This window comes from Diplotaxodon limnothrissa, linkage group LG17 (genome assembly GCF_057381915.1).
Source record: "Diplotaxodon limnothrissa isolate DT_005_m linkage group LG17, D_limnothrissa_male_GT1.1, whole genome shotgun sequence".
Classification (NCBI taxonomy): Eukaryota; Metazoa; Chordata; class Actinopteri; order Cichliformes; family Cichlidae; genus Diplotaxodon; species Diplotaxodon limnothrissa.
In genome coordinates, this window is record NC_140612.1 from 5,163,824 (window position 1) to 5,235,912 (window position 72,089).

The following is a 72,089-nucleotide window of genomic DNA, read 5'->3' on the forward strand; positions in this document are numbered from 1 at the left end:
ATTTGCCATAGAATATCAAAATTGCCAGGTTCCCTCTGAGCACACGTGACAGACGTGAAAGGGTCTGCAGAAGCAGTGGAGAACGTTGTGCTGCCTTGTTTAGCATGACAGGTTTAATTGTTGGCTCAGTTATGGTTTGAGGAGGCATATCCATTGAGGTCCACGCTGACCTGTACAGTCTAAATGGCACTCAATCAAAAAAAAACAAACAAAAAACCCCCAAACCAAAACAAGCACAGGTTGTTGTGTGCCTTCACTATCTAGCCATCTATAACCTGTCTTCATAAAGACAAACATTAAAGCCACAGCTGGGTCAAATTTGATTCTCTGCTGTTATTTTCCATGAATGCATACACATATTACCTTTTATAGTCCTTAATAGCATGTATTTTACAGGAAATAATGGAGGTATGCTCTTTGTAAACTGCACAACCTTACACACTAAACATGCATTCTTTTCACTTGTCTCTCAAGACCACAATCAGCAGAGACATTATGTCAACACAAATACACTCAGTGTGGGGTCTGTGTTCAAAGTGTTCCACTTTGTCAAAGCCACAGGTTTTATGAAGATTAGTATACACACACATTTTGTGTCGGTAACCTAAAGCCATCACTGTCTTCTTCTGCTGTTTTATTTGTCTACATGTCTGGGAAGCTGTAGAACTCAGTATTACAGTAACTCTCTTCACCTTCTCTTCAGTGCCCTCGCTCCCTTTCCACCTTACCTCTTCTCTCCATTCTGTGCTCAATTTCCTTAGTGCCTCCTTTCTGTCATTTAGCTTTCTTCCTCCATCCTATCCCAAACTCGCTCCTTACACTACTTTCAGCTCTCCATCCTCATGCGTTTTCATGTTGTGTTTTCCCTGTCCGCCTGCAGACATCTGTCTGTGTTAATTATGTGCGTGTTTGTCATCCTATTTTGTTTAAATAAGATTGCATGTGCTGAATTCATCCCTTTCCATAAATGCATTCATCAGCACTGCTGTTTAATTTTCCATGAAGCAAAGGGTGGCATGTTACCCAGAAGGCTGTGATGAAACCACTGTCCCATCAATTACCTGTTGTTGATATTTTTCAACAGGAGAAGTGTTTGCTATTGGTGATCAGGACTGTTCGCTGATGCCCTAGCACACTCCAAACAAAAACAAACGCACTGCGCTTAAGAACAGGCTTTCTTGGAGAATTAACTGTGCAAAAAAACTAATCAAGATCATGTAATTTAGGACATTGCTCATGATTGTGTCCGGAATAAGCCTGTCAGATAAGACTTCACAACTTCACATGTAGCAGCTTCACAACTAATATCTGGATTCCAGTCAGGTTAATACAAGTCATATTTATGTATGGGGAGTTTCAAACTTAGGCAGCACGGTGGCACGGTGGTTAGCACTGTTGCCGCACAGCAAGAAGGTCCTGAGTTCAATTCCACCATCAGGCCGGGGTCTTTCTGTGTGGAGTTTGCATGTTCTCCCCGTGTTTGCGTGGGTTCTCTCCGGGTACTCCGGCTTCCTCCCACCGTCCAAAGACATGCAGCTTGTGGGGTTAGGTTAATTGAATAATCCAAATTGCCACTAGGTGTGAGTGTGAATGGTTGTCTGTCCCTATGTGTTAGCCCTGCGACAGACTGGCGACCTGTCCAGGGTGTACCCCGCCTTTCGCCCTATGACAGCTGGGATAGGCTCCAGCGCCCCTGAAAAGGATAAGTGGAAGCGAATGGATGGATGGATGGAGTTTCAAACAATCTTAAGGACAGACAACACAAAAGCAAAGCAGGGACAGCAAGAAAAGCACCCAGACTCTAATTTCCACCGGAAGTACTGTAAATGTATGCTCCCTGAAGGAATTTCACTGTAGAACAAAACTTACATGAGTATGGATTATGTTCTTGTGGTCAAGGAAAAGAGGTTAGGATTGGGACATAGGAGGTCCTCTTGGACCGCATCCAACCTCTCTCAAAGGCTTCAGGGGGATCTACCAGGCCCAGGAGCTATTGCCAATCCTCAATGAGGCCTTCCCCAAACGCAGCCTCTGGCATAGCTTGTTGCTCCATTATAAACAAGAAGCACTCCAAGAGTGCAAACCTTACACAATCGTGGCTCAAGAGTTGGGAGTTCGCCTTGTAATCGGAAGGTTGCCGGTTCGAGCCCCGGCTTGGACAGCCTTGGTCGTTGTGTCCTTGGGCAAGACACTTCACCCGTTGCCTACTGGTGGTGGTCAGAGGGCCCGGTGGCGCCAGTGTCCGGCAGCCTCGCCTCTGTCAGTGCGCCCCAGGGTGGCTGTGGCTACAATGTAGCTTGCCATCACCAGTGTGTGAATGTGTGTGTGGATGACTGGATATGTAAAGCGCTTTGGGGTCCTTAGGGACGAGTAAAGCGCTATATAAATACAGGCCATTTACAAGGCCGCTCACTCTGGGGTAGTGTTTACTTTTAATGGAACAGTTTTGTATTTTATATACATTAATTTTGTTTCCTTTTATAAGGCTGTAAAACAAATTGCAAACTGCAAGTTTTTGTTATTTGCTCTGTTCAATCCCATTTTAATGTATTTAACATAATCTTTTTCTTTGTATTATTATAGGGTCTTTACCTCACAATAAAAAGCACCTTGAGGCAACCAGTGTTGGCGATTTTGAGCCATATAAATAAAACTGAATTAAACTGAATTGGCAGATGTGAATTGTAAAAGTGAAGTCAGGGGTCCAAAGTAACATGATGTTTAGAATCCCCAAATATCATTCCCATATATGCCTATATGCTATCCATACAAACACTGACAGAAACCGACGCAGCAATGTATAGCCACTATGTGGCTAGTGGTAGGTTCTCATTGGGAAGAGGTCATTTTTCAGTCACTTATCACTACGGTTCACGTCTCTCAGAGGGATTTGGTAACCTTAATGTAGCTTTCTCATTGACAAGACATCGGAAAAACGTTGCTTACCTTCACTTCACTCACTCTGTTTTGCACATTATGGAACCAGCTTCCAGTTTGGATTCAGGAGACACTATCTCTACTTTTAAGATTAGGCTGAAACTTTCCTTTTTGCTAAAGCATATAGTTAGGGCTGGACCAGGTGACCCTGAATCCTCCCTTAGTTATGCTGCAATAAATGTAGGCTGCCGGGGGATTCCCATGATGCATTGAGTTTTTCCTTTCCAGTCACCTTTCTCACTCACTATGTATTAATAGACCTCTCTGCATTGAATCATATCTGTTATTAATCTCTGTCTCTCTTCCACAGCATGTCTTTCATCCTATTTTCCTTCTCTGACCCCAACCGGTCGCAGCAGATGGCCCCGCCCCTCCCTGAGCCTGATTCTGCCGGAGGTTTCTTTCTGTTAAAAGGGAGTTTTTCCTTCCCACTGTCGCCAAAGTGCTTGCTCATAGGGGGTCATATGATTGTTGGGTTTTCTCTGTATGTATTATTGTACGATCTACTGTACAATATGAAGCGCCTTGAGGCGACTGTTGTTGTTATTTGGTGCTATATAAATAAAATTGAATTGAATTGTGTCACACCAGCTAGACTTTTTTGTGAAGCAGCATCATTGCGGTTTATTATGCAGCAGTTTTTAGCAGTTTTCTGTTGAAAGGGGATATTTTCCAAGCTTGGAGGATGCCCACTCGGTGAACGACTAGCATGTCTGTTCTTTTTTTCAACTACAAATTTAAGAATTTTTACAAACTGTCCCACTCGCTTCTCACCACCAGTACTACATTCACATCCACAAATAGAAAACTGTTCTGGAAATTATCCATAATGAAACAACAACGCTAGGGAGTGACTTGTAACAGCTGTTCTCCCAAAAATAACAAAAAAAATATAAAAGACAATGTATTGCACGCCACCCTTTCCTGGCTGAGATGCTGATTCTCATTCCCACTGCTTGAAATTTGGCTATGAAATATTCCAGTGCAAGCTGGAGGCTATCACCTAGTGAAGCCAACAGAACCACATCATCTGTGAAAAACAGAGACGCAATTCTGAGACCACCCAAGTGGAAGATTTGTGCCAAATTGATATGCCTAAAAATTCTGTCCATAAAAATTATGGTCAGAATCGGTGAGAAAGGGCAGCCATGGCCGAATCCAAAACTCACTGGAACAAGTCCGAGTTATTGTTGGCAATGCGAAGCAAGCTCTTGCAATGGTTGCATAAGAACCAGACACCTCGAAGTACCTCTCATAGATACTCCAAGGGACAAGGTCTACTGCCTTCTCCAAGTCCACAAAGAGGTAAAGAGCTGGTCCAGTGTTCCATGACCTGGATGAAAACTGTGTTGTTTCTTCTCCTTGGAACTTGAAACTGATACTGCCGCTTAATTGACCCCCAAGTTTAATTGATGCTTTGATTAAAGAGTGCTCCCTTCATAAAGTGTCTACCTTACAATATAAAGTCCCTTGAAGCTACTGTTGTTGTGATTTGTGATAAATAAACTTGAATTGAAATAAATAAATTGAATTGTTGTTGGTGCAATAACGAAATAATATTACAACATTAATAATAATAATAATAATGAGCAAATGTGAACTAACATTAACACAGAGGAGAGGATGGAAACTTCCTCTCCTGCTGCAATAGTGGATAATTCGTGCAGGTCAGATGAAGATCTTTTACGACATCACAGAAAAATGTCTGAGAGACATTTCTGAAAATATCTCAAGGTTACTTTTCACTCTGTGCCTCATCTACTTCTCCTCCACTTTCACATAATTCCTCTTCAATAGATTCTACTTTCACTCAACCCTTTCTTCCTCTCACCTCCTGTCCTCACTCGTGCTTTTCCTCTTTTTCATCGGCCTCTCTTTTCTCTACTGACTCCTTTTCTACTTCTCTGCCTCTCCATCCATGTCACTCTTCCAAATCACCCAACTTTGTGCATATTTGATGATTTCACTGCCGTCCAGGATAATTATTACACAGTTTTCATGTCACGTGGGGGGCCTGTGGGACCTGCAGGAGATGTGTGTTGCCACTGTTCTGATTAAAAATTTACAGACTGCTTTACAGTGATGATGCTGAACAAAAGGGACTTCTTGTGATGTATGACTAGTGCTTAGTCATACAAAGGAAAAAAACACACACACAGTATAGTCATAATTTTGCTACAGCTCTCAATTGTGTTATAAAATCTTTAATTTTGCGGACATGTAATTGTTTTAACTTAAAATAAGTAGAGACCTCCATCCATCCATCCATCTTCATCCGCTTTGTCCGGGGCCGGGTCGCGGGGGCAGCAGCCTAAGCAAAGAGGCCCAGACCTCCCTCTCCCCAGCCACCTCCTCCAGCTTATCCGGGGGAATACCAAGGCGTTCCCAGGCCAGCCGAGAGATATAATCTCTCCAGCGTGTCCTGGGTCTGCCCCGGGGCCTCCTCCCGGTGGGACATGCCCGAAACACCTCACCCAGGAGGCGCCCAGGGGGCATCCTTGTCAGATGCCCGAACCACCTCAGCTGGCTCCTTTCGATGTGGAGCAGCAGCTGCTCTACTCTGAGCCCCTCCCGGATGGCCGAACTTCTCACCCTATCTCTAAGGGAGAGGCCAGCCACCCTTCGGAGGAAGCTCATTTCTGCCGCTTGTATCCGCGATCTCGTTCTTTCGGTCACTACCCACAGCTCGTGGCCATAGGTGAGGGTAGGGACGTAGATCGACCGGTAAATTGAGAGCTTCGCTTTTACACTCAGCTCCCTCTTCACCATGACGGGCCGGTGCAGCGTCCGCATTACTGCAGCTGCAGCCCCAATCCGTCTGTCGATCTCCCTTCTCCCATCACTCGCGAACAAGACCCCGAGATACTTGAACTCCTCCACTTGTGGCAGGAACTCATCCCCGACCCGGAGTGGGCACTCCACCCTTTTCCGGCTCAGCACACCCTCACTACGCGTTTAGGTGCACCAGGTCTGTCCAGTGTCCTCCCCCGCCACCTGATCCAACTCACCACCAGGTGGTGATCAGTTGACAGCTCAGCCCCTCTCTTTACCCGAGTGTCCAGAACATATGGTCGCAGGTCTGCTGATACGATTACAAAATCGATCATCGACCTACGGCCTAGAGCATCCTGGTGCCACGTGCACTTATGGACACTCTTATGTTCGAACAGGGTGTTCGTTATGGCCAAACTGTGGTTAGCACAGAAGTCCAATAACAGAGCACCGCTCGGGTTCAGATCAGGGAGGCCGTTCCTCCCAATCACGCCCCTCCAGGTCTCGCTGTCGTTACCCACGTGAGCATTGAAGTCTCCCAGCAGGACAACAGAGTCTCCAGGTGGAGCACCCTCCAGCACCCCCCCCCCAGGGACTCTAAGAAGGCTGGGTACTCTGAACTGCCACTCGGCGCATAAGCGCAGATGACAGTCAGGACCCGTTCCCCGACCCTAAGGCGCAGGGAACAAACCCTCTCGTCCACCGGGAAAAACCCCAACGTACCGGCAGCAAGCCGAGGGGATATTAGGATACCCACCCCAGCCCGCCGCCTCTCACCAGGGGCAACTCCAGACTGAGACAGAGTCCAGCCCCTCTCCAGGAGACTGGTTCCAGAGCCCAAGCCATGTGTAGAGGTGAGCCCGACTATATCTAGCCGGTACCTCTCAACCTCACGCACTAACTCAGGCTCCTTCCCCACCAGAGAGGTGACATTCCATGTCCCTATTGCCAGTCTTGGCAGCCGGGGGTCAGTCCGCCAGGGCCTCCGCTCCTGGCCGCCACCCGGCACACAATGCACCCGACCCCTATGGCGCCTCCTGCGGGTGGTGGGCCTGCGGGAGGATGGGCCCATGTCTCCTCTTCGGGCTGTGCCCGGCCGGACCCCATGGACTAAGGCCCGGCCACCAGACGCTCGCCCTCGGGCACCCTCCCCGGGCCTGGCTCCAGGGCGGGGCCCCGGAAACCCTATCCCGGGCAGGGTAAACTGTTCCCTCGGTGTCCTTTTCATAAGGGTCTTATGAATCGCTCTTTGTCTGGTCCCTCACCCAGGGCCAATTTGCCATGGGAGACCCTACCAGGGGGCAAAAGTCCCCAGACAACATAGCCCCTGGGATCCCTGGGACACACAAACCCCTCCACCACGATAAGGTAGCGATTCAAGGAGGGGAAAGTAGAGACCTATTTCTCCCTAATATCCTCAACAAAAATGTTGTTGCGTGACATAAAACATACACGTGGTTTAAAGAAGTTATTACATCACCTGTCATAAAAACAAAAAATATTAGGAATTGTGCTTAAAACTAAAACTGACATAGTTATGTATCGGGCAAATAACTAAGTGAAGTCATGTTTTATGCACCAGTTTGAGCCAGCACACTGGACTAATTTTTCTCTCCAGGAATACAAATAAATGTGTTTTTACTATTTCTTCTGTTTTCTTTGTGAAGCAGAAAATAAACATAAAAAATGTCTTTGGTAATCACCAATCCTGTTACAGTAAGTAGAGCAGCTGTGTGTCATCATTTACAAGGTTATCAAATCGCAGGTTTTATTATTTATTTTCTGCTTTAATATTAAGTAAAATTTTAAACTTCAAATTTAAACTTTAACATGTTACAAATTTGCCTGTGTACAAATCAAGGGTCAAACTCCACGGCTGAAAAATGAAGACACGGTGTAAGTCTGAACATTTGCATTTCCTTAGGTGGACACTAGAGGCTAACTCAACAAATGACTTAATTCCCCCAAAATCTTATGTTAAAACACCCCAATTTATAGGAAAATAAACAGGTTTATGAAGCGGTACAAAATTGGTTTTGCTATTTATCATTTCTGTTTTTTCTCAGCAAAACAACTGTACACATTTTGATGTAACTCAGTCATTCTTAAGTCTTAACAATAGACCTACTGCTGCTTTGAGTGACAGGTGGATATGCTAGCTGTTTCCTGGAACTGGACCTCTCAATCAATGGTGCCTTTTGAACGTTTTGATGTAAATATCTAAAAAATAACTTGGATGTACAGTCACCAACCAACTCTAGAGTTTACACATAGTCCAAAAAAGAGAAAATATTCAATGAGTGGAAGTTGGAAGTGTTTTGTTGATCAGGGTCACAGATAGGCTGAAACCTATCCCAGCTGTCGCAAGTCAAGAGATGCTCTATGCACTCTCTGTACAGCTCAGCAGGGCTAACACAAAGATAACCACTAAAACACACACTTACACCAATTATCCTAACCCAATCCATGTCTTTGGATGCACTGTTCCAAAAAATAGTAATGTCAAAGTATCTTTACAGTTTTGTACTGTCTTTCTAGAATATCAATAAGTAGACTGTGATTTTACATGTCGAAGGTAACATAACATCACTGTAAATATAGTAAAACACAATTTACTTGTTTTTTAAATATATTTTTTTGTACATATGCATATTTAGATTGTAAAAATACATTCAGAAATGTATCATAATTTCACAAATATTTGTCTGTTATGTGAGAGAAGGATCTGTTAAATCCAAATGTAATACTATGGAAAAATATATAAAATGGTTGAAAATTAATGAGAATAATCAATAATTAAAGGAGTATTTGAATCATAATTTTGCTGAAAATTTCATGTCATCTAGGTCTGATTCAATAATTCAGAGGTAACAAGTGAAAATATAATTAATAGGAATGAAAACTAAAAAAAAACCATATAAAACATTGCACGGACACGCTGTGCTAATTATATATTTTAAAAAATAAATGTAGAGGTAGGAATTGCAATTAATATAAATCTCAAAGTATTCACAACATTCCTGAACAGAAATAGGCCTCTGCACCTGGGGTGAGGGTGTGGCCATGAAAACAATGTGACATGCCATTGGATGTTGGGACACATAATAACATGACGCTAAGCATCGGCCAGTGAATGTGAACTAACAACCACAAGGTCGCAGGTATGGCTGTACTGTAGGAAAAAATCCTAATATAAAAATATTCTACTGTGCATTTTACAGTTTTGTTCTGTTCTTCTAGAATATCATTAAAGTTACGTAAATAGACTGTGATTAACGTTAAATCACTGTAATGTAATAAAAACATTTTCATGATTATTAAATGTATCTGTCTGTACATATGCATTTTAGATTGTTAAAATACATTCACAAATGTATCATGATTTCACAAATATCTGTCCGTTATTTGAAAGATTGAACTGTTGAATTCAAATGTCATGCTATGGAAAAGTATATAACATGATTCCTATAAGCTTGTGTTACATCACATAAGTATTATTATCTTTGCTATTTAGGGCGATCGTGGCTCAAGAGTTGGCAGTTCCCCTTGTGATCAGAAGGTTGCCGGTTCGAGCCCCGGCTCTGACACTCTCGGTATTGTGTCCGTGGTCAAGACTCTTCACCTACCGCCTACTGGTGATGGCCAGAGGGGCCGATGGTGCGATATGGCAGCCTCACCTCTGTCAGTCTGTCCCAGGGCATGCAATCCATTATTATTTAAACCAACTGTTAACTGTATATTTCTGTACATATACGTATTATGATTCATATTGCCACATTCATTGACCTTGTTTATAGGTAATTTCATTGTTTGATCACGTTAAAATGTTCCTAATTTAATGTCTAAAAGCACTTGGAAAAGGCAGAATCCCATGTAAAATTAGCGCAACAAACTCTATTTTCATTACTGAAAATAACCGTATTTTTATGGGACAGTTATTTTCTGTTATTTTACGGTCGTATTTTGGCGCCCCAGCTGCCGGAATATTACCGTTTTTTTAAGATGTTTTTTTTAACAGTGTGGTGGAATAAAGTTGGAGTACCCGGAGAGAACCTGTAAGCTACAGAAAGGCCTCAGACTGGATTGAAAACTATGGACCTTTTTGCTGTGATGTGGCGATGCCGCCATAACTAAATATGCTGTAATGTATCTCTATTTATTCATTTCTATTCATCTCCTAGTTTTTTTAATGTGTTATTATTATTTCCTAAACAACCCGATGTTATTGGTCTGGTCCCTTAGGATGAGGAGGATGTACACAAACTCCTTGAAGACAAAATTACGCTTAGTTAGCTTGCTGGCTAAAGCTGAATTTAATTTATCTGTTCTGGGGTTAAAATAATCTTGAGCGATATTATCCGTCTTTGCCAAAATGGAGAGCAAAACAGGTATAGCACCGGTTACTGGGTGGGGCAGGGCATTGTCAATGGTTGGTTGAATTAAATTACAAAGTAATAGTGTAGTCTACAGCCTATTTGGTTACAGTCAAACATCCACTGAGATCCTTTGGTGTCATTGCTGGCAATGCAGGGTAGCATCTTGTCGAATGAGGTTGAATCTATGCAGGTGCAAGTTTGAGTAACTTTGTAGTAGACTGGTGGACACAGAAACTACAACAAGCCTTTAAGTAGAATGCCTTATCCTACAGACACTGAAGCTAGGAGATAGCCAAGGCCTAATCCAACTCTGAGTTTTATTATTTTCCTCATTTAAGAATTATTTTTTATTTACATTATGCTGATCTCTACAAATGCATAGCAAAAATGCTGAAAGTTATCATATTATACTGATAATATTATACCGTGTTCACTCAAGGTAAACATGACAATGATATAACAATAATATGTGCAGTATATGAACAAAACTACTGGGCCACCGACACATCACACCTACAGCAGCTGTTCAACAGTGCCATCAATGAAGCTCCTGGCACACAGTTTTTGAATTGATGTTTGGCGGTTTGGTGTGTGTGCTACAGCACTCTGTAACTTGGTATTTCATTTCATTTTATTCATTTATAAAGCACATTTAATAACAACAGAGCGTTGACCAAAGTGCTGTACAACATAACAATTAAAGTTAGTGGTCTGCCACTTCATGGGTGAGCTCCTGTGGTTCCAAAAGGTTCCACTTTGAAATAATAGCACTTACAGTTGATCATTCTATATCTACGAGGGAAGAAACTGACTTGTTATAGAGCTGGCACGCTAATGCTGTACCACGCTCAAATTCAGTGAGCTCTGTAGAATGGCCCATTTGTTTCTTTAGAAATGTTTGTAAAGGCAGACTGCATGGCTAGATGTTTGGTGATTTCTTTTTTTAGATTTACTTATAGGCTTGTTGCCTTTATTTGATAGGTCAGCAGTGGAGAAAAGAGGGGGAGAAAGAGCAGGAGAACACACAGCGAAGGCCCACAGGTCAACTTCAAACTGCATTTTAGCCACAGGACATATGAGTGATGCTAAGCCAGTAAGCTAAACTGGCAGCTCTGGTGATTTATTTCATAAATCTGTGGCAGTGGTACTGAAAACACCTGAATTTCAAGATTAAGCATTGTGTCCCGATATCGTTATCCATGGTGTCAGGAGCCTATCCCAGCTGCCACAGGATGAGAAGCGGGGTACACCTTGGACAGGCGGCCAACAATAATTCTCCTGTGAGGACTAACAGGACTTTGTCCTCTTTAGCAAAGTCTGATGTGTTTTAGAATTAAATAAAGTGCTTGAAACTGACTCTTACAAGAAGCTGAGTCAGATTTTTTAGGAACTTGCAAATAAAAGTTTGACACACTAATGTTGCCCAAATTACAATGATTTACCAGTTTTTATAGACTATAAAACAATCTGAATGAAATTTTCTGTCTAAAACTTGTACTGTTACTCAGACTGCAGTTTAATCTTAGTTTTAGGCTTTGAAGAATTTGACCAATAAAAGCCAGAACTACATACAGACAAACTGAAAGAGAGCATTAATCACACGCGCGGCACGCACACACTCACACGCTCCTAATTCTGTGTCCTAATTCATGTCAGTAGGCTTGCTTCGCTGACAGACAGTGGCCGCATGCATGCATGCAGGTCTTTGCTCTTTGCTGCTGCATGCGCCAAGAGCCATCTGTCCTGTAACAGAAAGAGCGGCGTAGATTATGTTGTCCAGAGAGAGAGAGAGAGAGAGAGAGAGAGAGAGAGAGAGAGAGAGAGAGAGAGAGTGTGTGAGAGAGAGAGAGAGGGAGAGAGAGCGAGTGTGAGTGTGTTTTTGTGTGTGTGTGTGTGTGTGTGTGTGTGAGAGAGAGAGAGAGAGAGAGAGAGAGAGAGAGAGAGAGCATTACGCACACCCTGATCTTGTCCACACAGAACTAGTGTGGCGCACAGACAAGCGGCAGCCCTCACAAAGTGGGAAGTTTTCGCCGAAGGATTCAGTGTAAAAATTAATCACCTTCATGTCGACTCTGTTGGATACTAACCCGCCGATGCTATGGTTACCTTTATTACGGTAGGAACAACTGATTTCATTTAACTGGGAACTTAGTGGAGTATTTTTGTCGCTGCAAAACTCTTTGGTTCTTTGACACCAGGTATAAGCCAAAGTGTGCGACTTGCTCAACATTATTTAAACGATGGTAACAGACTCAGATGCTCAGAGCTGCTGGATTTACAACTTGTACAAATGGCTTTAAAAAGTTTCAGAAATCCTGAATTTGGTAGAGAATCGCGTCTAAATATGTGCTGAAGATTTCGTATTTAGTTAAAAAAAAACTGTGTTATTTTGTGTTCACCGACTATTTCACCTTCTAACTTTAAGCTTTGGTCAGTAAAACCAAGTAAAAAGGGAAACTACCCAGAATGGACAAAGTAACGTATGTTGCACGTTTTCCTCGGAGTTTGGAACAGGTAGACTTGAAGGTTGGCTATTTACAAAGTTGGTTTACGCATACAAATGTTTGGAACTCCTGTTGTTTAGTCACACGCGGGAGTTTTACCAGCGGATCTGGCCGAATGCGCACGAGAACGATGTGCCTCTGGATTACCCACGCGCTAATTGCTCCTCAGATCGCGGTTAGTGGCTGTGAAAGTTGATGTGTCACGGATGACTCCTACAATAAAGGTGGCCTGTGCGCACTGCTCTCCCTCTTTGCTTGTTGCTCGTTCCGTGTGTGTGCGTGCCCGTTGTTTGTATACGCATGCAGACTAAAACCTGTTAGACCTAAGAAGAAAAAAAAAAGAAAAGAAAAAGTGAGAGCTCTCCGGGCGCAAAGATACCCTCTCCAGAATCTTCATACGTACTGAACTTCAGTACTTTAAATTAGTATTTTGTTAAAAATGCGCATGCAAGAAACATTCCCAACTCGTTTAAAATGAATGTGAAAACATACTTAAAATATTTGAATTGGGGTTGGAGTAGGTGCACGTGGGTACATTGTATAACCTTGTTCCCTTCCATCAAACCACCTCAGACTTCAGATTTCACTGTTGGCAGGTGTTAAATGAGTCGCATAATCCTCCCAGAAATACTGATGCTGTTAGCGGGTGCGTGGACTAACATGATGGCCCGATGAGGCGCGTGTATTGTAGGATCTGTGGTCTGGGCAGCTTTGTGTAATGGCGCGCATCTGTGGGCGTATTCAGCCTTTTTGGTGGATGAGTCCCTGCTGCTGCTTCTCGTACACTTTTCTGAGTACGTGCGTGCGTCGAAGTGTGTATGCACGCCAAGAGGCCGCCGGAGCAGCTGTTGCGGTGGCGGATTTGAGCCTTTCCTGACATCCAGACACACAGCAGGACTGGGAAATTAGGACACATGGAAGGAGGCGAGAGAGGGAGACACCGGCTCAATTCCGTAACTTTGTGGGCACTTGAGTCAATGATGGCCTCCCAGGAATCCTGAGAGAAGCTGCTGCTCCAGCTGTGAGCTGTTGCGTGCGGGCATGCCATGCAGCTGCAGTTTAACAGCGTTCATTTTGTGCTTTACTGCAGGAAGAATGGAGAAAAAATAAGGAGTTAGGGTTGTGAACAGCGTAGGGGCGGTGCTCAGTGTAAGAACATGAAGTACAGTAGATATGGTTAAAAACACTATACTTTTATTGTGGATAGTTTAACTTTTTTCTCTTGTTTATGCATCTCATCTCATAACTTGTTTGTATAGTTTTTGTTCTACTTTCATTTCTTGTGGCAGTTTTTCTTTTAAATCACCTTGGTTTAAATTCCAAGAGTAGCTTGAGAAAACATGTCGGGAAATTATGAATGCGCAGCTATCAAAGGACTGCCGCCAAAAACACAACAACCAAAGATCAAAATCAGAGCGAGCTTATTTCAACAGAAACAAACGTAATGAGGCATAAAATCAACTTTAACGAATGTGCAGAGTGAAAATGGCAGAGATCGTGCCAAGAAGTTTGGAGGTGTAAAAATGTGCGACTGTAACTATACAACACCAAAAAGTGTGCTTAGTACATTTTTCCTCACCAGATAGAAACTTAAATAAAGAAACAGATGAAATCACTCGTTCTGTTTAATTGGTCTCTTGTTGACCAATGGAGTTGGATTGGAGCATCAGCCAGGAAAAGGCAGTCTGGGTGGGTCACCAGTGTTATCCCATCACAGATGTTTTGTGACATTTCCAGATGGACTGACCAGAAGCTGTAGTGTCCCCGAACCCCCTTCTTCTTCTGGAAATCTGTTCCCCTCAACATGTGATGTTTTTTCACCTCTCCTCGTGCTGCAGGATTATGTATAATTCACTTTACAACTGACATTTTTCTACATATCCAGAAACTGTACAATTAAATCTTTCCAAAAATGGCAAATTAGTTTTATTAGATCACAGAAAACAAAAAATCCAACAGATGTATGAGGGAAGGATAAAGCGAAAATGTATATATCAAAAAATGCAACCCTCTCAGGCTCAAATTAAACTTTTTGTTGCTAATGCACAACCAAGTCCTGCAGTGGTACTTCTGAGTAAAAAAACACTCATAAAATATGGGGAGTCAAACATAATGTGTGTGGTAAACCCAAGTCATAAATCCAAGCTTCTTCTTCTCGCTCATTCATCATAACTCAGTCAAATCTTGACACACAGACAGGAAACACATCGCATTCAGTGTGAGTTATAGTTTGCATCAAAAATGCACTTCACTTGGAAATCACAGAAACAAAACATAGTTCAGTACTTGGCTGAGAATGATTATGCTTTTGTTTTTTCTTCCCTATCAAGTAATCAAATCATAGTTGCCTGTACATTCAGGAGTACCCTGTAAACAGGAACTTGAATTGCTAATTTAGCATACAGTCAGAAATGTATCCACAGGGTGTGTTTGCCCCCAGCCAATGTCACTAATGCAACAGAGAGATCAGTAAAATCAGTCCTTTATTCCTGAGTGATAAAAGCATGGATAGGCCAAAAATGGAATCCAGGGACGGCTGAAGAATGCTGAAAAATGAAGCCACTGTGGAAGTGGTAAAAACTTCAGTTCCTCTTGAGCCACTTGAGACAGTATTCATTTTCAGCCTCTATGAACAGCTTCACTTTAACTCTGAGGAAGTTGGATGTTTTTAAGTCATCCACCTAGATTACTGAGTTAGAGGTGTGGCCAAACTGATTATGGGAGTCCTGTCACAGGCAGCTGGAAGCCAGGCCAACGTCTGCTAGGCCTCAGACATTGAATTAGACCTCTTCACTAATTGTTCGTAGTGTTGATACCTTCAGGAGCATTTTAATGGGTTATTTGACTAACATTAAGGCTTACTGTTTTGGTATAGACCACCACAGAATTCTGTGCATAAATTTTGCTGACTTAATTTCTACCTTTTTGTTCGTCTGTTACTTAGTTTTAGCTTAAATGTGACAAAACCCATATTATGTCATACACTAATGATGGCTACCTAGAATTTAAAAAAAAAAAAAGAAAGAAAGATGGCAAAACATGTTAGTGTTAGTGCCAATGTGTTTCACACCACTGGAAACATTTCTTTGATGATTACCCCAAATTTGGGGTTTCTGGGCTTTGAGATAAACATTAGTTGGGATTAGTATTATGTTTGGTTTAGAATTAAACCATATGAGGGGACATGTATAGGGAACTGAGTTTGTGTACAATGACTATGAGTCTGTGTTAAAAACACCAGGCAGCAGGTTTCTCCCCGAGGCCACCTGAACAACTGCCAGCTCAAATATCAAAGGTGGCCACATCAGTCCTCACAGACGTCACCTATAGGCATTTCATTCTATACGGAGAAAAAGAAGATTGCGCATCATCTTAGACACATTGGACATGTGTGCTTTTTTTTCATTTTTTCAATGAAACATTAAAGTTGAGTGGGATCCCACTGCTGCTAAAAAGTAGAGAAAAACACAAAACTCTTCCTCCAAGGGAGTCATTTTTCATGGAAGTGACGTTAAGAAATGAAAGACAACATAATCTGTAGTAAAAGCAGCACCTCCATGTCATGTCTTGGCAAATCAAATAATGACTGTTAATTTAGCAGATGTGAGAAGCACCATAGATTACGCATGGGCCACTTGGGTGCTATAAATCTCTGCTGAAACTGACAGATTGGAAGAGAATGTGACCTGACTTTGCCTGCAGTTTTATAGTTTTAGCGGGGAAACCATAATCATCTTAATGGTGAAAGACCCCAGATCTTAATCTGATATAACAACTAAATGAAATCAGGTTGCAAATTGGATTAGTGTGACCAAAAATAATGAAAACGTGTACATAATCTTTTTAGACACCATCTGACCGTCAGACTCCTTTTGACGAAGGGAATAGTCGAGTAGCTAAATACAAAAGATATGGAATATAGCATAGAATTGTTATTTTTAGTTTAGTTCATTTTTTTTGTCTTATTTATTTATTTTGACCCTGTGAGATAAACAACACAGACAAATGGTTTCATAAAACAATCTGGCATTTAAAAAAAGTCACTGGTTAACTAATGGTTGTGTTTTGTAGCCAGGCTTGTCTGTGGTTGCCCCTCAATCCGACCCCTGCATCCCCTATTGAGTACTTTTACTACAGATGCCGATATATCTGTGCTCCTGGTAAATCTAAGATATTCAGCAGAGCATATCTCCACATGATATGAATTTTTACTTGAAAAGCTCATAATCTTTTCTGTTTAATAAGGAACACTAAAAGTTAAACAAAAATTAAAAAAATATGGATGCAAATGTTACCTCTCAGTGCTGACTAGGGTGACCTGATGTCCCTCTTTATGTGGGACTATACGGCCTTTTGCCCCTGTCCCACAAACTGAGTCGATGTCCCACATTTTGACTGGCTCTGTGTGATGTGCGTCTGCACAGTTTAGTTCTATTTTTATTTCTAAGTTAGATAAGAAAATTTCAGACTACCTCCCAGCATTAGTAACAGGCCCCACATTGTTCCACAGAAACAGTTTTTGGCCCACATTTGTTTTTTGGGGATCTAGTCACCCTGGTGCTGGCATTGACCTCCAGAGAGGAGCTAAGCTATATTAGCTAAGATTGTGTATCAGATTTATGTCTCAAATTTGCATAGCCAGAAATAAATAAACAAGTTAAATAATTCGCCTTGCAAGTCCAACGGGAAGCAGTCGTTGTGATTAGTTACCTACTTCCCATAAATGTTCTGTGTGCAAGGTCAGATTAGGAGCGTTAGGAGATGTTTGAAAGGATTTCATTTAGTGCTTTCAGTCAGCCACAGTCTCTAAATTTAGTGACAAAAAAGTGAGGTATTTAGGTACTTCTGCTACTGTTTTAACTCCATTAAATAGATATTAATTTGTTCTGGAAAAACTGACATTTTGAAAGGTCATAAGACAGCAAAGCCGAATACTGGCTCTCTTATGTTTAGCCAGGCAGGTTTTATGTATATACATAAATAACCACTTAAAAAGCTTTTTATGGGAATTCATCACAGAGTTTCCCTCTTAATTTGGAATAGTGTGAGTGGAAAGAAAACTGTCTGGGAAGGAGACGTAAAGAGTGAAGAATGAAGGACATAACGATCTAGACAGTGGAGGTGAGGGAGATAAAGAAAATCGTTGAGACAGGGAGGAAGATTACCGTCTCAAAACTAACAGAAAGAGGACAGCTGGACTGTCATATGACTGCACTGCAAGGAAGGCCAAGCCTCACCTTGAAACCTCATGATCTCTATCTACTCTGACTCTCTGGGAATTGTGGGAATTACCGTTAAAGAAAATGAAGAAAAAAAAATAGACAAGGAAACAGAATTGTGCTAATGAGGATTTCCATTTAGAGCCTTTTATATCACAGCAAGACTCAAGGTTACAGGTCAAAGTAATGAACATCTTAAATGAATTGTGGAGGATGTATACGTGCATGCGTCTGCAACTCCCCTGCTTTGTGTCGTTTCTGGTCAGTAGGTTCATATTTGTGTAGCATTAAATCCATCATTCAAACATCTGAGTGAAGTAACAATAATCAAAGAACACTTTAAGTGAAAGGAGGCTTGTATAAATGTGGGGTGGTAATGCACTGGAAAGGCTGTTTGAATGATGTGTTTATGTGGCAGTTGGAAACATGAGAGCAATGCACGCTAACCCTATCACTAGACAAGGACGCTACAATTGGACTATTCTTCAAAAATCTGCATTAAATATTTATGAAATATACGGAGCTTGGAACTATGGTGCAGTGTGTATTAAATCAGAATGAAACCAGCTTCCATACCCTTGTCTTCCACCGTATTACTTCCACTGATGGCTGGCCTCTTATGGTCCAATGTAGTCATAATTCTAGTACTAGTTGCACAGGCTTTGCATGCTATAAAGGTGACTCACTCTTCGTCTGTGCTTTGCCTGGTGGTTTGCCTGACAGTAAGTTTATTTCCTGAGAGTCCTGTGCAGTATTGGGAAGTAACAGAATACATGTAACAGAAACAGGAGGTGGAAGCATGTAAATATAATAATAACCACTGCAGCCAAAAAGAGTGCCTGATGAGCCCAGTTGTAAGTGAGCTATTAAGACTCAACTTTACGCTGTGTTTGTGTTTTCCTCCGAAACAAAAAGTTCCGTTGAAGCAGCCTTTCAATCCCTCTCTCTGTCTCTCATTAGAAAAGTTGACCCAGACAACAAAGTAAAGCTAGTTTTCGGCTATGAGCCCGACACGAACCCGACGTATTAGCCAGAGGTCCCTTTATATACGCACGGAATAGTTTTCTATAGGAGATCGCTGCAAAAAGTGCAGCCTTACCTAATGTCCACACTACTGTTACTCATTTATATTAAAATTTAAACATCTAGTTGGTATTGGTATGGCAAGTAACCTTTAGTAATAGTAATAAATCACACAGCAATAGTACATTCATGTAGTTGTAAAAAGCATGATAATACACTCAACAAAAATATAAACGCAACACCTTTGTTACTGCTCCCATTCCCCATGGGATGGATGTAGAGACCTAAAATTCATTCCAGATACACAATATAACCATCCCTCCCAAACAGTGGTCACAAATCAGTCCAAATGTGTGGTAGTGGGCACATCTGCTATATTGAGATAATCCATCCCACCTCACAGGTGTGCCACATCAGGATGCTGATCTGACATCATGAGTAGTGCACAGGTGTACCTCAGACTGCCCACAACAAAAGGCCACCCTGGAATGTGCAGTTTTGTCTCACAGCAAAATGCCACAGATGCCACAAGCAATGAGGGAGCGTGCAATTGGCATGCTGACAGCAGGAATGTCAACCAGATCTGTCGCCCGTGCATTGAATGTTCATTTCTCAACCATAAGCCGTCTCCACAGGCGTTTCAGAGAATATGGCAGCACATCCAACTGGCCTCACAACCGCAGACCTCGTGTAACCACACCAGCCCAGGACCTCCACATCCAGCAGGTTCACCTCCAAGATCGTCTGAGACCAGCCACCCAGACAGCTGCTGGAACAATTGGTTTGCACAACCAAACAATTTCTGCACAAACTGTCAGAAACCGTCTGAGGGACGCTCAACTGCATGCCCGTCGTCCTCATCGGGGTCTTGACCTGACTCCAGCTCGTCGCCGTAACAGACTTGTGTGGGCAAATGCTCACATTCGATGGCGTCTGGCACGTTGGAGAGGTGTGCGCTTCACGGATGAATCATGGTTCACATTGTTCAGGGCAGTTGGCAGCTGAGTTGGCAGCTCCCAGTTCTTGCATGGCCAGCATACTCACCGGACATGTCACCCATTGAGCATGTTCGGGATGTGCTTGACCAGCGTATACGACAGCGTGTACCAGTTCCCACGAATATCCAACAACCTCGCACAGCCATTGAAGTGGAGTGGACCAACATTCCACAGGCCACAATTGACAATCTGATAGACTCCATGCGACGATGTGTTGCACTGCATGAGGCAAATGGTGGTCACACCAGATACTGACCGGTTCTGGGTCCCCAGACCCCCAATAGCGCAAAAAACTGCACATTCCAGGGTGGCCTTTTGTTGTGGGCAGTCTGAGGTACACCTGTGCACTACTCATGATGTCAGATCAGCATCCTGATGTGAGGTGGGATGGATTATCTCAATATAGCAGATGTGCCCACTACCACACATTTGGACTGATTTGTGACCACTGTTTGGGAGGGATGGTTATATTGTGTATCTGGAATGAATTTTAGGTCTCTACGTCCATCCCATGGGGAATGGGAGCAGTAACAAAGGTGTTGCGTTTATATTTTTGTTGAGTGTATATTAAGTAATCCAAAGTATTCAGAATACGTTACTCTCATTGAGTAAAGTAATGGAATACGTTACAAAATACATTTTGGGGCATGTATTCTGTAATCGGTAGTGGAATACATTTTAAAAGTAACCTTCCCAACCCTGGTCCTGTGTTCCTTTTCAAGACTGACTGGATGCTTAATCTGTAATCTGCACTATATCTGCTGCAAGTATTTGAGGCCTTTAATCTCACTTGTATTTCTATTCCGAGACCATTTAGTGATTTTACAAGCTACTTCACTTTTCAGTTGTTTCAGTTTAAGATCTGAAACACAACATGACCTGAACTGATTCTGCAATACTATTCCTTTTTTCACATTTAAACATGAACAGTCTGAGTTATGTCTGGATAATGAAAGATAAACACATTAAAGGCGTTGCACTTACTCATTTCAGTTTTTGGGTTTAGTAAAACCAAAGAGAAAGACAGCCCAGCTGATATACCGTATATCATTTGGTATCTAATATCATGACTTCTTGCTGCAAGCATGTGGAAGGACAATAGTGGTTAATTTGCCTGCATCTAATAAGCATTGCAAAACTAATGATAAAACAGAGGTTAGGCAATGCCTGACTTCCTCGAGAAACATGTTGCAAGTGATGTGGTGTGCTGCAACCCAGCAGTCAATAGATGTGTGAAGGCAAATTAAAAACTTCATGGGATATTCAAATGACTCAAATCTTTCAAATGATAAAAAACAGTCATTTGTCATAGTGTTTTCCCTGAGTATAAAGGTCTTTATATGACTCTCAAACTATTTTTCTTAATGCCAGTAACATGTACAATTAGTGGCACTATGCTTTTTGCATGTGACCATATTTGACAGGAGTTATCATTTAAACACCACTGTTGGGTGTAACACGTTACAAAGTAACACATTACTGTAGCACGTTCTAGAGATGAGATATAGACATTGCATTTATTTTTTATTACACATTAAGGTTAAGAGCAGATGGCAAATGCAAAGTGTGTCCAGGACAGAAACAGCGTCATTATACCGCTAACGCAACTTCAACTCTTTGCTGAGACCTGTACAGACAGGATGCTAATGCTAATCTAGCCCAAAGACAAGCGTGAGTCTTAAACTGAAGAGGTAACAAAGGCAGTGATCAGTGGTCAGGCTTGCAGACTCTGTTTGGGCTGGTTTTCATCTTTGCTTTGTGTCATCAAGTTCTTGTTCATATGTAAAAACTAAAAGAAAGATCATATGTGTGTCCTTATTAGGATAGGGATTAGTGTTGGTTTGTGGGATTGTAGCCCCAGGGTTATATTGTTAACTGGTTATTATGAGATACTGCGTTTTGGGCTAATGTACAGAACAACAAGAAAACAGTGTAACGAGTAGTGTAACAAATTATTTTCTCTGGAGAGTAATTAACTAATGTGCCTCATTACTAATGTGTAATACAGTACTTTTTTTGAACAATGATCCCAGCACTGATTAACATGAGCCAAGCCTGGTTTTTGCAAGCTCCATCCATAAACATCATGGGTGAAATGCACGCACACACACACAAAGACCATGCGGTAAACGTGCTTTCTAACACTGCTAAGATGAGAATTAATGCAAATAAATGGTGAGTAACTCACTTTTGAAACCAGGTTCCCGTAATCTCTGAAGGAAATGCAGCTTGTTTGTCTTTTTGGCACTTCTACACTGGCTTCATCTTTCTGCCCCAGTGGTTTCCTCTTGCAAGAATCACACCAAAAATCAGTTGGCAGCAGCAGTGTTTTCCCCCTGGTACAGTATTACCATTGTGCTTACAAAAATGTAGTTTATCTCAGTTATTTGCATTTGGAACGTGATAACTAATGTGACAGAACCACAAGGTAGAATGTGTTAGATTTGGCAGCATGCAAAATTCAATCAGCTCAGACCAAGAGAGAAGAGAAAAATGAGTAAGGCTTACTCTTATTTTACATAAATCTGATAGTTTTTTAAAAATATAGTGTTTGAAATGTTTTGTATTAAAACAATTAACTGGAACAAGCAAATGATGAAATTTTCCACTGTAACATTTCTAAAAATAAGTTATTACTGTTGTTGTCAATGAATTTTCCTACCGAGCTGAATATTTCAGTGGGTAGTCTGAGTGTGTGTTATATATCCAGAGCATCAAACACTATCATTTTATCAAATGTCATTGGCACAAGGTGTTGTTTGGTGTTCTGGTCATATCGTAATTGGACACCAACGGATAATGATTCTGTTTTAAAGAAACATTCACAGCAAAGTCACTGTCAGAAGTTTCTTTTTTAAACATTCATTTTTCTGTTTTGCTTTACTTCATCTTTTCTGTTGCTCTCAGTTAGGTTTCTGAATTAAATTATGTGGTTTGATTTATGTAAAAATACATTTCACTTACACATCCTCAGTAAGCACTGATAACAGTCCCGAAGTGGTAATGGCACCAAGAGAGTACTTTTGACTGCTCAAGGCATCTGTTTCAAATGCTTATCTACTCCTATTGGTGCTATCAGAATACCGCTATATTGAAAAATTATCCTAACGGGTTACGAAGTGTGTTGCAATGTGACACTCAGGAGTCCTGAAGAAGCATCCATATGTGGTGACTTGGGAATACAAACAGGTTGAGGAGACCAAGGTTAGAATTTTTTTCGCATTCACCAAAAACCACATGGTTTACAGAATACGTTTACATTGCATGTAAATGTGACTTTTTTCCCCTAAACCACATTTAGGCAACTGCTTTGCCATTCTTAGTGGTGTTCAGGTTGTGTGTCAGGTTTCAGCTCATCAGCACTTTTCATTCAGCACAATTTTTTTGGCAGAATGAAAGAATTCAAAAATAAAGAAAGAAAATAACGCGATGAGCAATTAGAAATTCTACAGTCCGGTTAGTTTGCCAAACCACACCAAATCCACAGCCAAAATACTGACAGGAGGTAGTTAATAATTCAGTATGTGGTGGTTTCTGCTGTCCAAGAACAACGGCAGTCTTATTTGGGCAAGAATAACTAGGCATGTGTGTAACGGAGCGGAAAGGCTGATTATGTTTCCAAGATGGTTTGTGTTTTTTAAAAGGAAGGAAACCTTCCTCAAAGCGGGCAGAGCAGTGGAGCCGCCGAGGGAAAAGCACACGATACAAAAACTGTAGAATTAAAAATATAATTTATTATATTTAAATAGTTAAAAAGGTAAAATGAATTAAAACAACCTTGGCCAAGGGAAGACACAATAAAAATCAATAACACACAACATTAAAAGTCCAGTGGAATCCACCACGGCCTAAAAGTCACAGAAAAACTAAGAAATCCAGCGTAGTAATAAAAGAGGGAAACCCAGCAGAGTCCTCGCCTTCCTCCTCGCATTCCACGTCCTGGTGCACTGAAGAAAGGGAGGGAGCGGCAGTCACTATTCCTTTGGCAGTTTACTTTATAAAAAAGGATAAGTCAAAGACTTACCTGGGAGGGCAGAGCTCTCAACTCCGCCCGCCGCTTCCTTAAACTGCAATCGGCACCGCGGTCTCACTGCTTCTGTTCTCCCGCAGTGCACGAGCTGGCTCTTGTCGTTATTGCCACTTGACTGCCGCTACGCGTCCCTAGTCACTGGTAATCTCTTTTCCTCCCCAGTCGCTGGTCATCTCTCGCTCTCCAGTCGCTGGTAATCTCTTTTCCTCCCCAGTCGCTGGTCATCTGCTTCATCTGATCATCTCTACTCTCTGATCGTCTCTCACTCTCCCCTCTGATCGTCTGTGTCTTTCCTCTGTCTGTCTCGCATTCTTCGTGTTGCATCCTCTGTTGAACACCGGCTCCAACCCTTTTATGTGTCATTGAGCACTCTGTAAATTACCTTTCCTTTCCTCTTCAGGTGTGTCCAATTAGTCAAAACGGGGAAAAGGGCGGAGTCTCTCCAGGACAATTTGACGATAACTAAAACATGCAAACTAAATAAAACACTGCACAAAATATAACCAATACATGCAATATAAAAAATAATAAGTACACTTCACATTAAAATACAGCACAGCAAAAACAACGTCCGTCCTTCCCTGGATGACATGTGTCTTTAACATTTCAAATCCTTTGAGCTAATATTACTTTGTTGGAAACTGTAACCTCTTGGAATACAAATAAAATGATTTTTTCTGTTTTTTGTAAAGGGGTTTAGGAATGCTTGTGTTCAAAGTGCCTGACAGCAGAATAAGCACCAGCACCCAGGGTGGAACAAACACATGATGAATGACTATACTTACGATGACCTCTAATGACAGCATTCAAACCCTTAACTTTACATTTACCAAAGTTTAATCAGAACTCTGTAATCTGTACACAAAACTAGTGAGTCTGAGAGAAATGTGTCATCTGTGGCATTTATTTCCTCAGAAGTTACATAGCCTTGGATCACGTCTAACAAATCAATAAACACATTCACACAAGCCTGCATTGGTCTTTCAAAGAAATAGGGCAAAAACTAATGACTGTAAAACACAGTTATCAATTTAGTTATCAGTCTGGCTTTAACTCCTGCCAATTTTCCTTTAACCACGGGACACACAGCCAGCAAAACACTCCTATTTGGATCTCAAGTCAGATGACAAATAGTGCCTGCGAGAACAAAACAGCAAAGCAGGTTCTATTGTGACTAAACTCACCATGGCTTTTGTCAGTTTGTTGTTGATTTTGCTGGCATGCTTGAAGAAATTTAGAACAGCTCACCAAGAGGAAGGCCGATCATGTGCGCCGAATGTGACACACTGCCTTAATGACTTATCTGATTGTCGTCTGTCCAATTTATCATGGTTTGAGAGCTACTTAATGATAATTACACAAAAGGGAGAGAAGTATAGATGCAAATCGTAATCTGACTTGGCAACACTAATCGACTCACATGGTGAAAAGGAGGAAAAAAAGGAGATGATTTTAAAACTGTGATGTCACTTAAAGTTAAAGACTGATAGTTGTGCCTTTTACGTCTTTGAAACAAGTGGACAAAAAGATGGGAATTAGAAAATCACAGTATGACCAGAAGAGACAGAACAGAGAGAGGTTGAAGGCATCAAGCTCAATCGACAGCCATATGTAAAAGTAAGAAAACAGCAGACATAGATTAAGGAGCAAAAGAGGGAATGCACTTGCATTTGGCATCTCAAAACACTTAACGATCATCCAAAATTGAACAGGAAGCCTTGGCCCAAATATTGTCTGTTGGAGGGCCCTAAATAACAATAATGATAACTTGCCATCATCTTCAGTGTCTAGCAGGCTATAAATCACAAACTAACACAAAAGTGCCAATTACACCTGTAACTGCTGCTTGTTCCAGGGCAAGTCCCAGACCAATTTAGGGCAAAGAAGAGGACACGTCTGCTTTCGATTAGGGTTCAAACTGGCATATCAGATGAGTCTGCATGCTTGAGCAGGCTGAGACATCCTGTAGTGCAACGATGCCAAAACTCCAATTGCCCATCTTACACGAACTGTAGAAAAACCATAGAGGCATCACAAAACTTGCACTTTTGCAGATCAGGACAAGTCCTTTTGTTTGAGGAATTCCAAGATGACGTGATATCAGCCAAAGTGCTTGACACACGAGACAGCTTTTCAGATACAATTGCAGACATATAAAAAAGGCAGAGACATGAAGGCCACTGAAGACACAGTTGGCCAAACAGACAACTAGTAATCCAATCACACTGAGAGAAGTCCACAATGGACTTTCACAGCAGGTAGACTAGAAGCAAAGGTTACTATCTTGGATTACTCTATTCTTGACATTATCATTACATTTGTTCAGTACAAAGGGGGGAATGAATCAAATATGTTGATTGTGTTGGTAGTCTGGATTATGCTCTAAGTAAAGCTTTAGTGCTATAAATCTTTAAAAGCCTTATTTTAGGGGAAATCATGCAGTTGTTTTTTCATCTTGGTGACCAGTGAAATGAAACCCGTGGCTCTGCCACACCTTTCCTATAGATGTTCTTACTCTGACCCAGAGACATTAAAAAGGCAAGACTTGCTTCCAGTTAGACTCGGATAAGATGCAAGAAATCAGGAAATCACAGTGATGTTAAAAGATGGAGATTAGGGGCCACAAGAGATGGAGAGGAGAGAGGTTGAACTCATCAGTCTCAATCAGCAGCCAGTAGACAGACTTCTTGATCTAACCAAGATAATCTTACAACCATTACAGCTTGTTGGCAGTCAGCTGTGCAATCTGTGCACTCCTACATCTAAATGACAACAAACATTAACAAAAATGGCTTGTGGTTTGGGTATAAACTGTATATTGAAAAATGGACAAAGCTTTCAGTTTCTAGTTTACACACCAGACTCGTAAAATTCGTACAAATATTTAGTGCGTTAGAGATCTATCTTAATGCAGGGGTTTACAGCGACCACATAATTTTGTAGCATTTTATTTATTTTTGGATCAAGATTTTTCGCAAATGCAAATAAACAGATCTGACCAATCGGACCACTGAGTTTGACAATTGCGCTTGTAGCTCAAAACACACACTGGTTCTGAATAATGATATGAAAATAGTAAAATAATTGTATTTTATGTCGGACACACAGCTAGAGGCTGCTCAGGCTCACTTGGCTGGGATACAGCTTCAACTCCTGGATGAAATTCTCCCTGCTGCTGCCTTCTTGCGACAACTGGAAGAATTCAGGACCTCAGTTTCTCCCTTTTCTTGCTTACAAATATCAGGATCACCGCATCATCAGTTGCTGCCGACAATTATACCCAACCCGCTAGGGTTTGATTGTGTTGATTCTTCGGTTTCTCAGTCTGAGCCGCCCTCTTGCTTGTTACGTTTGTTAAAAAAAAAAAAAGCTATAATGGGAACACCCAAAATATTCAGCTTGAAGCTCTGAGATGGTACTTCACTAACTTGAGGGTGATGTCACAGCGGCCATGTCTTTTATACACAGGTTTGATCAACAAAACAACTCATCTGCCACTCATACGGTTCGCTTGTCATTGTTAGGAACCGTATGCACATAGCTGCACATTTAACCTGTTTTGCTGGTAGTCTCTCTCGCCAACCATTAATCCAGGGAATACTTCCATTATACACTGCAGTTTCCTGACTATCAATCTACTGCATACACATACAGTATTTTTCTCAGTGATCAGATCACACAGTTCTCAGCTGTCAGGCTACTCCTGTGCTCAGTCTTTGTTCACTCTTCTCCTGCGGCTTGATGCCAGGCATGCGGAGAAGCTGCGGATTTAGGTAAGTGTTGGATATGAAATCTACTTAAATGTAACTCTGGAGTCCTTTCAACAAACAAATGTGTCACAAAGTGCTCAAGAGGCAAAAGGAAAAAAAGCAGAAAATTGATTTTTAAAAAATAGGTCAGGTGTAGAAGAGACCAGAAACACTGCTCAGTCCGTGAGTGCGTTTGGCTGTGTGTAATTCCAGCCAAAGTGGACTTCATCAGATGTAAGACACAATGAAAAACCACATCAAGGTAGAAGAGGATTTTTCCTTCCTTTACTCTTTGGGTAAACCACAGAAATCCAACTCTGACCATCCCTGTTGTGTCTGCATGGCCTGTTGTGTAAAAAAAAAGAGATGGCTAGAGGCTCTCTCGTTCCATTTGTTCCTCTCTCTTTCACACAAGGACTAAACTGTCAACACTGCAGCTCTCGTTTATTCAATGGGGTAGGGAGGGGCAAACGTACCACTGAGGGTGAGGAGTTTGCAGGTTTGCTTTGCTACCCAAACACTCCAACAGCTGCTCTCAATCTTTATTTTTAAGTTTGAAAGCTCTGATAAACCGAAGCATACTTTAGTTACACAACGCTGTGTAATGGTGAAACTCTCATTCTGGGAGTGCATAGTAACATTCTGTTTCAGTGCTCCACTCACATTTATCTGACATTTAATGCAGTCTTAATGCTTCACTTGGCAGGGCTCTAACAGGACATCATCAGTTTTACAGGTTTACCTATTTAAAGCTCGCTGTTACAAACTAGACAGGATTTAAAAGACCTGTAGGTTCACCTGATGGACATAATAAAAGATGACAGGGATTTGCATTTTGGGGATTGTGGGATCTCGCCACACTTAGGACTAAATAGCAGGTCGTGTAAGTGCCTACATTTTCACATTAATGTCCTACAACCCTGCAACTTTCTGGAAGTGCAATAATAAATCAGTGCTGAACAATCTAGCTAAATCACAAATAAGATGTGCAGCTGAAGAAGTAGCCACAGGAGCACTTTTAAAGTTTAAAACTGTCAATACATCCTAACACTTATCTGGGTTTGGTTTGTGGCCGGCACATCTGCCTACCTCTTCCAGCTCATCTGAGGGGATGCCAAGTCAGCCAACATATATAATCTTTCCAGTGAATCCTGGATCTCTGCCTGGGCCTTCTTCCATACCCCCCAAAAAACCTTACCTAGGAGGTGTCCAACCACCAAGCAAAACCTCAACTGGCTTCTTTTGTTGTGGAGGAGCAGTGGCTCTACTCTGAGCACCTCTTAAATGCCCGAGCTCCTCACCCTATCTCTAAGGACGAGTCCAGCCACCTTTTGAAGGGACTCATTTCTGTCATTGCATCCATGACCTCATTCTTTCGGTCACTACCCAGACCTCGTGGCCATAGGTGAGGATGAGAAATGCTGATTGACCAGTAAACTGACACCTTCACTTCTCTGCTCCACTGTCGCTTCACCACAACAGATAGATTCAGCTAACCACTTTCATTTGTGTCATTTTCTCTATGTACAGCAGTGAAACTCATGTGTACTCTCTAATGGTTTTAGGTGTTTCTTGGGTGATTTTCCTTTTTTAAATTTGTAACCAGGTCACTCTGGCACTTCTTCTCATCCAGGGGAACAATCTGTCAACAGCTTGAATACTTTATTGCAGATTTCAGCCAATGCATTGACTTACTGACAGACAGCCCAGCAATGACGGGTTTTCCAGGATGTCTGCTGTTCATCCAGCAGTTCTAACAAGAGAATTTAAAAAACAATGAAAGTATAATTTACATATTAAATTACATTTATAGCTTGTCTGTGAAAAAAATCTAAGACCAAAGACTAGTAGGGTTTCCTTGCCCCACAGTCTCCATGCAGTCGTCTGTTTCGGTAGAGTCACAGCCAAGCTTTTATTGCTATCAACATCTAATCATGACAATTTCAGAAACAGTTCTAGCTGTTTTCTTCTTGACCCTTTTTGAACAGAAAGTGGGAAAAAATATAGCCAACAAAAAAGAAAAAGACACAAACTGTTTAGATATATTTACATTTCAGGAAACACATTTTTGTTTAGATACGTCCAAACCAGAGATCCCACAGTAACTTTGACCCGCCTTTCTATTTTCTGCGTCAAATGGTTGAGATCTTGTTTTGAGATCTATTCCCATGCATCATGCAAGCAAATTGTATATATCACAGATGCAGCACGATTGTCCTCTGAGTTATGACGAATTCATTGGCATGCTCAGAAAGTCAAGCTTTGAAAAATAAGGTTAATATTCATTGACCTAAACCACAATCTCTTTTACAAACCTGCCCAAACAATGGAAAAAGAGCAGAAGAAGTCAAAGGAAATACTATGTTTGCCCTTATTTTCTGTTATATAGAACACACAGTTACAATAGTGGATGCTCATATTAAACATGACAAAAGTTTTAAATAAGACTTTCAGTGTAAGTCTGAGTAATCCCCAGAAAAGCTCAGGATCAGTTTTTTCTACTCTTCACTCTGTATGCCGGTGAAAGCTGATATCCATCATATGGCCCTTTCTCCTCTCCTTTAGTTTGCTTAAGGAGAGGAGAGTGTGCTGTTTCAGACAGGCAGTGAACTGAGGAGTTGCACCAAGTCTTAGTGTAAGATAAGCAAGCTATTCAAGACCCAAAGATCTCTTTTAAGCCTAAAAATTAATATAAAGAAAATTAAAAGTATTTTTTCTAAACATGTTGCAGTTCTACCTACCTCGGCCACTACCTCTTAACGTCAAGGTTATGCTTGACGGTCGGGACTGTGATGTTGTAACAGACCTGTAACCATTTACACTGGCAGTTGAGGTGCATTCGTGCACTCCTAGGCAATTTAGCTCAGATGTAAACATCACTGCGGTGCTGAAATGGAAATGTCAGCACTGCGAGAAATCATAACATGAAAAGAAAACACTAGTGGGGTTTTCTGTGGAAAATCTTATCTCTTTCAAGGGTAACAGCAGCCTCCCTCAGTGCCGCATGGGAATCCCATGTTTGCAAACACTGACCCGTTCGCACACCTGTGCCTGGAGCCTGGCCATGCTGCAGCAGGTTACCGAAATTGGAAGGTGCACAACAAGCGTAAAGAACACCAGAGCACATGCTCGCAAAGCATGTGCTCCAGCAGCTGTCATGTCATTTTTGGCCCCCAAGGCAAGCTGCAAGCACTGAAACGACTCTGTTTTGTGCCTTTATTGTATGAATAAGTGCAAAATCCACAACAAACAGTTTACTACATTGCTGTGTGGTTAGAAAATCACGAGCAATAGTCCGTCTTTCTCCTGTCTGTGGTTTATTTTCTCGAGGTGTGTGTTCAAGCTTGTTTTTTCCTCTGAAAGGTAAAGGAATGCCTACCTGTAGGTATGTACATGTGTACGTACATGTACTCTGAGTTAGAATTCACACCCGACCTGTGTGTGCGCAGACAGCAGACTTTCCTAAACACACAACACTTTGACCTCAAAATGTTTTGAAGCTTTCCACTCCCTCTCTTTCACACAGAGCTTTTATAACCACACACACACACACACACACACACACACACACACACACACACACACTGACATCACTTTCCCTCTCTTGAACACACACAAATACATGCTACAGCGGCCGCGTCGCTTGCTTTTGCATCCACGCACGGGCACAAACTAGTATTCTTAAGGAATAATCATTGTGAATGCGGATGACTCACCTGGCTCATGGCAACAAAACATTCAGAGGGTAATTCACTGTTGTGATTGGAATTCTGCCCTTCCCTGCACTTACCATAACAGCTCAGAGGCTTGAAAGAGAGCGAGGTGGGAGGTGGCAGAACGTAAAGGGCAAAGGCAGATCCTCACAGCATAAATGAGTGTGCGATCTTAAATTCGCTTTGTTTGCACAGGTAGAATGTACTGAGAATTATGACAATATAGGAAGTTTTTAAAAAAGCCCAAATAAAAAAGATAGAAACTATTTAAATATATTTACATTTCAGGAAATACATTTTTGCTCAGATACGTCGGCACCAGAGATCCTGGCGCGACCTCAACACGTCTTTCTGTTTTCTGTTATCAAATGGCTGAGTTGGAAATCTATTTTTCAAGATCTTGTTTTGCGATCAGTTTTGGAATATAACAAAACCCCCAAGCCTTGATCATCACAGGCTTGAACCACAGCTTTTAGCGTATCACGGGTAATGCTTGAAAATTGTGGGACATTTCAGGTATTCTCTTATCACTACTCCACTTGCTGTTTCTCTGGCTGTTTAGCATTTTCCTTACTTTTGCCATGCTAGCAGGCCAGATGGTAGGGAATATGAGTTTTTAAAATAAAAGTCCTGGTGTATTAGTTGGAACATTCTACCAAACATTCCACACGTTATTCGTGTTTTATTTAAACTTTTTTTGCTTAGGCTTTCGGAGCTCCAGATTACTCTTTGAGCCTTTTGTCATAAATAGCTCAGTGATTACACAGAGCTTTTCATAGCATATCTGCACCTATGTAACAAATGGGAATGGGATTTTCTCATCCCCCTCCATGTCCACACTACATTTTGTTAAGTTTCTCTGCGCTGATGAACGCAGAGATGAATAAACACTTGAATGGAAGTTGAGCGGCAGACTGGACTGGATGCCTCTGTCACTCTGTGTGTGTGTGTGTGTGTGTGTGTGTGTGTGTGTGTGTGTGTGTGTGTGTGTGTGTGTGTGTGTGTGTGTGTGTGTGTGTGTGTGTGTGTCCTGCAACATCTGGAGTCAATTGGACAGCATTAGGGCTCAGACATTGCTGGGTGAAAATCCCTCTAGAGGATTTGCTGGTTTGGCACACTGCTCCACTAAGTCCCATCAATAAGTGTCCCTGACCTCACTGGGGTCTCCACGGTGACTACAGGTTTCTAACTGGTTCTGATTGGAGCCCCAAAGGTGAAAAAGTTCTACTAAATGCATTAAGGGGGTTTATTTTAGCTAACAGTTTGCAATGATAATCAAAATGGACTTGGGACAATACAGCACTAATGTGGAAAAATGATAGTTATCCCTTTTGACTCATTTCATTTTTCTGCATAAAGAAGCTGAAGCTGTTTACATCAAAGTTCCAAGAAGCTAAAGTTGAATTCAGACAACTTCAGGTAGTGATGTTTGCATTACTGTTAGAACCTATTCTTAGATCTGACGACAAGTAGGCAGGACTAACTGGTTAGCCTAAGGTTAAGCTTATTTCTGGTTTTATTTTACTAACTTTTGTTCGTGCACTTCTGCAGCTAGTTCAGGTGTGTTTATATCAAGTGTAACTGCACCAAGAAAATTACTTCGCGATGCAAAGGGACTGCTCATGTCTTGTTTTCTCAACTATTGGCTCGCTCAGTACCTGTGTGAAGTGGAAGAATGATGTTCCTTGTATTTCATTAGCTCTGCGGTCTGCCGCTGTAGTTTTCCTATTGAGTTGTGTAGAAAAAAACAAGTGTAAATCCAACAAATCCTACTGCTGCTTTTGTACTGTTGGTCGAATGGCTTTTTGCTTTCCTCACTATCATGCAGGTCCTTAACTTATCAGTGGCTCAATAAGATATTTTTAGAATGTCTACAGTTGTGCTCCTTTAGTCCGTCTGACTGTATTTTTGGATTTACACACTTATACAATGAACTATATCGCTCATTTCCAGCACCGTAGTTTTTATTCTTGGACTTCAATAGAGTAACATTGTCACAGTTCAAAATAATCTTTCTCTAATACTGGGCTTCAGTGCTTCCCCTTACAGTGGTTCATCCACTATCTCAAATAAGCTGCTTTTTCCTTCCTGGTTTTTTGTCTTTCAGCCAGCTTTATTTTGATTGGCTACCACTTCTAAACAATAGGTTTGAACAGTAAGTGGGTGGGACATCTGAGCTCGCAGCGCTGTTTGCTTTAGATTGGCAGACTCCATTCTCACTGACATTACACAGAGCAAAGAGAAGAAGAAACTATCTGAATATGGGACTTTTGGCTCAGAGGGGTACATACAGTTCTCATTCTCATGTTTTTTTATTATATGCTTAATTTGATCATCCACAGTATATTTGCAAAAGTGTATCCATCCATCCATCCATATTCTTCTGCTTATTCATTCCGGTTATAAGGTTCACAGGAAGCAAAGGTTTAGAAAGAAAATGTGTTAAAATAGAAGAGGTCCAATTTAATAGAACATTTATACCTTTAACAAATCAGTTATGTCTAGCATCCAATACTTACTGTCATGATAAGTAATTCTACTTTCCACTACATTTTGCAAAAATAATGTGTCCGTTTGTGAGCCGTTTGATGTTGCAAGCAGCTGGCTGTAAGCACCTTCATACGGATAAAAATTTAATAAAAGAAAAATATTCATAAGAACAAACCACACACAACAAAAACAGTAACGGCAGAAGTTGGCTGAGCCGCTGTGCAATGCATATAGCTCTACTTCACAAATAACACAGTTGTAGGTCCTTTTAGTAATCTAGTTGCTTTGTTGACAGTATTTGTTGTGTAACAGAAACTAAAGAACAACTGAGCACATAGAGACATTGCATCCACCTGAAAATGCAGTGAGAAAGGACATCAAATATAATTTGGCATTAATTAGGTGTGAGGATACTAAACACCATGCTGGTTTTATGTGCGACATAGGTGCAAAAACCCTGATTGGAGGTTCTGGTCAGGACATTGGTGTTTCCCCAAGTCCTCATTTTACTCTACGACTCTCAGTAAAGAGCTTTTCTTTGCTACCCTGTTACTTCTCCACAAACAGCAGTTAATCACTAATTAGTTTAAAGCTGGCGTCCTTAGCCTGTCAGCCAAAGCACAAGTTTAATCACTTGAGTGGATCAGTCGATGGATCTATAGAAAGATAGTCGAGTCTATACAGGCAAAAGTATTCAAACGGCCAATTAAATCAAGCTTCATAAGAGGCTGAAAGTTCAGTGCGTGACTGATATTTTCTCTTGTATTCCATTCTGCCTGGAGAAAAAACATTTCAGTCTTAAATGCTTGAAAGTTGACTGAAAGTGGAAAATAAAACCATAAGAGAGTAAATTACTGTCAGAAAAATATCTGCTGTCATGCCTCAAAATATGCAGTGAAATGCTTTTGGTCTTTGTTGTGTGTGAAGTTAAATTTGACCCAATATGCAAATGTTTATGGGTTTATGATTTTCTGTCCTCTGGTAGCATTTTAAAACAGTTCAGGCATTCCTTCTTAAGCATCAGTGTCAGCCGATCACTAAGCAGATCACCCTTCAGTTCGGAGGTTACACAGTGGAGTGCCTCTCAGTGTCCTTTTCACCACATCTTCTCAAAAATCCTTAATCTTCTCCCACAACTCTGCCTTAGCCTCCTATCACTGCTCAGCCATGATCATTTTTCAGTCGCTCCCCTTCCTACTCCCGCTCCCAGTTTGTATTGAAAATGACAATATGCGATGACCCTTTGAGCTCCTTGCTGTCATTTTGAAATCAGTCTTTGCGCCCTACTTTCCTTTTCTGTCCTATTTTCCGGAATCCTGGGACATGGGACAGGTAGACAAATCGTCTTGTGCTTTTTTGGGCACATAAGCACACATCCACATACATACACTATTTAGAAAAATGAAGGGAACGTGTGATCATCACAGTATAATGGAAATTCAAACTCCAGGGATCCCAGTCTGTCTAATTTGGAAGCATAAACCACTGTGAATCTGTTTCTCCTGCTTTGATGAAAGTGGCAACAGGTGCACTGGAAAGGTAGTGACCTCAGACCACCACTCTCTCCTCATCCATTCAGATTGATTTTTGCTAGTGTCCTTAGCTAGTGTTTGTATTGGTTCCTCTGACATGGCATATCAATATATACTATGGCTCTGAGCACAGCCTCAAGAGTGTTGAAGAGATACCAGGACACTGGACATTACCTGGGCATGGAAGTCATCCCATCAGCAGGACTGGTAGCTGCTCCCTTGTTAATCACACATGCCCTCATTTTTAATACAAACTGGGAACAGATGTCACAAGGGGAGTATCTCCTCCTGGTAGCTTCTCCACAGAAGGAGCACTGCCCTGCAAAATGACCTCCAGCAGGCTACTCATGACCAAACTGTCAGAAACAGTTCCTGGAAAACACAGGTGGGACCTGTGCTCACAGGAATGAATGTGAAGCAGTGGAAATGAAAAGAAAGGCCTCTCGTATACAAGTCCTCTGGTTGTGTTAAAAACCTGTATCAGAATTTGTTAAAGATTGTGTTAGATTTTACTGATGTTGGTGCATTTTGATGATCTTATTTTTAGATTAGTTTAAATTATTTGCTCGGTTTCTATTGTTGGAAAACAAGGCACATTAGAGTGAAGTTTTTGGGCTGGGAAGTCAAAACAGCATGCTAAAAGAAGCTAAATGGCATCTTTAATTTTTCCGTCTCTCTCTTTGCTCATCCTTCTGTTGGGACAATTCTAGCTTTATTTTTTGTGTGAATTAGACATATTGCGATCTCTGCAACAGTAGCATCAGTAGCTTAGGTGAAGATAACTGTATTATACAGGGAGTGCAGAATTATTAGGCAAATGAGTATTTTGTCCACATCATCCTCGTCATGCATGTTGTCTTACTCCAAGCTGTATAGGCTCGAAAGCCTACTACCAATTAAGCATATTAGGTGATGTGCATCTCTGTAATGAGAAGGGGTGTGGTCTAATGACATATATCAGGTGTGCATAATTATTAGGCAACGTCCTTTCCTTTGGCAAAATGGGTCAAAAGAAGGACTTGACAGGCACAGAAAAGTCAAAAATAGTGAGATATCTTGCAGAGGAATGCAGCAGTCTCAAAATTGCAAAGCTTCTGAAGCGTGATCATCGAACAATCAAGCGTTTCATTCAAAATAGTCAACAGGGTCGCAAGAAGCGTGTGGAAAAACCAAGGCGCAAAATAACTGCCCATGAACTGAGAAAAGTCAAGCGTGCAGCTGCCAAGATGCCACTTGCCACCAGTTTGGCCATATTTCAGAGCTGCAACATCACTGGAGTGCCCAAAAGCACAAGGTGTGCAATACTCAGAGACATGGCCAAGGTAAGAAAGGCTGAAAGACGACCACCACTGAACAAGACACACAAGCTGAAACGTCAAGACTGGGCCAAGAAATATCTCAAGACTGGTTTTTCTAAGGTTTTATGGACTGATGAAATGAGAGTGAGTCTTGATGGGCCAGATGGATGGGCCCGTGGCTGGATTGGTAAAGGGCAGAGAGCTCCAGTCCGACTCAGACGCCAGCAAGGTGGAGGTGGAGTACTGGTTTAGGCTGGTATCATCAAAGATGAGCTTGTGGGGCCTTTTCGGGTTGAGGATGGAGTCAAGCTCAACTCCCAGTCCTACTGCCAGTTTCTGGAAGACACCTTCTTCAAGCAGTGGTACAGGAAGAAGTCTGCATCCTTCAAGAAAAACATGATTTTCATGCAGGACAATGCTCCATCACACGCGTCCAAGTACTCCACAGCGTGGCTGGCAAGAAAGGGTATAAAAGAAGAAAAACTAATGACATGGCCTCCTTGTTCACCTGATCTGAACCCCATTGAGAACCTGTGGTCCATCATCAAATGTGAGATTTACAAGGAGGGAAAACCGTACACCTCTCTGAACAGTGTCTGGGAGGCTGTGGTTGCTGCTGCACGCAATGTTGATGGTGAACAGATCAAAACACTGACAGGATCCATGGATGGCAGGCTTTTGAGTGTCCTTGCAAAGAAAGGTGGCTATATTGGTCGCTGATTTGTTTTTGTTTTGTTTTTGAATGTCAGAAATGTATATTTGTGAATGTGGAGATGTTATATTGGTTTCACTGGTAAAAATAAATAATTGAAATGGGTATATATTTGCTTTTTGTTAAGTTGCCTAATAATTATGCACAGAGTCACCTGCACACACAGATATCCCCCTAAAATAGCTAAAACTGAAAACAAACTAAAAACTACTTCCAAAAACATTCAGCTTTGATATTAATGAGTTTTTTGGGTTCATTGAGAACATGATTGCTGTTCAATAATAAAATTATTCCTCAAAAATACAACTTGCCTAATAATTCTGCACTCCCTGTATTTAGTTTGTAGTGTTTTCAGACCTCATGTCACAATAATCACAATAAATGTTCAGGGATGTGGTTTATATGTGTAAATGCTTTTCAAAGGCTGTGTTTCATTACAGAATATTAGTTTTCAGTCTTTTCCAGCAGTGAGGTAAGTTTTGTGTTTCATTAAATAAATTTGCAGTTCGTCACGGTCCATGTCCTTCATGAACCTCAATGTAACCACACACACACACACGAAACACCAATGAACACATACTAGAGACCATGGAGAAGACAAACACACTGACAGTTTTGTGTTGGACGATCGTGTACACACACGCAGTGTATTTATGTCTGTGGTTAACTTGGCACAATTACTGGCAAACAGTAGACTTGGATAGAGGAGGTGCACATAAACAGGCTTCACTGTCATTTGCCAGTGAGCAACAAAGAGGTGCATGGACACTTTAGATGCATCTATTAAGATAACTGGTGACACTTTTTGAATGTTGTACTTGTTTTGCAAAACCTTTCATTAGAAAATCAAAATGAAAAAAAGAGAAATCTGAAATCTGAAAACAAGCTGATAAAAACTCTTCAAATTCAATATTAGAAGTGAGAGAGTAGCACTGGAGCTTTATCTTTGCTCTTCACTCCGTGTGTTGTTTCCACACTCAAAAACAAAAGCTGAACAGACCACCTTGTATGCACAATCACAGTCCGCTTCTGTGTACACTGAATTCTTCCAGCCCTCAGACTTTTGTCCAGGCCAAAAAGGAAGTGCTGCCATATTTCACAGTCAGTGGTGAGCTGAGCAAAATTCAGTAGCAGATAAAAATGTTGGTGAACATTAAGTTACAGGACATGTAGGTGAAGGTAACACGTGAGACAATCTAAACACAGAATGTAACATTTCATTAACAAGGGGATGATGAAATGAACATAAAACATTTGGATTCATAAAACATATAGACGTTAATAATGGCTGTATGTGTGATGTTTGTGCAATGTTTTGTTCAGGTTGGCCCACTTATTAAGGAGACGATAGGGGAAGATTTTGCATTAATCTAGGCAAATATTAAAAATTTGTGTTTTGCCTGGTTTTTATCGTCTCACTGAAATTATGCAACTGTACTTCCCTGATGGCAAGTTTCTTATCTGATTCATCAAGTATCTGCAATAATACAAAGCACCGGGCAAGAATTATCATTGCCTGATGCAACAAAACGCCATATTTATGAGAGTCTATTACCCATCACAACCATTGCGACACAGTCACACATCAACACACGAAACCTGTGTGTGGTCTTACTAAGATGCTGCCAGCCTGAGGCTGTCTGAATCAAAGGTGTGACAATTTCAAAAGCCATGGGCTTTTGCCTTTGCACTGTCAGACTGTCTGCAATCATGCATCTTTTGCAAAATCTCATGTACCTGTCAAGATTTCTAAAGTTTGTGCATGAACATATAAGCATGTTTTTCTGTGTGCAGCATCTTCCTGTTTCAACACAAGCTTGTTCCAGATTAACAGCTTCAGTGAGCGTGAAGAGCAGGTGAAACAAAGTTCTTGGCAATTTCACTCACTGTGTTTTCTACGGGAATGATTAGCTTAGATATTTAAGACACATCAATCTATGGGCTTAAAGTGCCAAAACGTTTACATTAGGTATAGATCATTCACGATATTTCTTGCTCGTCTAAAATTCCTTGCTAAAGTGAGTGTTTGTCACTTGGCTATGTTTGCTAAAAAAAACCTTTTCCTTACCATAGAAACAGTTCTGTGATCACCTGCCGCTGTTTTCTTCCTTGAATGCTTACTCTTTTTAATATTGCCAAGCTAAGCAGCATATTTCTTTTTGTCACAATGTACTAAATCATTTTATGATTAATTTATTTTGTTTTTATAATCCAAGGATGTTTTCCACTTGCGCTAAGGTCTCCTTTAACCATGAAGTGGTTAAAATCCACCTACTCAGATTTATTCAGATAAATCTAATTTTCTAATTTTCTCTAGATTTGGACATGAAGTCCCTACAGACGTCTTGTATAATTGTTAAGGTTTTTTTCTTGAAAAGTTTCTGAATTATTTGTTTGTATAAGTCTTGTGATATAAGTGATGTCTTGTGATTTCTGTGTGTGTAACAGGTCATTACATTCTTCTATCACTGCTATAAAGAGAGAAGACATAGGTATTTAGATAGCAAACAGAAACCTCATACAACATGGTAGGAAGCGACATCAATCACACAATCCCGGTGCTAAACTTACAGTCGCTCTAAAAGCTACTTTTAACAGCTCATTTGTTGCAAAGTAGCACCGCCTGTTTTATTTCACATCAGAAACCCTTCCTGATGCAACCCCAGGGAATTTGTTTCTCTGGCTAGAATCAAACCAGCAACCTACATAGCCACTGCAATACAAGGGCAAGAGTCCCAAAATATTCTAATTTCATTGAAAGCAAAAGTTCAACTTTATTTTGTTATACAGTTATACAGATATAAAATAATGTTTTGCACCATAAAAGCTGCTCCCAAAGAACACAGTACATGTCTCAGCATGGTATGCAGTCTGTCCTTAAGCTTTTCGGGAAAATGGCACCAAATGACCAGAATCTGAAAGTCGCATCCTTAAGAAATAGGAAAAGATTCAGGACCGACCTGACACAGAACATGTGACTCTTCAGCTTGTCTATCACTAAAGCCTCATCAGAAATGCTCTCAGTAGAAGGGTGGCTGACTTTTGTACAATACTGTATGTGTGAGGGCAACTAATACTCACACTAATACCTCATACGACAGAGAACCTATAGAGAACTCACTATCAATTGCATATCTACTTGGCAGTCAGGGAAGAATAATAAATCATTCTATCTGATACACACAAAAAACTACTCACATTTTTTGGCTTTCTCCAAAATCAATAAATCTTTTAAAAAAATCTCTTGTCATTTCACATACTTTAAACCCACAACCCCACCCCATTTTTCTTTAAAGGACGTTAAAGCTCACATTTGTAGATTTGTCTTCATCAAGCTCTTACCTGTCAAAACTTTGACTTACGTGTCAATGACCGCAAGAAGCAGAATAAAAAGCTTGTGGAATAAAGCAGTGGTATTCTGCAGTATGCTGATGATGTACTTGGCTCACACGAGAGCGAGCCGCTCTGAATGCAAAGGGTAAGTTGCTTCTTCAGGTGAAAGAGTTCAAGATTTGCTTGAACTGATGTAGCATCTGAAATGATGCCCCTTTATCCAGCCTGTTTAGGTGGATAAATTGGCGTCATTTCTGTTAAGAGGGACTGTAGTATAATAGGGGATCTTAAGGCTAATCTAACAATTTACTGCTCAGGCACTCAGTTATGGTCATGAGCTGTGTAAATAAAAGGGTGAGACAGCAATAAAACAGGCTGAAATATAGGCCGAAGTTCTTCACAGGGTGTCCAACATATACTATTTCTCCAACAATGTCTATAGAAAATGTTTTGAATTCCTTCTGTAAGAATCCTTAAATCTAAGATCTTACCTTCTATAGACCAGCGAACTTTCTCTGGTGTGTTGTCTTTTTGTCTGTGGTGTTCATTTTTAACCTTGAATTACACATGTCTGCTGTTAATGTCAGGTCTGCTAGCTACTTTTGCATATAGGGATACTGTATGTACTGCGTATAAAATCACAAATCTCCATGATGACTAAACAATTCTCGAGCTGTTAGACGTCTACTGTGTACTTCAACACAAGCCTCAATGGTGTTTTGTTTCATTTCTTCTCATTTGTTACACCCTTTCTTACTTCGCAGCCTAGAGGTTATGACAACTAAATACAAAACAAGCTGATAATCATTTGTTAATTTACTCAGAACAAACTCAGATTTTAAACCGTACTTGATCAACATCCGTTCAGTAACTGTGACATTGGCCTCATGAGTTTATCCTGCCTCAATTCAGACCCTGCTGACTTGGCATACTGTGATTATAAAAGCTTTAAAAGGACATTTGGAAAGAACTACTGCACAGACTGGCCTAACAACTATGAGCACTTCCTTTGTCCATCTTTAGAAAGAGGAACCAATCGAAATAAAGCCAGCTGTATCATGTTTGTTGGATTCTGAACCTGTCTGCAAACCGAAGTTTAATGCCTTTTATAATATATTTTGATCATGAACTTTTAAACAAAATAATCCAGCACCAAAAGCAATATCCTGTTTTTCCATTTTGTTTGTGTCTAAAGCAGATTTTTAAAAACACATTAATTTATTTTATGGTTCCATTTTTCACTGAGACTGATTTTTGGCTCAAGCATTATCCTAGAATACTTATTTAGGATAAGTGGCCTGGTTCACAGACAACAGAACATTTAGCCAATATTCATTTTAAATTAATGTGAATCACATGGGGTTTTTGTGGTTGTGCAGGGCAACAAGGCCCCAAAATCCTGCATTCCTGCTTTAACCAGTTCTCTGACTATATTCAGGGCACAGTACCATCTGAATGTCACATGAAAAATGTATTTTTGTTGAGCAATTATCCATTTGAGTGTGAAGTACAGTGCTCAAAGGCACGCGGAGAATTTCTTGTAAACATGCTACGTAGAAGCGATTCTTGTTTAAGGGGTGAAGGTTGGGCTAAGAAAAACTGCAAGTTTACAAAAAGATCCTCATGATAATCTCACCCTAAAACAGACTGGTAATGAGCGATGGCTTTGTCACAGTGACACAGAAGCTCTGGTGACATGTAGATGAATGTGAGGGTTCCTCAGAAACTTCCCCGAGGGCTTAGCTATTTCTTCTTGTCCTAACATGCTTCGTTAATAATTTAGAGCATGTACACAGTGCAGTAACTTAGTGGTAACCAGCTCACAGTGAGTCAATAGTTTGGCGATTATGCCCGCCAGCTGAATGATTGCATCCCTGGGTTCTCACCTTCTTAGCAACTCGGGCAAAAAATTTAATTCACAAGAAAACCTTCAGTTTGGTCAAACTGCAATATATGAGCAGTAGTGCTTTGATACAATAAAGGAAAACTGAGTGGAAATTGGCATATTAACCCGTTCTCAAAACTCTATGGGACAATTCGTCATCACGTCACACGTAGGCTATTCTAAACTAGTAACCAAAATTGATGGCCTATTTGAGTTTTTCATACACTCCTTAACTCGCTCATCATTCCGGTCACTACATCGGTCCTATGTCACATGCCAACATATATCAATTTCCTGTCCTCTGTGAAAACAGACAGGCACCAATGTTTTCGGTAATCTATACGAGGATGTGAAAGTACAGTGACCCTGAAAATTCAAATGCGTCATATAATACTGTTTAGTGTTAGCTTGTCACGTCTGCAGCTTGTCCGGTATGTTACTGTTTCCCCCAAAACACTTCCATTGTGTTCCAAGACACACAAGCTGAAACGTCAAGACTGGGCCAAGAAATCTCTCAAGACTGGTTTTTCTAAGGTTTTATGGACTGATGAAATGAGAGTGAGTCTTGATGGGTCAGATGGATGGGCCCGTAGCTGGATTGGTAAAGGGCAGAGAGCTCCAGTCCGACTCAGACGCCAGCAAGGTGGAGGTGGAGTACTGGTTTGGGCTGGTATCATCAAAGATGAGCTTGTGGGGCCTTTTTGGGTTGAGGATGGAGTCAAGCTCAACTCCCAGTCCTACTGCCAGTTTCTGGAAGACACCTTCTTCAAGCAGTGGTACAGGAAGAAGTCTGCATCCTTCAAGAAAAACATGATTTTCATGCAGGACAATGCTCCATCACACGCGTCCAAGTACTCCACAGCGTGGCTGGCAAGAAAGGGTATAAAAGAAGAAAAACTAATGACATGGCCTCCTTGTTCACCTGATCTGAACCCCATTGAGAACCTGTGGTCCATCATCAAATGTGAGATTTACAAGGAGGGAAAACAGTACACCTCTCTGAACAGTGTCTGGGAGGCTGTGGTTGCTGCTGCACGCAATGTTGATGGTGAACAGATCAAAACACTGACAGAATCCATGGATGGCAGGCTTTTGAGTGTCCTTGCAAAGAAAGGTGGCTATATTGGTCACTGATTTGTTTTTGTTTTGTTTTTGAATGTCAGAAATGTATATTTGTGAATGTGGAAATGTTATATTGGTTTCACTGGTAAAAATAAACAATTGAAATGGGTATATATTTGCTTTTTGTTAAGTTGCCTAATAATTATGCACAGTAATAGTCACCTGCACACACAGATATCCCCCTAAAATAGCTAAAACTAAAAACAAACTAAAAACTACTTCCAAAAACATTCAGCTTTGATATTAATGAGTTTTTTGGGTTCATTGAGAACATGGTTGTTGTTCAATAATAAAATTATTCCTCAAAAATACAACTTGCCTAACAATTCTGCACTCCCTGTAGAGGAGCACAGAGCAGACACACAGTCTCCATATCAGTCCAGCAGCTGAAAAAGTGGTCACTCACTGACAGCACCTCATTAAAGCAGCCTCATTTACTAGAGTCAGGGCTTTTATGGTAGTCATTATGAGAGCAGGGGTAAGATTAATTTCTCACGTTCATTTTTATTTTTTTTATGCACAAGTGTTTACAGGCCAGTCACACAGAGTTTTGGTCTAATGAAAAGTGGAAGAAAAACTCAAAGGTTAAGTGAATGGCATCTTAAGGAAGTGATGTCAAATACCAAATTGCTGAGGTTTTGACTTGTATAAACAGTTTCATTTAAAAAAAAAAAAAAGGACGCCAGCAAATATTACTGTATAGAGTATCCAGATGTGTTATTAAATGGTGTTATCTTTTGGGGGGGGGGGGGGGGGGGGGGGGGGGGGGGGGTGTCTTTGCAAGCTCTGGATCTGCAAGCCACCATACAACCCACATCACCCCCAGCTTCTCCTTTTCATGCTGCTGTAAACAGAGCCATACCACTAACATAAATTACTACAGGTGGAAATAATAATCTTCTTGTAATGATAGTCGTTTTAGCTGTTTCAGTTTGCTACAGCATTAAGAAGTGGGAGACTGATGGGAAAAGGCTGAACAGCTTCTTAGAAATATACATGTTCTATTTTGGAGCCATATCTCAAGGCTGTGCAAGAGCTAAAGGTTTCTTTGAATAAAGACTCCACTTAATTCATTAAGGAGCATTTCAGATATGTTCCGGGGACACAGGAATATTGTGATGAAGCTCTAATAAAAAGTGTTTGCTGTTAAAAACAAATATGATCATCTTTGTCCCCACATGACTGTCATCTGTGTGTGAGTTTGCAGCAGCATTGCAGTGATACTTTTGAATGGGCCTGCAAACAACTGCGATGTAGTAAGAACAAAGAAATGTGTGTGTCAGTCCACGTGCTTGTCTTTTCTGAGCCAGTGATTACAAGGTGACATTGCTGTGCGTCTTCCTCCCCACCTTCCAACAGCTACATGAATTGGGCAAAATATTGCTGATGGGAACATGTCAACTCTTTTTGTTTGGGTCCACCTGTCAGCTAATTACTCTCTATTCTTTCCTTTTCCTCTTCTCCTCTCCCTCTAAGACATTGCAATATTAGCTGATGGCTTAGTGAACATGCTTGTGTCCTTTCGGCAGCACTTGCATATATAAAGAAATATCTAGACATGTCCTTCAAAGTTTTGCTTAATCTTAAAGATATTAATCGCATTCTCACAATCACACTGTAGCTGATGAGCATGCAGCAAGTTAGTTTAATTGCTCTTTCTTCAGCCACTCACTACACACAACTTTGGTATTTATGGTCATTCCAAAATATGACTTTTCGGAAAATGTTAAATTTTAAATTCTCTCTTTAAAAGTTTTTTGTTGTTGTTGTTGTTTTTAAGTTTGATGGATCCATGACTTTACAAAGCAGAGCTGGGGAAATGAAAAGCTGAAACGTGTTAGCTTAAATTTTGCCCAACTGCTAACGACTGTGGCTGTAGTAGAGCGCTGTTCATATGAGGAACTTTATTAATACGTGTAAGGGTCTTTCAGCTTTGTTTGTAGAGAAAGTCATGTGGTGATGAAAAATCTGCTTTTGGTGCAAATGCATAAATTTACACACGAATTTTAAAAATATATAGTCCACAGTCGTAGTTAATAAAGAAAGACTCCAAGAGATGACAGAAAACAGAGTTCTGTCTTTTTATAATTTGACAATGAAAGGCAACATCATGACTAAGTTCACTTGTTTCTTACAGCCAAGCCCTCTGTCACATAGGCCTAACCCATAATTAAGTATAATGCTAAACAATTTGACCTTAAGGATCTCTGTAATTAGTCATCGCTCGTTAGTATATGACAGTGATGCAAGACTGTTTAATAAGCAGCAGCGTGTTTTCTCCTGGTAAAATGTTAACCATCCAATTACAAAACTGCCTCTCCACCAAATAACATCTAAACTAAATTTTATTCTACATTTCTGCAAAGCAACTGATAGTTTCATGTTTTCTTTACATGATCGTTATCATTAGTTTAATGTGTTTATAAAGGACAAAGACACTTTTTGGGGACACAACCATGAATGCATGTATGGGAGTGAGGTTTTTATTATGCAAATGAATGTTACAGGCATTTTTTATGTCAAAGGACAATTATGGGACTTCTAAAAAAACATGTTATACATGCTGCGGCGTGTTATTTCCCGTAATGTGCTCAGTTAGAGACACGTACATACATGCACACTGGCTGTTATTTACACTGTTGAAATGTTCAAGTTTTCAGAAACATTTTTAACTAGTTAACATTAGTCTGAAGTCCTAACATTCCCCCAAAGAAAACTACGCACCCTTTCCCTTGGTGCATGTTGTCCATGGAGACTTTTATAACCCCTGCCCATTTGGAGCTAGGAATAGCCCCCAGCGGTGGTTTTTAAAGATTTTGTCCTTCTCTTAATGGCTGAGGTTCATGAGGTAGAGCAGGTCATCTGTTAAGAAGGTCAGTGCTTCAATCCTTGACTGCTCCAATCTACATGCCAAAGTATCCTTGGACAACATACTGAAACCTTAGTTATTGCCAATGTGTTCACCATAATGTGAATTTTAAAAAGCAGAACTCAGATTTGGAAAAAAGTGCATGGGTTAATGAGACATCGTAGAAAGCACCGTGAGTGCTCGAGTAGAAAAGCATTATATAAGAACCAGTCAATTTGCTAGTGTTACTATTCAGGTCTTAAACCTGTCAAAGTGTGAATTGGTTTTCAAAAGGCATCATGGCAAAACTGGCTCTGTATAAATAGGAAAGAGGTTGTCGTTAGCTGTAGGGTATAACTTGACAAGCTTTGTAGAAAAGCTTTTATTATGATTTCTAACCCAAGTTTTAAACGCAGGTAAACATTAGTGATAACCCTTATAGCAGACAAGTCTGGCCCGGATCTGGTGTCAAGCTGACACTGTTGGCTGACTTCTGGCATGGTAAGTGGTATGTCATCCAGATGGGCCAGGCCTGGCGTAGGTGGCACTGTTTATGTGATGACATGCCACATCTGTCCCGATTGTGGTTTGATTTATGCGGCCCAGGCTCATAGAAAACAGGTCTGGCCTGGATCCGGCATCAAGCTGGCACTTCTGACTGACTGGTGTCATGGCAGGGTGTATGTCAACCAGATGTGGGCCAGGTCTGGCAATGATGGCAATATTTATGTTATTTATGTTAGTGGTTTGATACCTGGCTCCTCCACTCTGTATGAATGTTGTTAGGAAGCACTCAGTTTAAAGAAAGTGTGTGATTGGGTGAATGTGGCATGCTGTATAGAGCACTTTGAGTAATCTGCTAGAGTAGAAAAGTGCTATGTGAGATTCACTGTCTGAACAGAGTTTTGTCATGTTACTTTTGCACTATTATGTTGTTATTACATGGCTTGTTTAAGGTACACATTAGGCTGACATCTGGGGCCAGAGCTGAAACTGTTCTGGGCCAGCGCAGGGCCAACAGTGTGTCTGCAACTGGCTTTGTGCTGGCCCATGTGTGGGCCACCTCTGGCAAACCAGATCTGGGCCACCAAAGGGCCATCATTCTTTGCGGTATGTGGGCCATGTGTAAGCACATTGTGTGGGCCAGATCCGGGCCACACCAATTTTGCTATGTGGGATATATTTCTGTTTGACTATCTTTTCACTCTGAAAAGGAATAAAACTTCAAATCAATCAAGTCCTGAGTTTTAGGAGGACAGAACTTTCATTTATAGTATCTTCTTCTTCTTTTTCTGTCATTGCAGATCTTACAGGTGAATCTAGTGATGTCCATCCTGCTGTATGTGATGGTCCTCGTGTACCTCTATGGTATTCAGGCAACCAACATGGGTAGCAGTCAACAGCAGCAGCAGCCAAGTCCAGACCCTTTAAACTCTCTCATAATCCAGCTACTTCAGGCTGACCTAACAAGGGGGAAGACCAGAGGGAACCAGAGCGAGCAGGGGAAAAGCAGAGACACTGAGCCGCGGGACACTCTGCCTCCCGTCAAGATTGAAAACTTTCCTTTGGAGGACAAAGGAGATGCAGAGGAGTGGCTAGAAACGCGTCACAGTGATGATTTTCTGATGGATCAGCCGGTGATGCTGTTGAACTTGGACATCCTTAGGCAACACAAGCGCTATAACTCACCGCGAGTGCTACTGAGCGACCGGCCTCCACTGCAGCCACCGCCATTGTACCTTTCTGATAATTTTGTGAGCAGTGTACCGGTCTTAGGGGCAGCAGGAAACAAGACACGAAAGAAGCGTCACACTGAGCACAAGAGCTACCGGGGGGAATATTCTGTTTGTGACAGTGTGAGCGACTGGGTGATGAATAAAACGTTAGCATACGACATCAAGGGACAGCGCGTGACTGTTCTGGCCAAGTTTAAAACCAGTGCCACAAAAGACATCAGACAGTTCTTTTATGAGACACACTGTCGGACCTCCAAGCCTGTCAAGGATGGCTGCAGGGGCATTGACGACAAGAACTGGAACTCACAGTGCAAGACGGCGCAGTCGTATGTTCGAGCACTGACACAGTTTCAAGATCAAGTGAGCTGGAGGTGGATACGCATAAACACTTCCTGTGTCTGTGCATTGTCAAAGAAACGTCGCAGGACGTAAGAGACTTGTTGGGAATTCTACTTCCTGTATAGGATTTTATTTCCTGCTCACAGTGCTTCCCATCACAGGATTATGTGTCATGCCGGTGACCAGCAAAAATCTGCTATAAAGTGATGCTTCTACTGAAGAATCTTAGGTCCATTTAAATGATATTTCAACATTAATGTGCTGCTCTAAATCCAAACGCTGGTGCAGCACTGAGGAACTCACTTAAGGGGATGGGTGGGGGTGTGGGGAGGGAGGCAATAAGTGTGTGAGAGAGAACTGTATATATAAATTATTTAAATTATAAAAAATGCATGTAGTTTATACATGTTTATCTATCTATATATGATCTATGACTATATTTGTGTTATTTATTGAAATAAGTCTTCTTCAAAAGGATAAAATGTTTATAAAAAGGAACAAAACAATCTAGGAACTCATTCAGAGACTGTAATACTGAGATGGGCTGCAAAGGTGCTTCACAGTAAGACTTTATGTGTGCCTTGACCAGTGTGGCTCCAGAGCTGAGCAATAGGACGTGGTAACTCACAGACAGCATTTGCTGCAAATGGTTTGGTGAGTGAACCTAAAAAAATGACAGAACAGCAGGGACCTACTGACCAATATGGAGCCCAAATTCTGACCGATTTGACATTTGTGATCATAGACATGTACACTGCATTCACAATTGACACTACTTTTATGATGTAATGCACAGCAAGCCCATTCTTTCATATGGGAGACAATTTTGACCAATAAAAAAAACTTCTTGTGGAACCTGCTGGCAGTGACTGGAGATTCAAGATTCACAGACCACCTTGGCTTTGTTCACCAATTTTTAATCTCAACTGGTATCTTGAGCTGTTTTTGTTTCTTCCTTTTAATAAAAATGTATATTTCTTAAAGTTGGAATTATTATTTAAATGCTAATATGAAACGCTTCCAGTTTTTCTGACTTATACCATTATTTACCTCTTTACAACAAATGCAGCCAATTCCAAACTGTTAGTTGTAAACCCACAGAGCTAACAAGAGTCTATAATTATCCAAATAAACATTTCCTTAATTACTTCAATTTAGGGGGGAAATTGAGTTTATTTATTAGCATTTATGCATTATATGTAATGTCTCTAAAATTTGATAAAAATAAAAAGATTCAGTGTTATAGTTATTCAGTTCACCTTATAATGCCAATCATCTCATAACATAACCCTGCAATATTAAGAGAAACTCTATGAGTTTGGTGATTGTGGGGAGGAAGAACACCCTCTTAAGAAGAGAAGCCAGAAAAGAAATAAAACGTGGCAAAAGTCTTTATTTTGTCATCTTTTACACTTACATGAGAGTCAGAAAACTGAAGTTCAGACTAAACAGACTGTTATGTTTATTCACTAATGATTGAAGATAGAGCATTTGTATTTTTCACATTTTAAAAAAATGTTTTGTTACAACGACAAAACCAACAATGGATTGATTCCAGTAAAAGGAAATGTCTGTGTCGCCAAACCAGTTACGGCTCCCCTGGATCTTTATCAGATTGTTACATTGAGTAACATTGTTGAGTACAGCTGAAACTATGGTGAACCACTGTTACAGACAATTATTCAGCCTTTTTATAAAAGAAAAATTACAACATATTTTTAGGACACACTTTAAGGATGATTGTCTTAAGTTAGCTATTGAGTGTCACAAACTGGAACCTAAAACACATGTATGGTTAGCTTTTGTATTGTCTTAATAAAAGCAAGCCTATAGATTTTTACTATCCTTGTCTTTATATCAGAGCTAGTTTGCAAATTTTCCAGTTCAATGGATATTTTACTCTACTACAGTAACTTGAAATGACTCGAATTTCAAAACGATCAGCATTTTTAATATATAAATTTAAATTAAATTGTATGAAAAAGAACAAAAAAACAATTATTTTATCCAAAAACAGATCTTTTTTTTTTTTTAGTTCTAACCTAACTAACCTCAACTAATTTTTAATGCCAGATTCTAACCAAGTTATTGGTAATGCCTAAACGTTTTGTTGTTGTTGTTGTTGTTGTTGTTGTTTTTTAAGCATTTGATTAAAAATGATACAAAGGATATGTTAAAATGATCTGACATGTATGACACAAATTTTGGTGTCTGTGTATCTAAACTGCAAAATGACTGACCAATCCCTCCAAACTGAAAAATATGCATTTTGTGTAATTAGACACAAATCAGTGCACACAAGACAGACTAATGTCGAGAGAGGGGGAAAGAAAGGGGTTTAGTAAAGGTTTAATAAATGGTTATTGCTTTCACTAATGACATGTTTTACATTTCCTTTGCAGCAGAGAGAGAGAACAAAGGTATCAAAGCTTCATCTGGTGGGGTCAATGTTCAGATTTTAACAATATGGACATTAAAAGTTTAAAAAAATGTATCTGTTTACTTTAAGCCGTTTTACTCAAATTGCAGAACAAAATTTATAAGGTAGTCAAAATTATTTGTTAAAGAACTGAAACAAAAAAAAGATGCAGGTCCAAATATCTAAAGAATCAACTTAAGTGTCACAATGGATGAAATCGTAATGATATGACAAATGCAGGATAAAATTATCTGATACTTATCACCATATGATATCATCTATAGTATTCAGAGGCTGGAAAAACAGTCATTGCAGAGGCTGTATTAAGGGGCAAAAACTTAAGATCAAAATATTTTAAGTCATTATTTCCTTAGACTAAACATAGGGTAATTATAGGAACAGTTGATACAAACAATCTGCAGCCTTGATGCTGAAAATAATAAACAGGAGATCAGTACAGACAGAATGGCACCAAAACAAGGGCATGAAAAAATCAAATCAAGCAACGCTACAGAAACAGACCGGAGGCAACGTGATTGTCAAAAATGTGACTCAGTCATTATCAAATTCTTGTGCGGTCACTGCAGACAGGAACGTGTATACTAAAGCTAAAAGTATGTTGTGTGAAATCATAATGATTCAGATGATAAGAAAGAGATTCCACCTCAAGAAGCATACGCTGTGAGAGTACAGGGTGGGCTATTTATTATGTTACGTTGAAACCAAGCACACCATTGTTTTTCTTGTGACATTACCAATAAGTTTGATGTGTCACATGGCCCTCTTCCTATTGAAAAAACAAAAGTTGAATCCAAGATGGCCGACTTCTAAATGGCCACCATGGTCACCACCCATCTAGAGGAGTTTGCCTCCTCACATATACTAATGTGCCAAAAACAGGACTTTAATATCACCAACCATTCCCATGTTATTATGGTGTATCCATATAAATGGCCCATCCTGTACATTACCTGTGGCTTGGACTCATTTTCTAGAGTAAACAATTCTGTAATGAAGCAATCCAACAGCTAAAGGGTCACAGCTGTTGATGCTAGGCTAAAAACTAGATGCTGCATACATTTTGTTTTTAAAGGTTTTTCTGTGGGACATGTATTATTACAATCTGATGTTTGAAACATAATTAAAGTGTAAGAGCCTTTTGCTGAAGATGCAATTGCACTTTAATGGTAAGGAAAGAGAAATGAGTGGTACAAAAATGTAAGAGATACCAATACAAAAACATGCCCACAAGCAGAAAGAAAGAAACACAAAGACGATAAGCAACATTTCTTTTAATGTTGTGATGAATAAAATGATTAAGCAGACTCCGTATAACAAAACAAAAAGGGTGGTAACTGATAATGCTGCATATATAGTGCACAGCGTATTCCAAAACTCCAAAAGAGAGCAGGGCAGAAAATCAACTAGGTGTGAAGACAAAGACAGGAAATAAAAACCAAAAAAAGTAACTTGAGAAAAACAGATATCAAAATAAAACAGGAAACAGTCAAAAGACAACCAAACAGCAAGACATGAAGACCAGCACTATAAACATGATGAAGAAATGATAAAAGAGAGACAGGAGCCCACAAGTTCTGGTGTTCTCTAAAGTTAACTGAAATAAATATATATATTATATTAGTGGATTAATATTGCACTTGCTGTCACTATTCTCATAACTGGCAAATGACGGATTATGATACACATAATACCCACTAATGCTGCCCTTCGAATTTCACACTGAAACTACAAAACTTTTCCTTCATTTGATATTTGTTCCAAGTATTGATAGGTGATACTGAGCTTGTACTGATGCTGAACATTCATCAAAAATAATTGACAGGCTAATATCATTACTTGAACTAATTATACATAATGTGGTCAATTTGAAATAAATGACTTGGAAAATGTACTGGTAGGTTTTAAAAGTCACAGATAACATAAGAAACACTACTATCAATTACCTTGACTGACCTTGATTTTTGCCCAAAAGGCACAGAAATTCAACTGAATATCATTCATTCAGCTCAACTTTATTTGATTCTAAAGGGCTTCTGGTGTTATAAATTGAAACTGTGTGAGTCATTATCAGATGTTTTCTGCAGCCAACTCCAGCACTGGTGGTGTGACTGTTTACTTCTGGTGACACTGGGTGTGCAGTGGGCTTTATGTAAAGGAAAAGAAAGGGTAATGAGATTAGAGTATTGAGAAAATTTACTTCCTATATCATTATTTCACCCCATCAAAACAAAGCGTGTGGTTGCTTAAACCCACCGTACTCTTAACACAAATACAGTACTGTGTTGTATTTTGCTTCCAAAGCGCAAGAATTTTGTATACTTTTTTAAAGTGCTGTTGAGTATTAGTCCTCCAGGTTTTTGATCTGGAGGACTGGTGAATTAATCAGGTGAACCTAGTCCAAATAAAGTCATGAGGTCATCCACTGCAAATCCTTTCTCTCTAAAAGTGTTCACTAAAAGTCCCAGCAGTTAGACTGCCAACGGTTACCCATCACCCTTCGGTAATTTGTTATTAATCAGTAGCAGGTGAAATAAGTGGAAAGAGGAGCGCCAGAATGTGTGACTTCTAATGACACTGGGTTTTACTGAGAGGTAAAGCTAGCTTAAGGAGATGTACATGCATGCAGAGCTGGGATCTGAGGCTGTAATCTCTTATTCTAAGAGCAGCTTACCACTTGTCAGGCTGCAGAGTAGAGCCGATCAGCAACACCTTGGTGCTTTTGTTCCTTGCCTTAGAGTCAGAGCTATAAGTACATCACCAACTTGACTAATCTGTGATGTCACAACAACGTACATCTAAGGATAATATTAGTAGGAGAACTTGGCAAAGGTAGCTGTAAGAGCAGCCAACATGATTACGTATTTGGAAGTACTAAGGAACCGCTAAGCAGTATCTGTTGCAAGTCGTAACACCTGTGTCTACTGAGGATAAATAAAAGTTTACATGCATTTTTTCCCACCCTGCAAGCTGTGATATTTTTCTCACAGAAAGAAAACCAGCATTTCAGGCGATTGCCACACTTATTGGAGAAAAGCAAGTAATGTAGTATTATTCCAAGATGGCGCCGGTGTACATGGCTTGCCGTCCTCGGCTATATCTGCTTCGCTGCTTTTTACCCTCTCTATGCTCTTTATGGACCTTGGCATTGTATCTTTTTATCCTTTTAGTTGTATGCTCATCTAATGGCTGTGCACTGATTACATACGACAGGAAAACACTTTTAAATCTAAGACTCTCTCATTCCTCTCGGCCTGATCCTTGCTGGAACCTGGGTGACGCCACCGCGCCCCGACCGGACCCTCCGACTGGACCCTCCGACCGGACCCTCCGACCGGACCCTCCGACCGGACCCTCCGACCGGCTTCCTCCACCTACCTATTCCGAATCTACACAAGAAACGCTATAGGAAACGCGGTAGAAGGAGCGGCAGTCGCGTTCGCCTCAGGGTCTACTTTAAAGCCAGAGCCACAGACATCGCTCCGACACGGCGTTTGCCGAAGCAACCTAAGTGTCCTATGACGCACCACCCGTGGCGACTTAGCCCCTAGGATACGGATGGTATTGCTTAATGTCAGGTCGCTGGTCAATAAGACCTTTCTCTTAAATGACTTCCTCTCCAATAATGGGATTGATGCTTTATTCCTGACTGAAACCTGGAGAGTTTATCCCTTTTACCGAATTTCTTCCATCGGACTGTGTCGCTTTTAGCTCACCAAGGTTTACTGGTAGGGGTGGCAGTGTAGCCTCGGTCTTTAAAAATTCTTATGCAGTTCGGCAGCTACCCTCACCTACCTACTCTAGCTTTGAAGTCCAATTATTGGAGATGACGGCATCCACGACCACACTCTGGTTTATCGACCACCTAAATATAGCAAATATTTTATCACGGACTTTGCTGATCTCCTAGGCTCCTTTCTTTTTAAGTATGGTTGTGTTCTCATTGCCGGTGATTTTAACATACACACTTGCTGTAAGGATGACCCATTTGCTAAAGACTTCCTTACTTTAACGGACTCTTTTAACCTGGCTCAGTGGGTTAATGACCGAACGCATGTTAAAGGACATACTTTGGACTTGGTTTTCTCATATGGTCTGGACATATGCTCTTGATCTTGATTCAATTCAATTCAATTTTATTTATATAGCGCCAAATCACAACATATGTCGCCTCAAGGCACTTCATAGATACAGAGAAAAACCCAACAATCATATGACCCCCTGAAGGCGGTCGCACTTTTCTCCTCTCCTCCTCTCCCTTAGCTTCCCTGCTTAGCCTCTTATGTCCTTGTCTAGTCTCGTGTTTTTTTGTATTACTTTTCCCTGGAACACTCTCCCACAGTATGTTCTCTAAAACCTAAAAGAGGAATTATGGATTGGATCAACTGGTCCCTAAATGCAATTGACACCCCTTTCTCAACGAGAAGTTTGGGCTTGGGTGAGCCTGAGTGCTGAAGATATCTACCTATTCGGAACCATGGTAACAGGGTTCTGGCTGATCGGAGCTGGCTTGGCCCTGACTTATCGAAGAATTAAGAAAGTGGAACCGGCTGTTCAAACCCCCACAAGGCTGCCCGCTGGGATTGGAACAATGGGAAGAGGCGTGAGTTTCTCAAAATGGGCTCATTGAGTGCAGCACGGATAAGATCTTGGAAAGGCTTACGGCTGCCGTGAATACTCAGAATAAGATCTCTGAGTGCAGACTGGATACATCTTGGAAGGGCTCACTCCGAATAACATCTCTGAGCGCAAATTGGATACCATCTCGGTGAGGCACACTGTCAGAATCGGCTCTTTGAGCACAAGAATGACAACATCACAGAGCGCAAGTATGGCGAAGCTCGCGGCTCTCCAACGGGAGATTGAGAGACCAGTGTTGGACTGTAGAACTGCTTTGAAATTCATATGAGCTGTTCGCTCAAAAAAAAAAAAGCACCACCACTTCATGCGGATACCCTTTCGGCGCCAGATGCGGTCGCAAGCCTGGAGTCGAACAAAAACACCCTGATAACGTGTTGAGTCTGTTCCTTCCCATTCCATTCAAGGCCACCTGGGTTGGCTGGAAGACTGTTTACTTAGCCTAGCAGGGCGAAGGACACTGTCTCAGCTGAACTCTGGACACGCACACATACATATACACTGATATGCACACACTCATCCCCCCTCCCTTTCCAAACGCCTTCAATGCTTGTTCCCTCCTGAGCCCGTGCTGGAATGGTAGCGCTGGGCAGGATGGCTGCTGTGTTTGCTTCGGATTACTCCTCACCCCCCACCTGACCCTGTGGCTTAACACGTGTTCCATACTGTTGTGCTGTGGACATTTATGTGCTTTTTTGTGCAGAGGAGTTTTTTTGTTTCCTGTAGACGTCTCTTTTTTTTCCTCTTGTACTTTCCCATTGTAGTGTATATTTCAGTGTTATTTTTCTGTAATGCTACCGATCTCCGACCTGTATCCCCATGTGATGTCTGTGTTGTGTGTGTAAGGTCGGGGGTGGGGGGTGGGGGGGGTGGGGGGGTGTCCTATTTCATTTCACTGCAGGGCAACCTGCACGTGGCGAATAAAGCCTTGATTGATTGATTGATTGATTGATTGATTGATTGACATTTGTATCAAGACATTTGTATCAAGGATATAAGTGATGCTGGGATCTTGGATCATTTCCCAGCTATATTTGATACTGGCTTATGCACTAATGAACTACATCCTGCGGCTCCCCTTAGTTCAGTAAACTACAAGAAGAGGCGATTGTGGCTCAAGAGTTGGGAGTTCGCCTTGTAGTTCGCCTTGTAATCGGAAGGTTGCCGGTTCGAGCCCCGGGTTGGACAGTCTCGGTCGTTGTGTCCTTGGGCAAGACACTTCACCCGTTGCCTACTGGTGGTGGTCAGAGGGCCCGGTGGCGCCAGTGTTCGGCAGCCTCGCCTCTGTCAGTGCGCCCCAGGGTGGCTGTGGCTACAATGTAGCTTGCCATCACCAGTGTGTGAATGTGTGTGTGAATGGGTGGATGACTGGATATGTAAAGCGCTTTGGGGTCCTTAGGGACTAGTAAAGCGCTATATAAATACAGGCCATTTACCATTCTCTGTCCGGAATTGATACTCCTGTGTGTGTTGGGCGATGAGGATTTGCAGGAAGGGGTGTTCAAGGTGAAGCTATCCACAATGATTGGTGTGTGAAATCAAAATTCTGAACTTAGGCACTGAAAAGCTACTCCGGGGTTTTCATTCAATCCTGGCACCTGGTGAGAACCTGAAGGTGTTTGCAGGTGGCAACAAGATCTGGTAACTGTCAGTCCAACTGGAGCTCACACATTACAGCTAAAAAGTAGGAAATTGCTTCAGAGCCAAGAACAGTTTTGAGTGTTGACAACTTCTCAAACATTTTAAAACAAACAAAATGAAACGGAACTTTTTCAGAGGTGGTTTAGCTGGAATCTGCAGCATGGCCCGAGGCCTGTAGATCTGATGATTATCAGCATGTGCACAATAAATATATTATATAAGGGCGACCGTGGCTCAGGGGTTGGGAAGCATACCCGTAACCGGAAGGTCGCCGGTTCGATCCCTGGGCTCTCTGTCCTGGTCGTTGTGTTCTTGGGCAAGACACTTTACCTTACTGCCTACTGGTGTTGGCCAGAGGGGCCGATGGCGCGATATGGCAGCCATGCAAACAGTATGCAAACAGTGTTGGTGTTTGGGCTAGTCAAGAGAAACTCTGTAAACCTGAGCAAAACAACAGAAATCAGAAAAACACAGCAAAAGCTGAATTATATATATCACAAAACAGAAGTGTTTTTATGGAAACAGTAATATGACAGAACAGAAGTGACAAGCTAATATTATTTATAATATTAAATGAATTATGCGTTTAAAACAGCCGGCATTTTTATTTTTGTCATTATTATTATTATTATTATTATTATTATATTTTATTTTAAATAAGCGTTTGTAGGGTTTTTCTATTTGCTGGTGTTTTATTAAGTTGCAGTCCATTTGACCTCAGGATTAAAGAGTACTTCAGAGCAGCAGATCATACCCAAAGCTAGTTTTTTGTTCAACGTCAGGCATTCCATAAAACGGCTTTGAGGGATCTACTAATACTAGGTTTTTTAAACTCCTTGCATTTCAAGACAAATGGCCTTATATGGTCCTCAAGGAGGCCCACTCACATTATCACCAAAATAGGTATGTTCTACAGTATCATTTAAATGTGAGTCATTGTTGAACTGCATATTAATGGTGCAATATGCCACTCAATGTGCTGGAATTTGGGTTAAGATTGTTTAAGAGCTTTGGATAGGAACATGTAGGTAGGGATCCAGTGAATTTAGCAAAATTTTAAAGCAAACAATTCACTCACAGGTCCTGCAAAAGATGCTGTTAAAAGTGTAGCGCTTTGACTTGTTTACCTAAAAAGTAATGGTTAGAACACAAAGGCATCATAAAATCTGCAAACTGATGCCATCACCCTGAACAAAGACAGAAGCATTTTATGAAGTGGAAGTATAGACAGTACTTTACCCATAATCTGTTTTCCTCTTTTTTAGCACACCGCAAAGATGATAGTGGTGCTGACAGTCTTTGACACTGGAAACCAAAAGAAAAACAGAAGTGATGCCAAAGGCTTGATCAAAAATCTTAAAGGATTCTAGACCACAAAATATCAAGTGTTGACACTGGCTGTGGTTGATAGAAGCCAGCCCACATGGAGGCCTTTAATTGGGTGACAATGGGAGGCCTGTGTACATGGTAGTAGGTGAGTGCACAGTGGTGTGTACATACACTTCAGGGGATAAGAGAGGAAATGAGAAGGCGCAGGTCACTGAGATGATTGGCAGGTAAAATTTCCTGCGATATTGGGTAGCTGGTCAGTGGTGTGAACATCTGGAGTTAAATGCAGAACTGACCACCCACTGGTTCAGAGTGTGTGTGTGTGTGTGTGTGTGTGTGTGTGTGTGTGTGTGTGTGTGTGTGTGTGTGTGTGTGTGTGTGTGTGTGTGTGTGAGCAGACAGAACAAATGGGCAATGAAAAGCGACAATGTTGGAGGTGCAGACACGCATAAATAAAATCCATTTGGTCTTTATGAAATCTGCCAATGTGTTGCAATTCTCAACTGCCAAGTCGAATTAGAGCTACAATCAACAGCTTGACACTAAAACAACATAAGTTGAAATGTGGACAAACACATGTATTTTGCTGCATGAGAAAGCAAAGTGCATCTGATTTTCCTATTTTGTAATTTCTATGAATGCCAATGAGAATATGATGATTTTTATTATTATGACTCTTGAGCTGATTGTGTTGACCAGTGTTGGGAAGGTTACTTTTAAAATGTATTCCACTACAGATTACAGAATACATGCCCCAAAATGTATTTGGTAACGTATTCCGTTACATTACTCAATGAGAGTAACGTATTCTGAATACTTTGGATTACTTAATATATTATCATGCTTTTTACAACTACATGAATTTACTATTGCTGTGTGATTTATTACTATTACTGAAGATTATTCGCCACATCAATACCAACTTTTTAAATCTTAATATAAAACAAGTAACAGTAGTGTGGACATTAGGTGAGGCTGCACTTTAAGCAGCAATCTCATAAAGGAAACTATTCCGCCACAGGTCTGTGGCTCCGAACCGTAGTAAAGGGACCTCTGACTAATACGCCAGGTTCCGGGTCGTGCTTGTAGCCAAAAACTAGCTTTACTTTGTTGTCTGGGTCAACTTTGCTAGCGAGAGACAGAGAGAGGCGTTGAAAGGCTGCTCCAACGGAACTTATTGTCCATCCATCTTCTTCCGCTTTGTCCGGGGCCATGTCGTGGGGGCAGCAGCCTAAGCAGAGAAACCCAGACCTCCCTCTCCCCAGCCACCTCCTCCAGCTTATCCGGGGGAACACCAAGGTGTTCTCAGGCCAGCCGAGAGATATAATCTCTCCAGCGTGTCCTGGGTCTGCCCTGGGGCCTCCTCCCGGTGGGACATGCCCGGAACACCTCACCAAGGAGGCGCCCAGGAGGCATCCTTGTCAGATGTCCGAACCACCTCAGCTGGCTCCTTTCGATGTGGAGGAGCAGTGGCTCTACTCTGAGCCCCTCCGGGTGGCCGAATTTCTCACCCTATCTCTAAGGGAGAGGCCAGCCACCCTTCGGAGGAAGCTCATTTCCGCCGCTTGTATCTGCGATCTCGTTCTCGGAACTTATTGTTTCGGAGGAAAACACAAACACAGTGTACAGTCGAGCATTAATAGCTTACTTACAACTGGGCTCGTCAGGCACTCTTTTTGGCTGCAGTGGTGTTTACACGCTTCCATCTCCCGTTTCTGCTCGGTGACAACTCATACTCGTTTTTGACTTTCCTTTTTCTCCCTCCCTGGCGCACACAAACACATAACGGGTATGGCAGTCCATTCTTTCTGCAGCATGGACTACACTGCCCATGAGGCTACATTCTTTAGGGCTATGCCTGTAACACTCTGCCTATTGCTTCGTATTAAAACATTTTTTGAATAATTTTTAAAAATATTTCTTCACGTCATTATGTGGGCCGCAAATAGAGGTGACATGGGCTGCGAGATTGAGACCCAAGCATTAATTATGCATATTTTGTATTTTAAATAAATAACGGCAGTACATGTATTCCGTTACTCCCCAACACTGGTGTTGACTTAGTGACTATCTGTTACATTATTATGTATTTAAGCTCCATCAGGTGTCTGTAGACATCTGCAAATAGCATGTTGCATGCTACCTTAACATGAGCAGAAACACAAAACTGGGACTAACAGTCAGGCAGTCCTGCAATCTGACCTGACCGATAAGCAGCAGCTAACTTTGCTAATTTGGTAACTGAAGAAATCATGACAATAACAAACTTTCACTTAAAGAAAATTCACATCACACTGAGGTGTTATGATGGCAGCAAATTTGCTACTGAGACTAAAACCAATTCTTCCTCCAGGCTATAAACACATAATTTCATCTGTAAAGTCTACTTCATGAACGGCTCAAGTCGACATTCTTAGAACTGGAGCTTTTGCCACCTATGTACGGTGGCTCTGTGTTAGGATGCCTGGGTCGTCGACCCAGGGTTTTTGAGTTTATAATATTATTATGTATACTTTCTAGTTTTTGGTTTCTTTGAGTTCTGTCTTATGGCTTATGTCTCTGTCTTCTTTAGTTGCTCTGTCTCCCCTATCACCTGCATCCCCTTGTCTAGTTCGCGTCTATGTGTATCTTAAGTTCCTATATCCCCGTGTTCAGTCAGTGTTTGTGTCTGCCCTGTTCCCACGTCTCTGTTCCCTTTGTTATAGTGCCTGCCCGTGAGTCTGTGTTATGTTTCCTGTTTTACTTTGAAAGTCCATGTCTGATGTTAATGTGTCTGGTTTTGCTTCCCCTTGTCTCGTTAGGCCTGATTTGCCCCATCTGTGTTTCCCTCCTGTTACCCATTCCCTGATTGCTCCCTCTGTGTATTTAAGCCCTGTGTTTCTTGGTGTCTGGGTCGTGATCTACCGTTTACTTTGCTGTGTGTTTTGCTCATCCACTGGTGTAAGTTTATTTTGAGTTTTTTCTAGTTATGATGTTTGCGTTCAGCATTAAAGCTGTTTTGGTTTAAGTTCTGTCTCTGGAGTCTGCACCTTGGGTCCTATTCCTGCCTGCACACAGCCACACCTAACAGAAGATCGTGACCAGAACATGGACCCAGCAGACTCCGTGTGGTATCAGCGACCCGCAGTTTCTGCCTTCCTCAAGGAGATCGTGAGGGAGGAAGCTGAGCATGCCCAGGAGCTCCAGTCACCCTTCTATGGGTCACGTTTGGCTTTGGGAGGGCCCCGCAGCCTCCAAATGGCTACGGCCGAGCCAGCGTCTATGCCTCGGGCGATCAGGTTGAGCACATGCTCCTTCTCTCCAGTCGCTACACCTCCGCCTTCACCCCTGGATTACCAGTCCGACAAGAGAGTTAAGCGGCGGAGGAAGAGAGATTATGTGACACCGGACGTTAGACTCACTCCGCTGCAGTCCTTCGCTCTGTTTTTGGGTCTGCCACGTTCTGAGCTTCACAAACTCTCTGCTTCCTCATCGCAGCCCGGTCCTTTGGAGGATTCGCAGCCCAGTTCGCCACCTCCCACTTCCCGGAGGAGGCGACGCTCACACCGTCACCACTCTTTTTCTGCGGAGCAACTCCCGGTGGTGAGTTGTGATTGCTGTCGTTCCTCGGAGCTGGAAACTAACAATCATATGAACACTGCTAAGACTGAGACTATTAAGACTGTTAGACGTGGTGGTGGTAGGAAGTTAAAAAACGTTTTAGAAGAGTCTGTGTTTGCTGAGCCTGCTCCTTCGCACCATTGTGTTCCTGCTCCCAGGGCAGCTCAGGCCCAGCATTCCCCTGCACCTGTTTCAGTGCTTCAGGTGAGGGAGGCTGAGGTCCAGCTGGTCCCTGCTCAGGTGTCTAGGCTGGCTGAGCCTCTGCCTGTCGCTGCACCCGTACCAGCTCCTCGGGTGGGGACTGCAGCTGCCCAGCCGTTGACTGTGCCTGTCCCGGCTCCCAGCGTGAGGATGACCGGGAACCAGTTAGCTCCTGCACCCGTACCTTCTCCTCGGGTGGGAGTGGCTGGTGTCCGGCAGGTACTTGCACCTGTTTCTGACCTCGCTGGAGGCTCAGGTGAGCCCGTCCAGCAGGTTTCTGTAGGATCCGTAGGCTCAGACAACCTAGTCCAACCATCTGCTAATCCACCACCTCACCCGCCATTGCTGCCATCGTTACAACAGTCAATACAACTTAAACTTCTCTCCATAGCTCAGACATTAGCTCACCTATCGGCTCAGTCACCTGCTCAGTTACCGCCTCAGTTGTTTGCTGGAGGGTCCGAGGGGCCCGTTCAGCCACCCGTCTCCGCTGGAGGGTCCGAGGGGCCCGTTCAGCCACCCGTCTCCGCTGGAGGGTCCGAGGAATCGCTTCAGCCACCCGTCTCCGCTGGAGGGTCCGAGGAATCGCTTCAGCCACCCGTCTCCGCTGGAGGGTCCGAGGAATCGCTTCAGCCACCCGTCTCCGCTGGAGGGTCCGAGGAATCGCTTCAGCCACCCGTCTCCGCTGGAGGGTCCGAGGAATCGCTTCAGCCGTCTCTTCCTGCTGGAGGGCCCGAGGAGCCCGTTCAGCCTCACGCCTCGTCAGCGGGAGGGCCCGAGGAGCCTGTTCAGCCTTCTGCCACGTCAGCTGGAGGGCCTGAGGAGCCTGTTCAGTCGCCATTAGCCTCTGCCTCTGCTACGCCTGGTCCGGCTTCGGCCTCAGCCTGGGCTTCGCCTGGTCCGGCCTCAGCCTCTGCAGCTCCGCCTGGTCCAGTCTCCGAGTGTTCAGCTTCGTCTGCTCCTGAGGTCTCCATGCTGTCTGTTCCTGCACGTCCTGCCCGGCCTGCACGTCCTGCCCGGCCTGCACATCCTGTCCGTCCTGCTCGTCCTGCACGTTCTGTCCGGCCGATGACTGGACATCGTTGCCGTCATGGACAGCCCCCTGAACTACGCCGCCGTCGGTTCCTCCCGCCCGGCCGACCTCCTGACCTGCTCCGCCGCCGTCGGTTCCTCCCGCCCGGCCGGCCTCCTGATCTGCTCCGTCGCCACCGGTGCCTTCCGCCTGGCCGGCCTCCTGAACTGTTTTCTGGGCTCTTGGACCGTCAGCCCCCGGGCCGCCCCCCTGAGCTTTTTTGAGACTATTGCCTGGGCCTCTGCGCCTTTCGTGAGCTCTTTTGTTTGTTTGCTTTTGGACTTTGCCTGGGCCTTGGTGCTGTTGTTTTGGACTTTGTTTCTGTGTTTTGTTCTGTTGCTTTCCGGGCTCCAGTGTTTGCACTTTTTTTTGTTTTGTTGTTTCTGGCTCCTGGTTTTGTTTCGAGCCCTCCATCCTGTTTCCCCCGCCGCCCACCCTGGTTGGGTTGTTTTTGTTTTTTTGATTTTGATGTTTTGGTTTGGGCTGTCTGGAAGCCAGCCCTTAAAGGGGGGGGGGTACTGTTAGGATGCCTGGGTCGTCGACCCAGGGTTTTTGAGTTTATAATATTATTATGTATACTTTCTAGTTTTTGGTTTCTTTGAGTTCTGTCTTATGGCTTATGTCTCTGTCTTCTTTAGTTGCTCTGTCTCCCCTATCACCTGCATCCCCTTGTCTAGTTCGCGTCTATGTGTATCTTAAGTTCCTATATCCCCGTGTTCAGTCAGTGTTTGTGTCTGCCCTGTTCCCACGTCTCTGTTCCCTTTGTTATAGTGCCTGCCCGTGAGTCTGTGTTAGGTTTCCTGTTTTACTTTGAAAGTCCATGTCTGATGTTAATGTGTCTGGTTTTGCTTCCCCTTGTCTCGTTAGGCCTGATTTGCCCCAGCTGTGTTTCCCTCCTGTTACCCATTCCCTGATTGCTCCCTCTGTGTATTTAAGCCCTGTGTTTCTTGGTGTCTGGGTCGCGATCTACCGTTTACTTTGCTGTGTGTTTTGCTCATCCACTGGTGTAAGTTTATTTTGAGTTTTTTTTCTAGTTATGATGTTTGCGTTCAGCATTAAAGCTGTTTTGGTTTAAGTTCTGTCTCCGGAGTCTGCACCTTGGGTCCTATTCCTGCCTGCACACAGCCACACCTAACACTCTGAGAGTTTTAATGCACTGCATCTTAAGAACACACCAGCCAGAAATGCTGCAAAGTCACAAACACAACAGAAGCGTTTTGGGTGGCAGAATAATGTGATGGAACAGCTGCTGAAGTGAAAACCTAATGGTATACACCTAATAGCAAACATGTATCTACAGTATTATGTGAATTATGCATTTAAAACACATATTATTTTTGTCCCTCACAACACACCAACACACCCTCTCAACACGTCTCCAGTTCTTTTACATCTCGGTCCCTTCTGAGTTTTAGTTCCTGTCACGTTTGCAGCTTTTCCATCTTCCCAAAAACACTTTCATTCAGAGATTTTTTTTAATTTTTTTTTTTTTAATATTTGTATTTTGCCATCTTGTTCAACTTCTGCTCATTTAGTATGTCTTTGAAGCATTTCTATTTGCGGATGTTTTCTTTAGTTGCAGTGCAATTGAACTCTCCGGGCCGCCATACTTACTGTAAGCACTGGCTTCAGTATTTTGTTCCAAAGATATCACCAGTGCTTGGCAAGTTACTTTGAAAAAGTAATTAATTATAGTTACTAGTTACTTCCTCAAAAAGAGTAACTGAGTTAGTAACTGGGTTACAAGATTCTAAAAGTAATTAATTACTTGAAAAGTAACTATTACGTTACTTTAAAAAAATGTTCAACCCTCTGGGGTCCAGGGTATAATTGGCCATTTTTAACTACTTTTGATTTTCCCTCCACATTTCACCTTTAAAAACTATTTACTTTGCCTTGTTTGGTATCATTCTTTTCAGCACAACCTCACATGTCTGGATTTACAGTTATCTTTTCATTTTGATGTACTGTACTAACACAATTGATCTAAAATCAGACAAAAAACATAAAATCCAAGTAAAAAAAAGTTGTATTTTTTTACTGTAACAACCACAATGAATCATATTTCATAACTTTAAATGCAAATATAAATTGTCAATTTTAATTGCAAGTTAAGTCAAGTTATTTGCAGCCATTTACCTTTTAAACTATTTACATAACAATCAGCTGTTCTGCATTCAATAAGATGCCACACAAATTATTTGTGCCACAAGGAGAACATCACAGCCTGATACCTGCAGGTCTGACAGCAGCAGGTGTATCACTCCTGTTTCTACCTGGAGACAGCAGTTGCCTCATTGTTCTGAGACACAACACAAAACTATCCACAACACATTAACTACACACTCCAAACACGCTAAACGTCACAAATCTCTCACATCTCAAAACTCGCTCTCTCTCTTTTTCTTCTGTCTTTCTTTCTCTCTCTCTCTCTCGCCTGGTGTTACTCCTAAAACTTCCCCCTCGTCCTAAACATCCAAATGTCATGTTGCCATATCGTTTTTGATTGGTTAACATGGTACATTTTTCCACCAACATGAAACGGCTGTTTTTTGTTTATTTTGTTTTGTTTTATTTTGGTCATAAGCAGAGAGTGCTTGCTAGCGCTGTCCGTAGACAGTAAATACATTCATCCCGAATGTATTGAGGAAAAAACGCCGCGTATATATTGTTTATCATGACTCTGGTTTTACGTGGCCTATCAACACAATTTAAAAACTGGCACATTGTTGCTTTGTCATCTTGAAGTGGTCATGTGATTGGCTTACCATGACTACCTCAGTCAAACAGCAGCACTCATGCGATTGTTTTGCCCCCTTAGCTCCAGGTGTTCTACCAAAAAGTGATCGTCGTGCAGAAAGTGATTGCCGTCCGCAGGAACGTGGGCAGCTGCTTAAAGCTGTAGCGCCCAGATTACTTACAGCTACTTTTGTGCAACTGATATAAGATGCGGTAAGCTGAACACAGCTCAACCCTTCGTCTAGCATTAACCCCAGTTAAAAAAACAAACTGGTTCTTTCTTTTTATCGTTTCTCTCTGTAAGTTTAGACTGGAAGTTAAAGCAGGATACTTGCATCACAGTTACAGTTTTTAATGCAACTCTAATTCAAAACCCTCTAAAAACCAGTGATTAGTCGCACCACCCAAGCTGACTCCAGTGTGAGAAATTAATGTCTACAGTCATTGTGGCAAAACATCTTTCTAAAGATAAATTTCTTTTCTTATCTTAACTCTTTAAGATAAGAAAAGAAATTAATTTTAAAAAATGTGGTCTCCCCTCCTCCACCCACTCTTTCCTCTTATGAGCCTATACATTTTTCAGAGAAGGAAATTAATCCCACAGGATTTTTGCCTGTGTGGTGTCTTTTGTTAAGCAAACCTAACCCATGTGTGTTTCTGTTTTCCGCTGGTGGATGATTCACACCCATCGAAATCTTTGTATGTGTTATTGCATGAATATTTTGGTTGGAAATCCACCAAGAATACAGATTGTGCTCTTTTATTTTCCTCTGGTTGGGAGCTCAAGTTTATACAGCTTGTGATATGAAGTGGTTGAAGCTGCATTTGAAAATATAAAATCCTCCATGTCTGATCAAGTATGTGTAGATCTACAAGAGCTTTTGAAAATCACTGATTAAAGCTCCACAGAAGTGATGAAGTCTTTTAAATGTCCACATTTCATTCACAAATAAGAATTTATATACATGAAATAAAATAAAAAAGTTGTCAGGCAGTTGTCTCCATTACCGATTCTTTTATTCCCAGTTGTTAAGAGTGCGGGTTCTTTGGCTGATCTCTGTAAATAGAAAAGTAAAGCAATGGAGTCTACACGCAATGACCAGATTAAAAAAATGCAACTTTCTGAATAAAAAATCTCCAAAAAACATGACAGGGTAAAGTGTCTGACAGCAGTAATGGAGGTTAAATGCATGCTAATAGATCAAAAGGCACTTCCGTAATACATGCTGCTTCATGTCCCCAACGGATTCAAGGTCTATCATTCCTGTTTTTATAAAATCTCTCAAGGCCATAGAACTAAATCCTTTGACATTTCAAATGACATTCTATACACTAAATTGCTTTCATTAGGGTCTTTTCTCATTTTTTGTTATAAATGGTTTATGTTTCTTTTTTACTCTCTGTGGAATCAGTACTTTTTGTACTTGTTATTTTAAAGACTTTGCACTGTGTCAAGTCCTACAGAATTAGTCTTTTTCCCATGCCACATCAAAGCCTCATGGAAGACAGTGATGGAAACATGAACCCTGAGCTTCAGAGAAGAGACATATCTTCTCCACAGTACTCCTGTTCCCATAACTCACTGACATAATGTTATTTTAGTTCCTGCTCGAGAAAAGTCGTGACCCAGGAACTCTAAATGATACCTCGTAGCATTTTCTCACTCTCTGACTGGCCTAGTTTCAGTCATAAAATATTCATGTTTATATTTCTTAGTAACAAAAAATGGAAACATCACTCCTTTGGGCAGATTGATCACTATAAAAATATCATACATTTTTCTGCAGTTCATGCAGAGATGGTGTCATTAATCACTGAGTCTCGCTACCAGACAAACTAGACTAATATGTATATTCATATACATTCATCTTACAGCACTGAATGGAAGATTGATATTTTGATCAAACATTTTTTCTGAAAACCATAAATACATTAATTACATGTTGACCTGTAGGTCTCTATAACTCTCTAGTCTGGATGGTTGGGGTCATTTTTAGGGGCAATATAAAAAATTTGGAGGTCCAAAGTAGTTCAAATATAAACTGTTATTATTAAACAACTCATAGATCATCCAGAGCAACCAGTTTTTAGCTACAGCTGAAGTTTTAACTAGTCAACGCTGGCTCGAAATAGCGATGTGTTTGTTGAAACTTTCTCAATGTCTATTTGATGAATTGTGTTGAAATTTCATAATGAAATCCTCTGCGTAATTGTGTCACAGGAGAAAGGATCAAAATGTAGAACACAGGATAACTGTGGTTGTCTTTGTTGACTTGTGGCACCACCTTGAGGATGACAGCAATTGAATTTCGGAAATATTATACTTACCATAGTTAGAAATAAGGAGAGAATTCTCCCTGTAAAAATGAAATTTTCAAAGAGTATTTTCCAAATTCTGCTAAACAGGAATTTTTAATGCAGGCTTTCCAAAAATCCTTGTTGGATCTTATTTTGGATGCTTACATTATTTTAATTTGAACACAAAAATAATAAAGTTATTTCACAAAATGTATGGTATACCCACCCCTCTGATGCTACCAGTCAGCTGTGTATCCATTTTCATGGTATACAACATGATGACCCAGATCATTTTGCTGCTGCTTGAGGTTTCTTTCAAATTCTTTATGATTCCTTCCACTTTGACAAGATTCCCAGTTCCAGATACACTGAAGCAGCCTCACAGCATAATCCTCCCGCCACCATGTTTCACTGTGGAGATGGTGTTGTTTCGATGGTCTCCAAACACAAGTAGCCTCTCTGTGGCCAAAGCGCTCTAGTCTCATCTCATCTGACCTTAGGACGCACTTCTGGTATTCATAATGTTTCTCCAAGTTATCCTTAGCATAGGTTGTGCTGTATGTGTAAGGTGTTTCCCCTGCATAAGTGGAGTTTTTCTTGCTAGTCCATTCCTGTGCAGGGTTAAAGTGATTGTCTTCTTTCTTTGAGACTACGTTTCCCAACTTGGCTAAGTCATTGGCAGGAGTTCTGGGGTCTTTAGACAAATCTTCCACTAGTTTTCTTTCCAGGCTTTAAAATCTTTTGCTTCCTACCTTTGTCAGGCTTGTTTTGTGTTGTGTGCCTCACTTTGAATTTCTTGATGATAATTGGAAAAGCTGTAAAAAATGTATTTATCCATCTCCTGCTTTGTGAGCATCAACTATTCTTTTTCTTGAATCTAAATATATTTTTTGTTTTGTTTTTTGGCATGATCCTTTCCCAAGTGACTGCTCAAACTACAGAAGTTTTTGCACTGTGTGTAAATCCTGTAAAGTAACCCTCAGCCTTGATTTGATTTTAAAACGTTTGCGCATTACAAAGCTTCAACTTAAGCTTAAGCCCTAAGCAACAGACAGTGAAATCAGACCCTTGGGAAAAACTGAAAAAAATTTGATTGCCTCACCTTAATATAATCTTTTTTTGTTTGTTAGCATACCTTGTTAGCATGCCAAATGGCAAATTAAAATGGTGCACATAGTATATATTTAGGGTTGCCAACCGTCCCTTAAAAAAACGGAATCGTCCCGTATTTAGAAACAAAAGTACACGTCCCGTATTGAGCTAATAAGGGACGCACTTTGTCCCGTAATACAGTGAGAATCAAAAGTAGTCTATAAATGTTTATGGAATTAACGCTTTGTTGGAAAACATAATTCCCAGCCCCTCTCCTGCTTTGTGACCAATGAGCTGACAGCACACTTATGACAATTCGAGTATGACAATTCAGATTGCCGCTCATCTCATTGGTCGAGGAAAGGTCGCTTACGGAGAAAATACCGGAAGACAACAGATGACCACAACAACAAGCATGGCCAACAGGGAAACAAACGCCGACACTGCGGTGCAAGTCTCGGACGACAGTACACCTAAAGCTGGGCAGACACTGTGCGATTTTTTTCAGTCACGTTATTCAGCTCCTGCTCAAACTGCACGATTGACTCGCAGGGGTTAGACGTTGGTAGGTCACGATGCAGGTCTTACACTATACGACCCGATGCTCTGATGCGACCTGAGTGCTCACACTGTGCCTCCATAAAATGAAGGTTATAACAGAAAATCTGTCGCTCGCTCTCTCTGTCTTTCACTCACACACACACACCACCACCATCAACTTTGCTAAATTGCTAATGAAAAACATTGATCAGGCAGCTGTGATTGAGCAGCAGTGTAAATCCAACTATTTTCACGGTTGTTGTGGTCGTGATCATTTTGTGATGCCACATCGAAAAGGCTCGGATGAGCTTTCCAAAGTTCTACAAGTTGTGCCTCCATCGCTTGTGTCCAGATCACAGGCTGCACAGCCGTGCTGCTCCATCTTTTTCACCGACGTTTACATGTTTGCGCGTGAGCAGTGTGAGTGGCTGTGGTGACACCCTCACAAGCGATTGATGATCGGGAGCTGGTCGTGAGGTGTTAATCGCTTCTCGTTACCCCACGTATACTACACGATGCACGATGAAGGCCAAAATCAGGCCGATCACCAAATCGGTCGCACGACTCAAAAATCGTCTCAAAATGGGCCAAAAATCGCACAGTGTGAGCCCAGCATTAGAGCAGCAATGTTTGTTCGCTCAGAGAAAGAAAAAAAGGCTGCAAAAGTACAGGGAGGAATGGGAAAAGGAAAACACCTGGCTGGAAAAGTGCACGATAACACCTTTAAAGCGCACTGCACTGTGTGCCGGCGCACTTTTTCCATAGGCATGCTTCTAGTGGTGGGCACATGAAGAACATGAGGGGCGTGAAAGCTCAGGGAACCCTTAACCAATTTTTTGTCCACCAGGCCACGGCAGAAGCAGATATGGTATGTAAACACTGGTTTGTTTGTTTTTAAACCCTCTGGTAAAGGTTAATATCTGCAGTGAATATCAGCGCTATGTGGCCAGAAGTGTGATAATATAATTTATTTTGTGTAATAAACAACTGCAAGGATAAATGATTACAACAAATAGATCACTAATACATAAAAGTAATACATAGATGAATAATGATGATGAGTTATGATGCGTAATCATGGGAACAAGCGGGTTTACAAACAGGAGCAGCTGATGAGCTTTAGAAAAGCTGAAATAATACCTCAACTGAAGCCAATTGTACTAAATGCACTATATGTGCACTGTTACAAGAATGTTTTTCGTTCTATTGTTTTCTATTCATTTATATAATTTTAAGTTAAGCAGGACAGAGTTCTTTTAAAGAAAGATTTACTTATATTCTCAAAAGTTAAGCAGGCTTCTGTTTAAGAAAGAGACCTGTTTTACTGTGTTAATGTTGTCATTTTGAGCTAAAAATAAATGGCTAAATGATCATTTGTTTCCCATATGGTCATATCACAAAGAATATGCATCTGCTTAAATCAAATTCAAGTCAAATGGTTAAAAAATAATTTCACACACAAAAAAAAGAGCTACAAAATTCACCACACTGGGAAGGGTGAACTAGGTTGCCCGGCCCTGGCCACGACGTGTCCCTTATTTATTTTTCATGGAGTTGGCAATCCTATATATATTATACCTGCTAATCATTGACCCGGCAGATTCATCAGTATGAGTATGTTAGCATGCTCATGAATTAGCCCAAAGCACTGTTTTGCCAAATAACCTGACAGCTCTGAGCTCTATTTATCTGCAGCGTCTCCATGTTAGCAACACAAACCAAATTCCTTTTAGCTAAATTATACTTGGTTTATTGTAGCCGGAGGTGTTTATGAGAAAACCCTATCAGAATATGAATTGAACATCTAAACATCATAACCCGAAGAAACACTGAGCTGGCAAACAAATTTAACATGTTCAGGTGTGCTCAGTCTTGTGTTGAACTGC

At 41.4% G+C, this 72,089-nt stretch overlaps 2 protein-coding genes across 2 annotated transcripts; both read left to right on the forward strand.

Moving 5' to 3' along the window:
* Positions 1–12,081: 12,081 nt before the first annotated feature.
* ntf3 (neurotrophin 3) lies at positions 12,082–48,709 on the forward strand. Its single transcript, XM_085376114.1, has 2 exons — positions 12,082–12,201; positions 47,846–48,709. The coding sequence occupies exons 1-2, from the start codon at positions 12,184–12,186 to the stop codon at positions 48,707–48,709; spliced, it is 882 nt and encodes a 293-aa protein (XP_085232240.1). The 5' UTR covers positions 12,082–12,183.
* A 13,039-nt stretch (positions 48,710–61,748) lies between these two features.
* Positions 61,749–63,534, forward strand: LOC146614525 (uncharacterized). The gene is made up of 3 exons (XM_085376613.1): positions 61,749–62,528; positions 62,628–63,115; positions 63,429–63,534. Exons 1-3 carry the CDS (start codon positions 61,749–61,751, stop codon positions 63,532–63,534), a joined length of 1,374 nt encoding a protein of 457 aa, XP_085232739.1.
* The last annotated feature ends 8,555 nt before the right edge of the window (positions 63,535–72,089 follow it).

Coding starts and splice junctions, on each gene's coding strand:
- LOC146614525 (XM_085376613.1), top strand. CDS start 61,749: ATGGACCCAGCAGACTCCGTGTGGTATCAGCGACCCGCAGTTTCTGCC. Junction 62,529..62,627: donor GGCTGGCTGAGCCTCTGCCT/GTCGCTGCACCC, acceptor ACCGGGAACCAG/TTAGCTCCTGCACCCGTACC. Junction 63,116..63,428: donor CCACCCGTCTCCGCTGGAGG/GTCCGAGGAATC, acceptor TCTGCTCCTGAG/GTCTCCATGCTGTCTGTTCC.